Source organism: Cryptomeria japonica, chromosome 8, assembly GCF_030272615.1.
Source record: "Cryptomeria japonica chromosome 8, Sugi_1.0, whole genome shotgun sequence".
Taxonomy (NCBI): Eukaryota; Viridiplantae; Streptophyta; class Pinopsida; order Cupressales; family Cupressaceae; genus Cryptomeria; species Cryptomeria japonica.
Window position 1 is genome coordinate 522,761,156 of NC_081412.1, and position 72,089 is coordinate 522,833,244.

Genomic DNA, 72,089 nt, shown 5'->3' on the forward strand with positions numbered 1-72,089 from the left:
CAATGGTCCAACATATACAACCAACACAACCAATGGTGGAATATCAACAAGTTCAACCAACATATCAATGTCAACAACCACAACCAAACATTCAAAAACAAAGGTTGCAGCCCACACCAAGCCAAGTTTCAAACATGTCGGAACAATTGAACCAAGTCCAATATCAAAACATGACATCAAACCAACAACAAGTTCAAATTCCAGATTCAACTATGTCAAAACCTTGAAAGAAAGGTGGCCTTATTGCAAGGATCTTAAGGAAATTACCAAGTGAGTTCTTTGAGGAAGATCAAGATAATACACTTATGTCTAGCAATTCCTCATCCCCCCATAAACAAATTGACTCTCCAGTGGCATCTATCCCTACACCTTTAGAATTTTCCCAAGAACCTTCCATATTGTCCTCATCAAACAATACACCCAAGGATGAAATTATCCAAGGGCTATCCATAATTGATTGCCAAGATAATCCAATTCATGATGCACATCCTTGTCATGTTTCAGAAATACTAGACCCAATGCAACCATGCACTTTATTGCCATTACTTGTTTTAGAGGACCCCATTCGAAGTCCCTCTTCCTCATGTTCAAGCATTGATTCCTTGCTAGAATCCATCACAAATGTTCAAAGTGCATTTCCTTCATGCCAAAACATTGATTCCTTGTCAGAATCCCACATGCATATCCGGAGTCCAACCCCATGTCAAGAGGATGATTTAGAGCATGAAGAAACATGTCTTGAAATAGATGAAGATCAAGATCTTGAAACCTTAACATCCCATCCAATTCTTGACCAAGACCCCATGTTCCCAGACACTCACGATGATTCCCCTAATCCTATCAATTCTATCCAAGAAAAAAATGTCCTTTCAAATCCCATGAAATTCCAAATATCCCTTCCATCCTTTCCGATGATCCCATTAAAATTCAAGAGCAAAGCACCTTTAAAGAGGATTCCAATGATCTTCCTCCTTGTCAAGATCAAATTATTCCTTTAAATCCTCCACAAGATCCTTTTGTTCCTCCATCTCCTTGTCTTAATGCTCCATATACACTCCAAGGTCTCATTTCTTTTGATGATCCCATTATTTCTCCCATTTCATCTCTTGAAGAGCCTGTCATTGAACCATGTCCGCTACACAATCCTAGTCCCCCTCATGATCCTAATCCCCCTCATGATTCTAACGTGTCAGTGCAAGATGTTCATGAACCCTCGACATGCATAATGGGTTCTTCCACTTTGGTGCAATCTCATCCACTTCAAGATCTCATTATTTCTCTCATATCATATCCACCTCATAATGGACTCGTGTCTTCTTCCCAAAGAAAAGAGTATCCTACAAGTCAAGATATTCATAAACGCAAAGGAGTAGATCTTCATAAGAAAGAATCTCTCCATATCAAAGAAGATCTTAAGGGTCATGTCTACACAACTCACTCTCAAGACGTTGGTATCCCTCCATCAAAATCAAAACATACACCTTCCCCATCATACTTTCCATCCATCTTAGGTCCTTATATCCCTTCGTCCTCTATGCAAGGTCAGCAAAGGCACACATCCTTGAGTAAATTTTATCCATCCAAAAGAAGTCCATTTCATTCATATCCATCCATGCATTCCTTTCCCCCTCCAAGCAATTTGGATGCCAAGCATAAAAGTCATAAGTCTAAAAATCCACATTTATTCAAGGATCAACATGTCCAATATAATCAACATGTCAAAACAAAGAACAAATTGATCTATAAAGAAAAAGAAATATTCAAAAGGCCACAAAGGCCCACTAAGAAAAATAAAGGAAAGTCAAAATATATATGGGTTCCTAAATCCCTTATGCAAGCAATTCACTCCAAGGAACTAAAAAAAAATGAAACATCAAAAACCATGTGGATTCCCAAGAAGCTCCTTGAAGCAAAAAAAGAAAAACCCAAATTGGCATCTGAAATTTCTATTCCTCCATCTAAACTTTCCGATTCTATCCCTTCATCACCTTCTTCATCCGTTTTGGGCCCTTATGTCCCAAAATCCATAGCCTTTCCTCCATCAAAATCTCAATATCCAAAATACATTTTTCCTCCATCAGTCCATCACCCCTCAAGGTGTGTGCCAATGTTGATCTTGCCTTCATTTCCATCCGCTCAAGCCCAATTCTTCCAATACCCTATCCATTATCCAATGCATATTTTCCATCCTTCGATCCCTTTGATCCCATCCTTTGCATAAATCCTCGCCTTAGTTTCATCTTATTTTCCATGTCCTTATCCTACCAATGTCTTTGAGCATACTTTTAAAGGTCATGGTCCATTTTTTTAAGGCTACTATCCAAAACAAAAAAAAAAGAAGACACTTGAGTCCTTCTTCCATCTCCTATCATGTGTCCATTTTCTATTTAAAAAGTCAAAATAAAAAATCATAAAAATTGAAAAAAATCCCGAAAACATTCAAAAACATCAAAAAAAATCATGTGTTCATTTTCAGCTAAAATGTCAAAATTCAAAAAAAAATCAAATAATGTCCTGAAAAAAATCCGTAAAAAATCGCATAATGTCTTGAAAAAAATCCAAAAAAATCAAATAATGTCCTAAAAAAATGCCTAAAAAGTCAAATAAAGTCCTGAAAAAAAAAAAACGAACAAAAAAATTGTAAAAACTTGAAAAAACAAAAACAATTTTTTTTTTTCAAAACATTCAAATCCAAAAATATCCCCTCTACGCATAGACAGATCATTGAGCATACATACAATGACAATCGATCAAACATTTGTGTAGACAACAAACAGATAACATGTTACAACACTGTGCTTTATTGAAATCACGCATTAACAGATGAACTTTTCAATCAAACCAGACATTCAAATTGATCACAATGGTCATATCAATCAATCAACATCAATATCATTTGTCCTTGTTACTATTATCATGGGCCTTATACAGGGTGTGGTATACTCGAAACCAAACTATGTCCTGTCTTAGATGGGGTACGGCATTCCCTGAAACCAGATAGCATGATCATTCTTGTTTTCCACTTTTGACAATGACGATTAGACTGTTTGTTTGACTTGATTCAATTTGTGAGTCTTATCTTTTTACTGATTTATCTTTGGCTTCGATCATTTTCCTATGTTGCTCGATGATGTCACTGAGTGATTTAGAGTGACCGAGATGGTTCATGGTCCCTTTCTTTTTGTTGTGTATGTTGTTTGTGGAATGTTTGTCACAAACTAGGGCAACTATATCATTGGGTGTCTGTGATAAGTACGTTTGCTTTGTGAATGCCACACATACCTCAACCCTTGATGTATGCACCCTAGGATGCTTCACTCATTCCTTGTGTGCGATGTGTCTATCTTTTGCAAAAGGGGTTGCGTTTCAGCTCTGGCCTTCAATGCCATGATGCTCTGCATCCTCTTTGCTACATTAAATAAAGATTCTCACCTACTTCTGTGTGTTTGTGAAAGCAAGTTTTTCTTCATCTCTAACTGTCCTCTGTCTAATTTCTTCTTACTAACATTTCTTTCGTTAGTTTGGGTAGTCAGTTCGGTCTAGTTCTCTAATCTCCAAAAACATAAGCTGCATCCTGCATTCATTGGTTAGTACATTTGCATTGTATCAAGCATTTAATCCATTTCATCTTATAAATGCATCAAAAACACATAAAAATATATTCATACATGTTCCACAATGGTACATAAATAGTGCATAAGCCATCCATACATGGAACGTAAACATAAGCCATAACACATTGCATCCCATGATATAGCTGCATATCATATCATATATCAAAACAATATCGGAGTACAAAATTGGAATGTCTATCCTACATATGGCCCGCAGGCTGAATACATAATGTCACACTATATATGTCGCTATCTTAAGGAGCACATACCTCTATCATTGGCTGCTCCCTCTATCCTCCTCATCCCTGCCATGTCTCAAGGATGATGTCCCTCCTGCCTCGGGTCCTGGCTATGGTGGTCTCCTAGGTCCACTCACCCCCATGTTGCTCACTGACCTCTGAGAACGTGGCTTGCTCTCTATCCTCCACCGTGATCGATATGAAGCTTCTCTCTGCTCTGGTGGAACTGCACTCTCATATAGTGTCCTCAACTAGCGTATCTCATCTCCAGTCTCTACCAACATCTGTGCCATCTCATGTGCACTGGAATCCCTAATCGACCCAATATATTCAGTCACTCTCTGCTCTACTTGCAATGCCTGGGCTATTGTTGTATCTCGAGCCGCTATCAGTCTGGCTATCTCTACTCTGAACTGATCCTTCTTTGTCCTCAAGATAGCATTTTATCTCTCTAATGTCACAATGTGATCCTACTGACTCACTATGGTGGTCCTACATATCCCCATCTCCTCTATGCTAGCTGTCTCTGGCTCTATGGGTATATCCTGCAATGACTCCTAATTGGCTGGATCTGGCTCATCCTCCTTGTCCTCATCTCCATCCTCATCATCCCCTCCATCCTTGTCATCCTCCTCATCATCATCATCTCCATCCTCATCATCCCCTCCATCCTCGTCATCCTCCTCATCTTCATCACCTCTGTCCTCGTCATCCTCCTCATCCTCATCATCTCCCTCCTCCTCTCCAGTGAGTGGGAAGTCCTCCTGTCTCCTAGGTACTAGAATATTAGGATCTATTAATGGTACAGGCTGTCATCATGCAAACCATCTCTCATACTCCTCTGTCATCCCAACATCCACAACATCTGATCTCCAATCCCACTGTCTCTGTTGTAGCTGTGTGAAGTTAGCATATGCTATGTGTGGCTGAATCATCCTCCCCCACTGACTCATCTCTGTGTGAGATCGGGCAAAGTGTGTAGTCCCTATTGGTACATCCTGTCTCTCTCCAAATTGTCGTCTGACTCTCTCTGGTAGATACATCTCAATCACTCTCTGGTGGTTCACTAGTCACCCAATCGGGTATCTCTCCTGTCTACAATACGGTAGCTCATCACTATCATCTGACCATCCAGGGAAATCAAGATATGGCCTCCATGTGAACTCTCTCAGTCTGTCTAGCTCATGTAGCCAATACAGTATGTATCCAAATGGACCCTGTCTCAGCGTACCCCCATAACAGTACACATATGGTCAATTTGGTACTACCTATCTCTCTGCAATCGGTCGACATATGGCTATATGTTCAAATGCCCATACCTGTAATAGTGTGACTCCATAGCTCAAAGTCTGAACCCTCTGATATGCTATCTGATGCAACTAAAAATATAGCATGGCAAGCACACATGGTCCCCATGCGTACATAGTCCCCTCTATCGCCATCTGCTCTAGCACTCTTCCCCATCTAATAGGGAATCCATGTCCTCCTCTATCACCTGCTAATAGGCATGCTATCACCACATATCGTTGATCATACTCTGATGCCATGGTCTCCCAGCCAATCTCCCTCTCTACAATATCAAGGTCATCTGCATCGCACTCAAATAATTTGCACAAAGTGTCTCTCCCTGTCGCTGGGTCATATACTATCATCTCCCCATGAATCGAAATGCGAAGGATATGCCACACATCCTCTAGTGTCACAGTAGCCTCTCCAGTCGGCAAATGGAAGAGGAAGTCTCTGAATGCCATCACTCTGCCAATGCAGTAAGCAGTCCTATGTTTGACCTAATCTCGGGCATGAATGTAATATAGTATAATCCAAGTCCTGCTAATGTATCTCTGTCCGTGCTCCGGAGTCTATGTCACAACATGAAGCAGTCAGGTCTGTTCTCCCGTGTAATCAATGGATACTATCGACTCTACATCACAATTGGGGCACACTATGTCAGTTTTAGGGTTTTCTCCTACGGGCTGCATTTCCTTGTTTCATACCCTAATTAGGGTTTTTCTTATCTATTTTGACCTATCCTAACCTTATCCCTCTTTTTGGGATCATCCGCACGCTGTTTTTGGTCAAATTAGTGTTTTTAGTGCACAATTGTTCTTGTGTACCCTATCCTGCACCTGTGCAGCATCAAGTTGTGCCTATGTACCCTACATAGGCACAAAACACCCTTACACAGGTGCAGATGTCCATTTTTTCCATTCCCTGTGGGCCCCGCAATGTCTCGCAAGCAAGCAAAATTCATGAAATTGACAATATGGGTTTTTGGGCTACATACCGTTGCTCCCGCATCATCCAGTCGTCTATAGGTGCATACACATTCCCCAAGGTGATCTGCCATTGGAATGTTCGCCATCTCTATGCAAGGGTCTTTTTCCTGAGCAACAATTCCTCCTCTTTGGCTAGTGTAAATGAGCTCTTTTCTTTCTCGTTGTCTCATTTATAGATCTTTGTCAGTGCCTAGATGGATGTGCATGCTCTCCATCTTATGCTAGTCACAGTCTTTTGCATCTTTTATTGCTTGTAATTTGTGCATCCAACCTTCAATTCTTGATCTATTCGAACCTATCATTTTCTATTATTCTTATCGACTCATTGGCCTCTTTTCTGGATTTTTCTAGCCAATTCCTCGAGGGGGCATGCATATGTTATTGTTATTGTCTGGGGCATTTTCATTATTGTTCTTTCAAACAATGCTTAGAATCGCATTGTCTCAAAGAGGGGCAAAATGTAGATATCTAAAAATGGTCGATGCTTGTGGAGTCATACTTTACCATTTGCGCATTGCCTTATTTTAGGGTTTTTGTGTCGCATTAACATTTCTTCTATGTTGCACACTTGGTATTTATCATTTGCGAGCATCGAGTCCTTCTTCTGCATTCCTCTTTTTTATCACTTTCAAATTAGGTCTTGTCGATAGCAATCTTCAGTCATGATTTTGGTCGATCTTGTCAATCTCTTATCAACTTGTCAATCTCGTCAGTTTGCGATCGATTCGCCATCGATCCTTGTCCTTTTCAATCATGTCGATTTGGATCGATTAGTCATTGTTCCTTATCAATTGGCATTTATCAATTTGATCTCCTTATCAATCTTGGTCAATTTATAATTGATTTTTGTCAACCAATTTTAATCATTTATCAACACTGGTCCTTTGTCAGTTAGAATCATGATCAAATCGACCCTACATCAATTATCTTTTGTCAAGACCTAATTGTCGTCCTTGCATTTCTAATTCATCTTCTAGGGTTTTATGATTTATTCATTTAATCTTGTTTGTCATTTTCCCTCTAGGTTAAATAATTTATTTATTTATCCTAAGTCTTCTTGTCACAATTAAATATTTATTTAATTGGCTAATTAATTCCCCCTCTTTTTGTGAATTAATTAATGAATGAAAAATTATTAATTAATTCACCTAATTTTCTATTTCATCATTTCTAATTTTCCTAATTCCTAATTTCCACCTCATTTTCTAATTTGCTAAATTCAATTTCCACCTAGTCAATTCCTCTCTAGTCTCTCCCTATTTTTGTGCTTCGGTGGAAGCATGAATTTCTCATGCGTCATACTGTTGGCATCGCAAGATGTCATAGGCTTTTAGTCTTCTAACCTTTGCATTGGCAATATGTCATAATTCATGACATAGAAGGTGTCATAACCTTCTTCCTTCAACTCAATTTTGCCTTTTTTTGAAATCAATTGCCTCTAATATCAATTTCATGTTAATCTTGTCCTCTCTCCAATTTGTCTATAAATTGGATGAGTTTCTTCAACCAATCACATTTTTAATAAATCAATCAATCACATTTTCAATAGATCGATCAATCACATTTTTGAGTAACCTTATGCTACAAATTTCATCAACAACTTGCTTTCCACTTGCAAATGCACTTTGTAGGTGAGAACAACATCAAATTGGAAGGTGAAAGAAGAACAATGGAGCCACATGAAGGAGATATCTACATTTGGTTTGCTTTGATTTCATTTTGAATGTCTTGTCTTCATGTTTTCATTGATTAGATTAGGATTGTTTTCATTGCAGTTTTAGGTTTTGTGATTGTCCTAATTGTTATTTGCTTTTATGAATCCTCAATTTCCTAATCTACAGTGTGTTATGCAGTCCTAGAGGGCTACTAGCCCGTGGAGACCTAATTGGCCTTATTTTGCTCCTACCGATCAATGATGGTCATTTCCACCACAAAACTTGTTTGGAATGATGCTTTAGGAGTGTATGCTCAAGGATTTTTGAGGTTTAGCCCACTGCTAGTGCAGATTTAGGACTGTCCACCTTTTGTGGCATATTTGGAGGGTTTGGTAGGGTTTGGGGCAAGTAATGTCGGAAAGTATCTCTCACTCCACTCTTCAAGACTCCACAATGGTTTAGGACCTCTGCCACATCTTAAAGAACCTTCCCCTGCTTTTTCCTTGCAAGGAAAATGTCAAACACTTGGCAAACAAGAAGGAAAACAATGAATTGCCTCTGTCACTGTCTTTTTACTGCCTTTTACTAGTCAGCAACATTTTCTCTTTGGAACCTATAAGAATGAAGAGTTTGGAAGTGGGAAACTACCTCAATGAGGTCTTAAAACATATAATTCTCCTCCTATTACATTGCCTTCAAAATTCAAGGCTTGGATTACGCTCTCCAAGCATTCCATAGGCATTTTACCACATAGAATTCATGAAAACAGTGAACTCACTGTTTGATTATAAGATGAGAAGGATTTAAGAAGGAACAAGCTAAACTAGCCATCCAAGAAGGTACTCAATTCCCTTGGCCAAATGTCTAGGCCCCTATCACATCCATTTGCTCACCCAAATTACCTTTGAGTGCAAACCTTGAGTTTTGCTTAAGCTACTAGCCAAATGACAAACACTTGCCTAGCATTCACTCAAGTACATCTTCAAAAAACTTCTTTGGCACAAAAAGAGATTTATATACACAATATACATATGAATCAACTTGGCAAAGTCCATTGGAGGGATCCTCGACCTAGATCAACCAAGTTGACACATTTTACATCTCCAAACCCCTGGCAGGGCAGCAGATACAAAGTTTACAAATATATTTATATTAACACCTTGAAAATGAAAAAACAATGAAACAATTACCTAAGAAGCCTTATTACATCAACATCTCAACTTCCAAGAAGGTATGGTATGGATTTGTATAGCTACAGTATGGAGTGCCCTTCAAAAGGAAAGAAAAACAGTCATAAAAGCCAAAAACACTTGATTTCTATTAAGTTTCACTTGTAAGTACAATCGCCTACCATTTCCAAGGAAAAGGGAGGCCTTATATAGTTTCTCCAGTTGGTTTTCACGCCCTTGTATGGACAAGAGGCTTCAATAATTACATTTTTCAAGAAAATGACAATTTTGACAACTTTCTTAAGCCAAATGACAACTTTTCTTGCTCACAAAGGCATTTTTGAAAACCTAGCCTTATCAACTTGCCTAAACAACTTAGACATGCTTATAAACACTAAAAAAACATGTTTCAATTCTCTTGAAGACATTAGGAGACCTTTTTGGCAATTTTCCACATTTTTGCCAAAAATTATCAACTCAAGGCCTAAAAGGCAAAACTTGATCTCTAGAGCCCAAAATGAGACCAAAACCACTAAACATGATCCTAACAACCTAAAACAAGACTTTACAAACATAAAAACATTAAATACCCAAAAATGGGAGTTTTACTCAACTAGGTGCTCCTGCACCAAAAAGTTTTTGGTGTATAATTACAGATTGAGAGTTGCCCAAGCAAGGCATTTTGACCCCAAGGGATGTATAAATAATATTAGAGTAAAAAAATTGAAGGATAAGGGGTATTTTCATTCTTTTGTAGAAAGGGGGAACCTAATTAGAAATCCCCATCCCACTAAGGTGGATCAGAGGAAGAGGAAGTGGGACCTCATGAATAAATTTGAAAGGGAAAGGAAGCAAGAGGACCCCAATTTTGTAGGTTCCTTCCAACATTTTTAGAATGATTTTGCCAGAATGTCTTGTATGATAAGAAAGGCAGATGATATAATTAAGGATGAGTTACAAAGAAGAGAGGCCTGGGATAAAGGAGTTGAATACAAAGGAAAACCAATTGATCCATCCCCTAAAGCTCACCAAGCGAAGGGGTAGACTGATATAACTAAGGAAACAGCTGCAAAGTCCTCTAAGGGGGGCATACTAAAGGATAAGAGGGTGACATCCAAGCAGGTTGGGAAAATTAAAAGGGGAAAGGCCAAGATATCTGACTTTATAGATATCCAAGAGGATTTTGATACTTTTCTGCCACCACCTTCTCCTCCGAGGGAGACATTCCAAGATGATACAAATGCTTAAATTTCAATGATCTAGACTGGGCTATCATCCCAAGAACAATACCTATAGAGGAAGTGGATGATGAAAGGATTGTTGCTTCAAATAATTTCATGGTGGATAATAGTTTTGTTAATTCCCTTAAGTTTAGATCATTTCGGCTAAGAGAGAAATTGAAGAATATGTCTGATGAAGAAATCAACAATTTTTATAAAAACAATTTTAATTGCACTCCTCAAGAGGGCAGAGAGATGGTGATGAACAATGGAATGCTCCTTGTCCCATGATGGAATTTTGAAAGGATATTCATGTTGGATCAGATCATGCAACAAAAGGATCCCAATTTTGCAAGGGAGTTTGGAGAACATGGCTCTGAGGTCAACGTAAGCATAAAGGCTTTTGCAGTATGATCAGAGGCCCCTAGCATTAAAAAGCCCTTAGTTTTGCAAGGGGTACAACAAAAAATAGGGGATGCTATTGTAATAACCCTTGAAGATACTACTGCTTCAAAGGCTGTGGCAATTTCCAAGCATGTAGTCTAGTTTTCTCAGCTTGCAGTGGAGGATTTAGAGCAAAAACATGTAAACCTAAAGGATGTGCATGTTGCTCTGAATGCAAAATACAATGAATTATTTATTGAGAATATTGAAATAAAGGAGAAAATAAAGAAGATATCAACTAATTCTTCTAAAGGGATTAGGCTCAAGGAGCTTGAGAAAATTAATAAAGAAGTGCAATAGGTCAAAGATGAAGCTAAGAGCAATTATTTTGAAATTGAGAAAGATTCAGTTTTGAGGATTTCAAATGAAATCATTGATAAATTAGATGAAGTTCATACTTCATATTCTTTGGCATTTAAGCTATTGAGTTAGCTTGATGAATTCATTTTATTCTTCCAACCAATTAGAGCTACATGGCTGCCAAGGGGTCATAGCCTGAAGGAGGTCATGTTGGCAGTGAAAAATATGGCCCAACCACCTCAAATTGTTGGGGTAACATGGAAAAATTATAATTTATTGATTAAAGAGTTTCCCAACATAGAGGAGGAAAGAAAGGCATTAATAGGAATGATTGAATCTTTCCAGGGGCTCAAAAATGGCATGTCCCTACAATTTTGACAGATGATGGATAGATTAAGAGCCTAGAAGAATGGAAGAAGGGCTTCCAAGAGGCAATAAATTAAGTTCTGACATCTTTGGAAGGTGATCCAAACCAAGGTGATATATCTTTCAATATTATTGATAAAATTTTGGAAGTTGAACAAATGTATCATAGATTTTCCTTAGGAGTTGCAGTTGTGCCTACCCACAAAACAAAGGAAGCTATGAACAAGTTGCATAGCTTGAGAGGTTTTTCTTGGCCAAATGATGAGATTGAATCATTGCATAAAAGATACTGCTCCTTGGAAGAAGAGCAGCCTAGAGAAGAGGACTAGTCACAGTCATTCCATTTTTACAACTTATAAAAGTTTTATGCAGGAACTCTATTTTGGGGAGAATGATTAGAGTGCTCAGCCAGCAAGGATCAGTCTCCAAGGTACCTACCACGGCATGCCAGATTTTACTTTTGATCCTGATAGGAGCAGATATGAAGTACAAGTATGAGAACATCTTTTGGAAGTCCACATCCCAAGCTCCCAAGAGGATGCATTTTCACCCACCATCATTCAATGCAGGTTGCCCACAAAAGTCAAGGACTTAGGCTTTAGGTCAAATTTTGTAATGCAATTAGATTTTGACATGTGTCTTCTTCAGCCTGAGGCTTGTTTTGCTCCCTTGTGTTATAAAAAGGAATTCAGGGCCAAGAAGAAAGGATTCTAACTTTTTGATATGTATGCATCAGAGAAAACTTTAATATAACAGAAGATAGTCATTTGGCAGTTTTTGGTGATTCATTGTATCATTTTTGTGAATGTATCAGTTTATCTTGAAAAATAATAAAGGGAACATTCATTTTATTGTCCATATCTTTTATGATGTGTTGTATGAATTATTGTGTTAATGACATATGCAATTTGTCTTCTCTAATGGGGAATGTGTATTCTTTGATGGGTTTCATTTCAAGATAAATGAATTAAATTTTGTCTTAAATACTGCAATAAATTATGAGAGAGTGTGAGGAGGTTATGAATGAATTCTCAATCTAATCACTTTAGGCAAGTCTTAAGTATTTGGTATTGAACTTTAATGGTGATAGTGTTGCTTTGTTTATCACTAGGACTGCAATCTGACTCCGTTTTCCCTTAGAAAAGGTACTGATCATACTTTCTTGAAGTTTGCGGGTCATCTTTATGTTCCTATTTCTTCTTTTGTGTTTATCTTTTAATCTTTATGTATTAGGAGTAGAGGTAGATTAGAGCTAGTTTTCAAATGCAAGCAAAAGTGATGAGAGACTTAGGTTCAAGCTAGAATTTGTAGTATGTTATGTTTTTTCTTGGTATATTTTCATTGAAAGCATATGTTTTATAGTGCACTATAAGTTAGCATGAAGCCCATATATGGACAATAGTGTAATAGGTAAACCTACCCAGGTCTTGCAAAGCCTAAAGAGTAGAAGATTCCAGCTTCCATGTTGAATCTTGTTCACTGGCCAAGTCCAATCCCGAGTCTGTTCATGAGTTAGTGGATATTTCTCTAGGATTTAGGATTTGTTGATTTGGGAACCAACATTTCCTTTTCATACTTGGTTTGTGATATAAATATTTCTTTATCTAACTAAGAAATCTACAAACCAAGGAAATATGATTGTTCTCCAAGCATTGACATCTCAAACTCAAACTGCATTTGGTCAACAAACTCTTTGCATAAGATGTCCTTGTTACCTCCCAAGATGATATAATCCACATATACCACAACTATAATTATGTGGTCTCCATCCACCTTAATGTATAGGTTGATGTCATCATTTCCCTTTCTAAAACTTTGTTGATGGAGGTACCTGTCCAACCTAGAATACCATGCTCTAGGTTCCTGCTTTAGACCATATAGTGCTTTCTTCAATCTACATAAAAAGTTCTCATCTTAATGTAGCTGAAATCCTTCAGGTTACTCATATAGACTTCTTCTTCAAGATTTTCATTCAAGAATGCAAATTTGACATCCATTGGATATACTTTGTATCCCTTATATTCTGAGAAAGCCAAAAACATTATAATTTCTTCAAGTCTTGCAACTAGTGCAAATATCTCTTCAAAATCTATACCCTCTACTTGAGCATGGACCAAATTTCTTGACTATTGGACAGAGGCCCGAGCACACTAGTCTCGCCTTGTTTCTTACTACCTTGCCTTCTTCATTCATCTTATTCCTATAGACCCATTTAGTCCCAATGACATTTTTGTCTACAGGTCTAGGAACTAATTCCCAAGTCTTACTCTTTTCTATCTGTTGCAACTCTTCTTTCATAGAATTTATCCACTTCTCACTCTTGTTGGCCTTGACATATGTCTTGGGTTCCATCTCAGTCATAAGGCACTAATTTACTTTCTTGGTGCTCCTTGCTCTCCTTCTAGTTTGCACACCCTAATTTTTTTTTCCTATGATCTGCTCTTCAGGGTGATTCTTTTGCACATATATATTTGGAGTCTTGTTGGATACTTCTTCTTGTTCACTTTCATATTTCTCTTCATCTTCAATATGTGATTCTTCAATTTGATTTATTATGTTATATTCTCCTTTATGTAGATTTTCATCCACTCTTACATGTACACTCTCAATCACCTTCATTAGCCTCTTGTTGAAACATTTATAGGCCTTGATGAGAGTTAAGTACCCCAAGAAGATACCTTCACTTCTTGAATCAAAACTTTCTAATCCATCTTCATCTCTTTTGATAAAGCATTTGCTACCAAACACCTTGAAATATGCTTCTTTCCATTATACATCATGCAGATTAGCTTCATTCAACATTGTTCTTTCAATCTCCTTGACTATTCTATTCTTCCTTTCCACAATACCATTTTGTTGTGGTGTCCTAGGGGCTGAATATTGTCTTATGATTCCATGTCTCTCACAATAATATTCAAACTCATTTGATGTGAACTCGCCTCCATAGTCTGATCTTATAAATTTCAGCTTGTATCCACTTTCCTTCTCAACCATCTTCCTAAAGATTTTGAATCCTCCATAGGCTTGAGACTTGTCTTGCAAGAAGGTGACCCATGTCATCCTTGAAAAATCATCTATAAGCAACATAAAGTATCTTTCTCTATTTAGGGTTCTTGTTATTGTAGGCCCACACAAATCAATATGCACAAGCTCTAGTGGCCTTGTAGTTGAGTATTCTTTAGCCTTGAAGCTTACTTTAGTTATCTTTCATCTTTGACACTCATCACAAAAGGTCTTTGCTGATTTGATAATCTGAGGTATGTGCCTAACATACCCTCTGTTCCTTACTTTAAAAAGATTATCAAAATTGATGTGAGCTAGTATTCTATGCCATAGCCATCTCTCATCGACTTGTCCCATCATACATTGAGACTCAAAGCATTCTTTCAATTTGTACACATTTCCATCTATCCTTTTGCCTTCAGCAACAAGATGGTCATTTATTTCTTTTCTGATTTGACATCCCTTTGAATCAAATGTAAACTTATATCCTTTGTCATGCATTTGACTCACACTGAGCAGATTGTGTTTCAGACCTTCCACATAGTATACATCATGTGCTTTCAGCTTGCCATCTATGTTTAGTGAACCTTTGCCCTTGATTTTGATTGATGAGTTGTCTCCAAACCTCATAGAACCACCATTCCAATATTCAAGCTTTGTAAACTTCTTCTTATCACCAGTCATGTGGTTGGAGCAACCACTATCCACTACCCACAAGTTTTTTCTTTTAGTATGCAGAACAGTTGGAACAATCAGACTTGACTCAGCCTTATCTTTATCCTTTTCTTCCCAAATTTTTTTTATTTATTTATTATTTTGTATTGTCCCATTTTGTTTTGGTTTTTCATTAGGTTCATATGTTGACACTGTCTTCTTTTTCTTATCAATCCTAAGCTTATAGTATTTTGCAATGTGGCCCAGGTTTTGACACAGATAGCATTTTACATTCACATTGAATGATGAATTTGAAAAACTATTGTAGTGCTGAGATATGTTTCTCCTACAATCATTCCTATGACCATACCCATTAAAATGATAAAAAATAACATTTGCATCTATAATAGTAGCAAAAGTATTTCTACTTTCATAACTAGGAGGGGGCCTGCACATAAGTCTACATTCTACAATTCTATGACCATAAGTATTGCATTCATTACAATAGCCATGGAACTGAGGTACATACCAATAATTGTTGAAGTTATTTCTCATTGGTCTCCTCAGAGCAGCATAACTCAATCTTCTTGAGCTCTTCCTCATATCCTTGACTCTTGTGAAACCTCCATCATCCATCTTAGCTTTTCTGTTTGGATCAACATAGTAGTTCCTTGACTGATTCTTTGTAGCAACATCATATGTCTTCTTCTCGTTGGGCTTGGTAACTGTAAAGGTTTGTTTGAATTCACTTTCACTTGAAAAAGTGAAGAGTATTTCCTTGCTTGATGAATCTTTACTGTTAAAACATTGACCAGCCTCAAATCCAACACCCTCTGTGTTTTTGGAGTGCTTTTTCTTGCTCAACATTTTATCCAAAGCATCAGTGTTGCCCTCATACTTTATTCTCACCTTGAGTTCATCTTTGCACTTTTCAAGTTCCTTTCTGAGATTCACAAATTCTTCCTCCATCTTTTGATACTCCTCTTTGTTTTCTAAATCTAATCTTGTCACTTCATGCATTCTTTTGGTTTCTTCCAACTGAGCAGTCATGGTAGCAATATTGCTATTTGATTCTTCAGTAATCTTGTTTAGTAAGTCATGCTCTTTTATGATAGACTTTTTGTATTTCTTGAACTCTTTTCTTACTTTGTCGAGTTCTTCAAGAGAACAAACCAATTCTCCTTCAAGTTCAACCACAACATATGCATCTTCTTCCTCACTATCATCTAAATTTTCAGATTGACCACCACTATGTTTCTCATTAAGGATCTCTTGAGCCATGAAGACATTAGTTTGTTTTTCATCTTCACTATATTCCTCAATTGATTCACTTTTATCATTAGATGCATGACTATCAATTGAGTAAATGACTTTCTTCTTTTCAAAGTTTCTTCTTCTTGGTTTATAAAACCTTTTACCCTTATCCTTGACATCTTCTACATAGTTATCTTCCTTCTTCTTATAGGGACACTTAGCAGCGAAATGTCCTATATTACCATAGTCAAAGCATTTGAAAGGTATATTTCCTCTATACTTTCCTGATCCTTTCTTGAGATTTCTAACAAAGTTATCTTCAATAGCATTAGAGTCATTTTCATCTTCATTTGTAGCTTGTTCTTTTCCTATCTATGTGGTATTGAAGGCAACTTCTCACTAATACATTTGGCCTAAAATTCTGATCAAATTTGATTTTTTTTTTGAAAAAATGCCTAATTTTGTCAGAATTACAACATCAATGCAACATTTGGTTTCTATGGAGAAGGAATTGGCAATGACATTTTGGTTTTTTAGAAAAAGTGCCCATGTTCGTCGAAATTCCGACGACCGCGTGCATTACTTCAAAAAAAAAAAACACCAAGTCATTTCATAAATCCCGTGTCTTCATTCATTGACCTCTACCATTACTTCATCCCACCTCTTCCTCCCGACTCTACCATTACAAAATCCCACCTCTGCAGGGAACCAGTCATGGAATGAAGTGGTGCTACAGGAGCAACTATACCAGGATACCAGGCAACGGGAAACTTTCCTGTAGCTTCTTGGTAGGAATTTTGTTATATTTTTTATTTGTTTTTGTGTTTTGTTAGGAATTTTTTTATACTTTTGTTTTTGTGTTTTGTTAGGGTTCCCTAAGAGCCTCCCTCCCTTCAATTGAACTATCCATAACCTAACATGCTCAACCGAGGGTGAACTACCTCAATCCTTTGGACCGACTTCAATCCCTCTTCCCCGGGATGGAGCGTAACAATTGTGGATCAATCCGACTAGGAAAAAATCAGATGGAATAGATCTTCTTCCACCATAGAATAGTAGGGGAATACAATAGTAGGGGCCCCAACATAAACCCTCTCTCCATTTATCATTGTTCTCGCAGACATGATTGTAGAAGCGACCAACATCCATTTAGCTAATAAACCATCAATCAATTGATCATTTTTCTCGCAGACATGATTGGTGAAGTGTGTTGGTATTCTGGTATGGTTTTGTCATTGATGTCAACACCTACTAAATACACCTACTTTGGAGATCCAACAACATTCACCGGCAATCAGTAAACAGTTCAAAACAGTCACCGATATATGGTTAACCGGCAAGATATAATGTTCACCGGTACCTGTATTGACATAGAAGACACCTAGTAATGTCAAAGACGTCATGTGGACATCTTTATTTGAAGTAATAATCATTGACATATTCTTATTTTCATATTTGCTTTTACCGGCAAATAGGTCCAGGTTATCTAGGGTTACACCGGCAGGTTTATCTTTTCCAGATCACCATGGCACGCTATGGAGATGATTTATTATTGTTGTAAATGCATTAAGCCAACATGTTCAATCAGTTATTGCATTGGATATTATATTATTTGTAAATTTTTTATTGTAATATCTTGTAGAGCCGACCTACTAAAATTGGTCTTAGGGTATGGTATAAATGTAAGATCTTATTTGTAAGATCGTGTGTGGAATGTGAAATAGAATTAAGTGAAGGTATATGCAAGATCAAGCAGAGGCATACACGAAGACATCATTTGAAGGTGAAGTTAGGTTTTTGTAAAAGCATATCAGCATTACATCGGTACTGAATCCAGCATATGAAGATGCTATTTTGTGCAGTACATTCTCATTGGATTTAACCATCCAACCGTAGTCAGTGTGACTCCCATTTGTGTTTGAGCAGTGAGCTCTAGGCTGTTGGCCTTTCTGCATGTTCAAACCCCTTTTGTACACTTACTATATGTAGTAGTAACATCTGATTATGGGTAAGGTTTCCCACCGTGGTTTTTCTCCTTATAGGGTTTCCACGTACAAATATTTGTGTCATGTGTTGTGGATGACTTTATGTTTAAGTTTCATGCATTAATTCTTACTGACATAGCAATTTTCTATTAACACTGTTTACCGGCATACTTAACTGTCTTATCGGTACTAAGCATTGAGTTGGTTAATAAGGTTTTGGTTTGAATTTATTAGATAACTGATTTACCCCCCCCCTCTCAGTTGTCCCCGAGACCTACAATTGGTATCAGAGCCTAGTCCTTTTTTTAGAAGTTTAACAACTTGAGGAGATCCAATGTCTACTAATTATTTCAGAAAGGATAGTCCTAAACTTGATGGAACCAACTATGGAATATGGAAAATCGGAATGGAGACACATCTGAATTGCATTGGTAAAGACATCTGGGAAGTTACTAAGAATGGTTATACTACTGCTGTAGCTAGTCAGCCTGCTCCTATTACTTTAGCTAAAGATGAAGAAAATGATTGCAAAGCAAGAGAAGCACTCTTAAGCGCATTATCAGATCAACAAATCATGGGGTTATCAGATAGATCTACTGCAAAAGCTATTTGGGATCATTTGGAAACACTAAATGAAGGGGCTTCCACAGTCAAAATTGCAAAACTTGAAAGCTTCCGAGTCAGGTATGAACATCTAAAAATGGAAGAAGATGAAAGAATTTTTGCTTTTATGGAAAGAGTAAATGAAATTGTTTTAGGTATCAAATTTTGTGGAGGAACCTTGAGTGAAGATGAGATTGTTTCAAAAATCTTAATAGGTTTGCCACCGGCATATAAAATGAAGGTTACTGCTATTAATGAGTTGAGAACAATGCCTAATACATTAGTAACTAGGGATACATTGATTGGAAAACTTTTAGATTTTGAAATTGAGGAATTTGGTCATGTTGCTACTATAAAAACTGATTTGGCCTTCAAAGCATCAACATCATCTGACTGGAGAGCCTTTTATGCAAGAGAACTTGAAGAAACCAAGAAGGAGAATGAAGAACTTGAAGCACTATTTGCAAGGAAAATGCCAAAAGGTCCAATTGGAAGTAAGTATGAAGGTAAAGCACCCTTTAAATGTTTCAACTGCAATAAGATTGGTCATATGGCTTCAAGATTCCCTGATAGACATGCTAGACTAAGAGAAGAAGCTAGAAGGACATACAAACCTAATCCTGAGTATCAAAGATATAGATTTAAGAAAAACAAAGATAAATCTTGTTACATTGCTGATGAAGGTGTGACTAATGATTATGATGAAGATTCAGCAGACAACAGATGGGTCTTTGTTGCTATAACAAAAGATCAACTGGTACCTATTGCTCAACCGGTAGAACAAGCCCTAGCAGCTAAAGTGGAATCAAAGGATGAATGGATTATTGACTCGGGATGCTCACATCACATGACTGGAGACAAAGGTAAATTCTTGAACTTTCAAGAATACAATGGAGGTTTAGTAAGATTCCGAGATGACAAAGCCTATTCAATCAAAGGTAAGGGTTCAATATCTCTTGATGGTAAACATAACACTGACAATGTTTACTATGTTGAAGGATTAAAACATAATCTTTTAAGTGTTGGTCAATTAGTTGAGAAAGGTTTTCAGTTACAATTTAAAAATGGAAAATGCAAAATCATGAATAGAACTGGTTTGGAAATTGCAACCGGTAATCAGACTAGAGGTAATATCTTTCATTTGAATAATAGTGAAAAGGCATGCTTAATTGCTCATATAGATGAAAGTTGGCTATGGCATAAAAGACTATGTCATGTAAATTTTGATTGCATGGTAAAAATCAGTACTTCTAAGGCAGTTAGAGATCTACCTAAAATTGTGAAACCTCATAATACAATTTGCAAGGAATGTCAATTTGAAAAACAAGTTAGAGCTAGTTTCAAAAGTATTCCAGAAAAATCCAATAATGCTCTTAAATTAATTCACACTAATTGATGTGGTCTGGCTAGAACTAAAAGCTTACAAGGTGATAGATATTTTATGCTAATTATTGATGATTATTCTAGAATGTGTTGGGTTACTTTTCTCAGAGAAAAATCAGAAGCACTTGGGAAGTTCAAACTATTCAAAGCAATGATTGAAAATGAAACCGGTAAGAAAATTAAATGTTTAAGATTAGATCAAGGAGGAGAATTCACATCTAGAGATTTTAATAAATTCTATGAAGTAAATGGAATCAAAAGACAGTTATCAGCACCTCGGACACCACAACAGAATGGAGTTGTTGAAAGAAAAAATAGAACTATCTTGGATGTAGCAAGAAGTATGTTATCAGAAGCAAATCTACCACATGTTACTGGAGAGAGGCAGTAAGCACTACTGTCTATACATTCAACAAAGTTCACATCAAAGGTGAAACCGGTAAGACTCCTCATGAACTATGGTTTGGTAATACTCCTATTCTTAAGTATTTCAAAATTTTTGGAAGTAAATGTTAAATTAGAAGAGATGAGTATATTGGCAAGTTTGATCCTAGAAGTGATGAAGGAATATTTCTTGGTTATTCATCTAAGAGTAAAGCTTATAGATGTTTTAATAAAAGATTACAAAAAATTGTTGAGAGTACAAATGTAAAAATTGATGAACAATTCAGAGGAACTTCAAGGTATATAGACTCTGAACCGGTAACAGGAATTATGACAAATGAACCAACAGCAAATTCAGTGGTACAGAATGATGATCCAGTTACTCCAGTATCATCAGAGGATACCACAGTAATTGAAGAACAACAATAGACTAAGACACACCAGTATGTAAGACTGAATCATTCTGAAGATCAGATAATTGGAAGAAAATTTAAAGGAGTCATAACAAGAGGAAGATTGGCAAATGAAGAGGTATGTCTTATTTCTCAAATTGAACCATTATCTATCAATGAGGCATGTGAAGATAAATTCTAGATTAAAGCTATGGAAGAAGAATTAGGACAAATTGAGAAAAATAATACTTGGACATTAGTTCCCCGGCTTGAAAATAAAAATGTAATTGGAACCAAATGGGTATTTAGAAACAAACTCAATGAAGATGGTAAGGTTGTCAGGAATAAAGCAAGACTAGTGTGTAAGGGATATTCTCATAAAGAAGGAGTTGATTACAATGAAACCTTTGCACCGGTAGCCAGAATTGAGGCAGTTAGATTATTCTTGGCCTTTGCAGCTCACAAGGATTACAAAGTTTATCAAATGGATATTAAATGTGCATTTTTGAATGGAGATCTTAAAGAAGAAGTTTATATTAAACAACCTGATGGATTTTCTTTGATAGATAACAATGATATGGTTTGCAGATTAAGAAAAGCTCTGTATGGACTAAAACAAGCTCCAAGAGCCTGGTATGCAAGATTGGATAAGTATCTTTTAAAAAATGGTTTTACTAAAGGAAATGTAGATAGCAATTTATATTACAAAGTAACTAATGATGACATCTTGATTATGGAAGTATTTGTTGATGATATAATCTTTGGAGGAGAAGATGGTTTATGCAAAGAATTTTCTCTTAAAATGCAGCATGAATTTGAAATGTCTATGATTGGAGAAATAAAATTCTTTTTAGGACTATAGATTTTACAGACTAATAAAGGCATATTTTTTAGTCAATCTAAGTACTTGAAAGAACTACTTAAGAAATTTGGGATGGAAAACTCTAAACCGGTAAGCACACCTATGACTACAAATGACAAATTATCTCAAAGGGATGAATCTACACCTGTCAATCCAACTAGATACAAATCTATGATAGGAGGTTTACTGTATTTGACACAAACCAGACCTGATATTATGAATGCAGTATGTATAGTTTCTAGATTTCAGAGTAATCCTAGGGAAAATCATGAATCAGCAATAAAAAGGATTTTTCGGTACTTACAAGGCACAACAAATCTTGGATTATGGTATCCTAAAGATGAAAATTTTGATCTATATGCATACACAGATGCAAACTGGGTAGGAGATGTGGATGATAGAAAAAGCACCACTGGAGGAGCATTCTTTCTTGGAAAGAGATTAGTTTCTTGGCTAAGTAAGAAACAGAGTTGTACATCTTTATCAACAGCAGAATCAGAATATGTTGCAGTAGCAACAAACTATACATAGGTACTTTGGCTTAAGCAAATGTTGAAAGACATAAAGGTAAAATGTAAGGAACCTATTACTATATATTGTGATAACACTGCAGCAATTGATATATCTAAGAATCCAGTATTACATTCTAAAACAAAACATGTTTCTATCAAACTAAATTTTCTAAGGGAAAAAGTTGAAGAAAAGGAAATAAAACTGGTTTATGTGAATACTAAAGAACAACTTGCAGATATTTTTACAAAACCTTTGCCTAAGGAAACTTTTGAGTATTTGAGAGATCAACTCGGAGTCTTACCTCCACCAGTAGAGACTTAGATAGTTGATGATTGTCATCAACCGGCATAATTAAATGGACAAATCTTTTATTCTGGTATTTGATGAGGAAGCTACTTCTCAGGGGGAGTAGTTGGTATGTTGAATTGGTTGGTATTTTGTATGAACTTGACTTTGGCATTTGATGTCAAAGGGGAGAGATATATGGATAAACATTAAGGAAAGATATATTGAAAAATGCATTATCTTTTTTAGGAAAGATTAGTATGAGAGTTTGGTATAATTACTCCCAGGGGGAGAATTGGTTTCTATACTTGGCATTTCTATTTTGGCACTTTGATGGTTTTTCCATCTTGTGTTGCCATCAATGCCAAAGGGGGAGATTGTTGGTATTTTGGTATGGTTTTGTCATTGATGTCAACACCTACTAAATACACCTACATTGGAGATCCAGCAACATTCACTGGTAATCAGTAAACAGTTCAAAACAGTCACCAGTATATAGTTAACCGGTAGGATATAATGTTCACCGGTACCTACATTGACATAGAAGACACCTGGTAATGTCGAAGACATCATGTGGACATCTTTCTTTGAAGTAATAATCATTGAAATATTCTTATTTTCATATTTACTTTTACCAACAAATAGGTCCAGGTTATCTAGGGTTACACCGGCAAGTTTATCTTTTCCAGATCAGCATGGCACGCTATGGAGATGATTTATTATTGTTGTAAATGCATTAAGCTGACATGTTCAATCGGTTATTGCATCGGATATTATATTATTTGTAAATGTTTTATTGTAATATCTTATAGAGCCAACCTACTAAAATTGGTCTTAGGGTATGGTATAAATGTAAGATCTTATTTGTAAGATCATGTGTGGAATGTGAAATAGAATTAAGTGAAGGTATATGCAAGATCAAGCAGAGGCATACACGAAGACATCATTTGAAGGTGAAGTTAGGTTTTTGTAAAAGCATATCAGCATTACACCGGTACTAAATCCAACATATGAAGATGCTATTTTGTGCAGTACATTCTCATTGGATTTAACCATCCAACTGTAGTCAGTGTGACTCCCATTTGTGTTTGAGCAGTGAGCTCTAGGCTATTGGCCTTTCTGCATGTGCAGACCCCTTTTGTACACTTACTATCTATAGTAGTAACATCTAATTATGGGTAAGGTTTCCCACCGTGGTTTTTCCCCTTATAGGGTTTCCACGTACAAATATTTGTGTCATGTGTTGTGGATGACTTTATGTTTAAGTTTCATGCATTAATTCTTACCGATATAGCAATTTTTTGTTAACACTATTTACCAACATACTTAACTGTCTTATCGGTACTAAGCATTGAGTTGGTTAATAAGGTTTTGGTTTGAATCTATTAGACAACTGATTCACCCCCCCCCCCCTCTCAGTTGTCCCCAGGACCTACAAAGTGACCAAAATCAATGACCCTAACCTACACTGCACATTGAATGAAGGTTATCCCAGAATCTAAAGCAGTGAAGGTGAGCCTCCATCTAGAATGGGGAACCTCTGCAAGGAGAGGTGTTAGTTGTTCCTCACTGCTTCTCTTCATCCGATAGAGGCAACAAAGAAAGCAACCTTGGTGATAGATCCATCTCGTGATCCTGTGGGCAACTACTACTATAGTTGTCCTTCACTGCTCTATGCTCTGATATCTGCTACTACTCAAATTGAGGTGAATATGTATAAATTGAGGTGATATCCCTGCTGCAGAACCCTGAGAGCACTGTGTAGTGATCAAGTGCTATTTTTGTCAGTGTTTTGGAAGGGAGCATAGGTGTACCATTAGGAAGGTGGTATATAATGGTGAAAGATGATAAGATAGGGAGGTAAGATAGGGAGGTAAGTGATGAAGGATGTAATGGTGAAAGAGTAAGTTAGGATATGTTAGGGGTTTGGAAGGTGGGAAAGTGAATGGGGGGAGATAAATTAAGGATGTGAAGGATGCAATGGGGTTAGGTAGGTGATGTAAAATTAAGTGTGTATGAGGTTAAGGTTTAGGATAGGATGTAGGAAAGTGGAGGAAGTTAAGATAGGGGATATGAAAGGTAGATGGAAGGTAATAATGATAGGAAGTGAGGTAAAGGTTATGAGGTGTGGGTTAGAAAATAGGGTGTGGGAAATGGAAGGAAGGGTCATATCACTTTGAGAGTTTTCACCAAGATGAGTAGCCTGAGTATGGACCTCAAATCTTACAAGCCATGAGGATCCACTTGTAGTAGAGGAGCATATACTTGCATCTTGGGAGCTTATTAGGAGTTTGCCTTGAATTTGGGAAATACACATAGAGGAGATAGAATATTGATGAATACACATTACCTAGCCTCATCATGCATAAATAAAAGAGGTATAGACTATAGCAAGCACATATCATGAGCCAGAGGATCATATTTGAGAGTTTTTCATCTCCAATTCTCTACATTTTTAAGATCCATAAATGGGGTTGAGGTTAAGACTTGGTTAGTTAGCTTGGACTTATGCTTTGGGTTGCATCTATATGTGAGAAACTTAAAGGCATAATTTTCAATGCAATTTTTGAGAGGACTTGATTCCACCTTGTGGTACTGGGAGGATAAAATGCACCAACTCACATTGGAAACCCTCTCTAGATACCATTTTGGAGTTCTTCAAAGTGTGTTCTATTTCAAAATGTTTTTGACAAAGATGCATAGATGAGTTTCACAATTTACATAATAAGGTTTCATATTGCCTCAACATGAGAGTTAGTTTTTGGAGTTCTTATAGTTTGTATATTACATTCAAGACAAATTACTTGTCAATTATTTCATTACGGGTGGAAAGCCCAAACTTTCAGTTTTCCTACACATGGCCAATCCAAATGACTTTAGGGTTGCTATGGCAAAGTCTCTTATGGAAAAGGAGGTACATGGGAGGACACAAGAGGCATGATAGAATTTTGTAACCAGCTATGGAAAAGTCTCTCATTTTAGGTATGAGAGACTATAGGGCTATCAAGCTAGGCCTTCTATGACTCAACAACCTTTTAGGGGAGAATCTAGTGTTTTTAGTAATTAGGATCTTCTAGTTATGGTGGGGCCTAGCCAACATAGGGTTATATGAGAGGCACATGTTATGTATATGTTAGTATGAGACAGAGAGTGCCCACAAGGTTTTAGAGTAGGTGGATACCATCCTAGGATGTCAAAGTAGATAGCTGATATGTGGGTCTTTACCCTCCCAACCACTCAACATATACCACCATGGGTCTTTACCCTCCCAAACACACAAAGGTCAAAGGAAGATTCACTGCTGCAACACTCACTTTTTGTGATAGTCTCAAGGACTTAGCTAGGACAGTCACTCCTTTAATGGCCATTCTTCTTCACACAACACTCTCTAACATTAATTATGATGATAGTGTACCTCCTTAAACCTTCCACCAACACCAAACTCAATACCAAACTCTTTCCCAATCTCGCTAATGAACTAATTAACTCAACTCACTGTGAAATTGTGACGGTCAATGCAAGGTTTAGGACAACAGTAATTAGGATCTTCTAATTATTGTGGGGCCTAGCCAACATAGGGTTATATGAGATAGGGGTAAGTTCAATAGCGATTTCTCCTTCAATTCTTGATCCTAGTTTATGAATTGATCTTAGTTTATCCTTCATGAATTGATCCTAGTTTATCCCTTTAACCCTGATTAATTTATTTACGAGTGTTTAGTTCCATTTTAATCCTTTCTCTTACAAATAAATATTATTAAAAAATTGTATTATTGTTCCAAATTTTGTGGATATTTAGGAGACACAAATAAAATATAAATGTAATCATTCCATATTTTTGTAGGAGATATTGGAATGAGGCTAATAGGAAGAGTAGTAAACATGAGTCACAATAAGCACTTTAGAGTAAATCTAAACATTATAAGGAGGATTAGCTTGGAAAAATAGAAGCGTAGCTTATTTTCCAATATGCAAGATTATTACTTGGGAAAGAATCTTGAAAGAGGATTGAAAAGATTCCTTGAGCTAACATTGTCTCACTTGTCCAAAATTATGAGGAAGGATTCATTAATGAAATGGTCATTAACAAGATGGAGAGAATAATAATTAGGAAGAGATAGATTTCACATGCTACTAGGTGACTAGATTGGAGAGAAACTAGAGTCAAATCATTTAGCTTGGCCATGACACAGAGTCTTAGAATAGATGACAACCTTGGTGAATGGAGTGAAAATCCCAAACAATTAATGAATGGTGAGACAAGTAGAGGCATCTATAAATTTTGTTTTGAATAAAATAAAGAAAAAATGGGACTAAAACCAAGGGAAATGCACATGGAAAGGATAAAGGGTTATTTCTATGGTTATTTCTAATGTTTGATAACATAGATATGAATGATTGACCTTAAACTACATGTTTTTAAAGATGAAGGTGCATTTGGGGTTTAGATGATCTTCCATGACCAAGTCAAGGGAAAGTGATATAAACCTATTTTAAAAATTATATTATCATTATAGTCAAGCCATTCCAAAAATATAAAAAAATATATCCAATCTCTTAACTATTTTTCTCAAACCTAGCATTTTGTTTGCCCATGTGAGTGCTCCATTCCTAGAACTAATAAATAAAGAGTGTATTCATCTAGCATGTATAATTAATTTATTTATGATAGACTTTTAAATGTAATAAATTATCTCCTATAGTTGTCTCCTAAAGGTGGGGCAATTAGGTCCATATATGATGAAAATCAAAATAAAAAGTTTGAAGATAATATTAGTTACCTAAAGGATATTCCACTTGATTATTGTTGGCATTATGTGAACCAGCATAAAGATATAATGATATTGTATGTTGTCATTGATGTCAATATGGGACATAGTGTGAACCGGCACATGTGATAAGTGAAGAAAGAGGAACCAGAATATGTGTGAACCGGTATATGCCAAAGTGAAGTGGCATATTTGTTGAAGGTGAATCGGCATGTAGTTATGGGAACCGGCACATGGAAGCACTGTATGACTACCGGTTGGTAGGTAGCTTCCACTTCGGGGTTTCCAGTTGGAGTACCTCAAGTATGTGTGACTCAATTGATGATCTTTGTGTGATGAGTTAGCAGTATGATGGAGGATAGATTGTGTTGCCACGTAAGCTCTGTGTGCGTGAAGGATCTTGCATGAATATGACTATTCCTATCTACCTCAGGAATGTGCAAAGTCTGTCAAACGGTGATAACGCATGATGGGTTATCAGCCGCCATGAAAATGGTGGATAATGGACAATGGAGAATGTCTTGAGATCGATTCAAGACTGGTGCATTTAATGCAGTATGATTCAATGGTCAGGATTGAACCGTTTGAATTGCTCAACCTAACAGGTTTAGGGTTTAGGGTTTTTGCTACTGACCTGTATGCTTCCTATAAGGTCAATGTTGGGTTTATGTCTGAGGTTGTTGAAAAAAGTTGTGAGTGTGTATCCAAGGAAAGTGATACGTGATTCTTGCTAGACCAAAGGAGAGAAGAGATATCTGCAAAGTGAATGTGCAGAAGGAAAAGAGGAGCCTAAATGGATCTAAATTAGCATTGAGTGTTGTTAACAGATCATTGTAATACCTATTGATCTCTAACCACTTCAATAGTTGTAAAATCCCCTAACAGGGTAGCCTTAATTGGCTTGATTCAAAATCCCTTAAATCGGGTGGTCTTAATCGGGTAACTCAAGGCTAATGAGTTCTGAGAAGCTAGAGAAGCTTAGGAGATCCTTTTAGCTATTGAGTTCTTAAAATCCTCTAAAAAGGTGACCCTACCGAGTTTAACCCTTAACCGGGTATCCCTTAACCAGGTAATCCTTAACAGGATCAGTTCCTACCAGAACCTATTGTAATGTCCTTAACCGGACAAGGCTCCTAACAGAGCGGACTTCTAAAGAGTTCAAAAAGCAACTTGTGGGTATTCATCCCCACCGTGGTTTTTCCCAGTTGGGTTTCCACGTGAAAAATATGTTTGTCATGTGTAATGCTTTTGTCTTGTGATGCTCTGTTTTATCTATTAAGCACATGAAGGTTCTATGTTTTATGCCTGTCTATAAGACATATTGAACTCACTGTTGTGAAGATTTGATGGTTAATTTTACTAGTTTATGCATGAGAATATAATGATAATGTGGTATTGAGCTAAGAGAAAAGCTTATTGAGTGACCGGTTCATGACTGATTGAGCTATACTGGATGTTACCGGTTGCACTCTATTTTATTAGTATCTCTATTTATCAGACATTTCAAGTATTTGCTATCAAACCGGTTTTGAACTATATTTGTGTTTGTACTAATTCACCCCCCCCCCCTCTCAGTACTAGTTTGGTACTAGTGGATCATCATTGAGTTATCAATTAGTATCAGAGCTCTCTAGGTCCTCTGTGTTGTAAGCTTAACCGCTTGAGGAAAAGATCCTAGCCAAATGATGAAGAGGGAAGGTCCAAAGTTCAACAGGGAAAACTTTGGTATATGAAAAGATGGGATGAAAATATTCATCAAAAGCATGGGTGTTCAACACTAGAGTTATGTTGAAAATGTATATGTTGTTCCTACTGGTACTCTCACCGATGACCAAAAGAGAGAGATATAAGAAAATGGGCAAGTCATGGAAGCCCTCATCAGTAATCTAGTTGACATTGAGTTTATTGATGTTCAGGAGAAGGAAAATCCCAAAGAAGTATGGGATGCTCTTGAAAATTTCTATGGGGGTGATGAGCATGTAAAATAGGCTAAGGAAGAGAGCTTGAGAGGAAAGTTTGAAGACATGTGGATGGTTGAAGGAGAGACCATTTAGCAGTATGGAATAAGAATCAAAATAGTTGTTGGAGAAATAAAGAGTGCATGTGGTAGAATAAAAGACTCCACTATGGTAAGTAAAGTCCTAAGATCCCTGTTGTCGGTCTATGCAATAAGGGTTGCTGCTATTCAGGAGCTGAGATCAATAGACAAGTCTAAGGCATCATTGGACTCCATCATAGCCAAGTTGACAGCCTATGAGCTGAATAGTTTTGATGGTAGTGTTCAAAAGTCAGAATCAGCTTTTAAAGCTTCTGCTATACCATCCAGAAAAGGAAAAGAGGCTAGCACTAGTGGGGAACCTAGTCAGAACAGAGAAATGAAGGATGAAGAGTTTCTGATGGAATTTGAAGCTCTTCTAGCTAGGAGATTTCCAAAAGGGATTGGTAAATACAAAGGTAAGATTCCTTTGAAATGTTTCTCCTATAACCGGATAGGACATATTGCTATGAACTATCCTAATAGTGACAATAAGGATAAACCGGAAAGGTTCAAGAAATTCAAAGGAGGAAATCGGAGAAATTGTTTTGTGGCAGTTGATGAAGGTGTCACAGATGAGGAATCAGAAGATGAAGAGAATGAAGACATTGTGTTTGTTTCTATAAAGAAAGATGTGGCAGACAAGAAGGCTCTTGTCTCCTGGTTTGATGATTCCAATGAGTGGATCATTGACAGTGGTTGTTCTCACCATATGACTAGTGACCGGAGCAAGTTTCTATCCTTAGAGGAGTATGATGGTGGTGTGGTTCACTTTGGCAATGATGCACCATGCATGGTCAAAGGCAGAGGGTCCATCTCTTTGAATGGAAAGAGTAGTGCTAACAATGTGTACTGGGTTGATGGTCTCAGACACAACCTTCTAAGTGTTGCCCAGCTAAATGACAGTGGTCTCACTCTACAATTCAAGAATGGAGTTTGCAAAATCAAAGGTAAAGATGGTAAATTGGTAGCCACCAACATGCAGACTAAAGGTAACCTATTTCATCTGAATGCAAATATAAGTACATGTCTTATGGCTAAGATTGATGATAGCTGGATATGGCATAGGAGGTTCTGCCATGTGAACTTTGATAGCATTATGAAGGCCAGTAAGATCAAGGCAGTTAGAGGGTTGCCGGTGCTGAGCAAACCAGATAATACCTTGTGTAGAGAATGTCAATTGGGGAAAATGTCTTCCTCAACCTTTAAGGGTAAATCTTTTACTACTGACAACTTGCTTGATCTTGTGCATACTGATTTATCTAGTCCTATGAAAACTAGAAGTGTGCAGGGTGATAGGTACTTCATGATTCTCATTGATGACTGCTCAAGAATGATGTGGGTCACATTCTTGAAAGACAAGTCTGAAGCTTTTGGGAAATTCAAAGCTTTTAGAGCATTAGTGGAGAAGGAAAGCGGTAAAAGGATCAAATGTCTTAGAATTGATCAAGGAGGGGAATTCACTTCTAGTGAATTCAACAAGTATTGTGAAGAATTTGGCATCAAGAGACAACTGTCTGCCCCCTGAACTCCACAGTAGAATGGCCTAGCAGAGAGGAATAACTAGACTATGGTTGAAGCAGCTAGAACTATGTAAGTCCAAGGAAAGGTTGCTCACACCTTTTGGAGAGAAGCGGTGAGCACTAAAATTTACACTATGAACCGGGTACTCATCAAAAATGGTAAGGAAAAAACTGCTTATGAGTACTGGACTGGTAAGACACCTATGGTAAACTACTTTAAGGTATTTGGTAGCAAATGTTACATCAAGAGGAGTGAACATCAGGGCAAATTTGAAGCTAAATGTGATCAAGGAATATTTCTAGGATATTCCACCAAGAGTAAAGCTTTCAAGTGCTACAACAATAGGACTTAGAGAATTATGGAAAGCATCAATGTAAGAGTTGATGAATCCTCTGAGAAGACTGAGAAAACTGGCAGTGAGCAAGTTGTAAATGAACCGGTTGCAACCTTCTGGGAACCAGTTGTGAGTCAACCTAGTACTAGTAACAGTGTTCCTGAACCAGTGAATGCTGATACTAATGAAGTTGAGGATGAAGAAGAAAAGCAAGAAGAACTAGTTAAGACCATTTCTCGGCATGTCAAGTTGAATCATGATCCCAAGCAGATCATAGGTGATAAGGATGCAGGAATCCTTACTAGAAGAAAGATCAGAGAAAACTCATGTATGATCTCTGAATTTGAGCCTAAGTCATTCAAAGAGGCTCATAAAGATGAAGACTGGATCAAGGCAATGGAAGAAGAACTTGACCAGATAGAGAAAAATGGTACATGGTCCTTGGTACCCAGACGAGAGCATAAAAATGTCATTGGCACCAAATGGATGTTCAGAAATAAGTTGAATGAGGATGGCACAGTGATTAGGAATAAAGTTAGACTGGTATGCAAAGGATATGCTCAAGAAGAAGGTGAAGACTATGGGGAAACCTTTGCTCCTGTAGCCAGATTGGAAGGAGTTCGTATGCTTCTTACATATGCAGCTTTTAAGAGATTCAAGGTATCTCAAATGGATGTAAAATCTGCACTCCTAAATGGTGTACTTGACGAGGAGGTGTATATTGAGCAACCAGATGGGTTTACCCTATCTGAGGATAGTGACATGGTATGTAAGCTACATAAAGAATTATATGGTCTAAAGCAAGCACCTAGGGCATGGTATGAGTGCCTACATTCCCATCTTGTGAAGATTGGATTTGAGAGAACAAGTGAAGATAGCAATATCTACTTGAAGTCTGAAGAAGATCAGAACCTAATCTGTGAAGTTTTTGTTGATGACATTATCTTTGGAGGAGATAACAAGATGAGTCATGAGTTTGCTGATGAGATGAAGAAAGAGTTTGAGATGTCACTCATAGGGGTGATTAAATTCTTCATTGGACTGCAGATCCAGTAGATGAAAGATGGAATCTTCATCACTCAGTCCAAATATGTCAAAGAGGTGTTGAAGACTTTTGGCATGGAAGATAGCAAACTGGTTGGTACACCGATGGTGACTAGTTACAAATTGACAAAGGAGGATGATTCCGCACTAGTTGATGAGAAGGAATAACAGGCAATGATTGGTAAGTTGCATTATGTAGTCCATAGCAGACTAGATATTGCACATGCAGTTGGCATCACTACAAGGTTCTAGAAGAGTCCAAGAGAATCTCACTTGAGTGCAGTCAAGTGGATTTTTAGGTATCTGAAGGGGACAATTGACTATGTATTGTGGTACCCATACAGCAATAATTTCAATCTAAAAGTATTCACAGATGCTGATTGGGCCGGTAATGTGGATGATCGGAAGAGCACAACCGGTGGTGCATTCTTTCTTGGTGGTAGACTAGTCTCATGGATGAGTAAAAAGTAGAGTTTCATCTCTCAGTCTACAGCGGAAGCGGAGTATGTTGCAGCTTTCATGAACTGCACTCAGACAATCCGGATGAAGCATGTACTGGAAGGCTTCAAGATCCCTGTATTTGAACTGATAAGTATATTCTGTGATAACACAAGTGCTATCAATATATCAAAGAATCCAGTTTTACATTCTAGAACCAAGCATTTTAAGCTTAAGTATCATTTCTTGAGAGAAAAGGTTCAGAATAAAGAGATTGCACTGGAGCATGTGTCCAGTAAGGAGCAGTTAGCAGACATATTCACCAAGCCTCTCCCAAAGACAACATTTGTACATTTGAGAGGTGAATTAGGGGTATTTCTCCTTCAGGAGGTGAACTAAAAGTGGTTATTCCACATCAATCATGTACTGGAAAGACAAATTTTTGGTTGATTGGTGTGTTGAAGGATGCTACTCCTCAGGGGGAGTAACATGATGAAATAGTGATAACTGTACCTCCACTTTGGCATTGTTGTCAAAGGGGGAGAAGGAGTGAAGCAGAGAAGATATCTTTTGTACATTGCCATCAATACCAAAGGGGGAGATTGTTGGCATTATGTGAACCGGCATAAAGACATAATGATATTGTATTTTGTCATTGATGTCAATAAGGGACATAGTGTGAACCGACACATGTGATAAGTGAAGAAAGAGGAACCAACATATGTGTGAACCAGTATATACCAAAGTGAAGCAGCATATTTGTTCAAGGTGAACTGGCATGTAGTTATGGGAACCAGCACATGGAAGCATTGTATGACTACCGATTAGTAGGTAGCTTCCACTTTGGGGTTTCCAGTTGGAGTACCTCAAGTCTATGTGACTCAATCAGTGATCTTTGTGTGATGAGTTAGCAGTATGATGGAGGACAGATCATGTTGCCACGTAAGCTCTGTGTGCATGAAGGATCTCGCATGAAGATGACTATTCCTATCTACCTCAGGAATGTGTGAAGTCTGTCAAATGGTGATAACACGTGATGGGTTATTAGCCGCCATGAAAATGGTGGATAATGGAAGATGGAGAATGTCTTGAGATCAATTCAAGACTGGTGCATTTAATGCAGTATGATTCAATGGTCAGGATTGAACCGTTTGAATTGCTCAACCTAATAGGTTTAGGGTTTAGGGTTTTTGCTACCGACCTATATGCTTCCTATAAGGTCATTGTTGGGTTTCTGTCTAAGGTTGTTGGCAAAACTTGTGAGTGTGTATCCAAGGAAAGTGATACATGATTCTTGCCAGACCAAAGGAGAGAAAAGATACCTACAAAGTGAATGTGCAGAAGGAAAAGAGGACCCTAAACGGATCTGCATTAGCATTGAGTGTTGTTAATAGATCATTGTAATACCTATTGATCTCTAACCACTTCAACAGTTGTAAAATCCCCTAACAGGGTAGCCTTAACTGGCTTGATTCAAAATCCCTTAAATCGGGTGGTCTTAACCGGCTTGTTTCAAATCCCTTAACCGGGTAACTCAAGGCTAATGAGTTCTGAGAAGCTAGAGAAGCTTAGGAGATCCTTTCAGCTATTGAGTTCTTAAAATCCTCTAACAAGGTGACCCTACTGGGTTTAACCGTTAACCGGGTATCCCTTAACCGGGTGATCCTTAATAGGATCGGTTCCTACCAAAACCTATTGTAATGTCCTTAACCGAACAAGGCTCCTAACAGAGTGGACTTCTAAAGAGTTCAAAAAGCATCTTGTGGGTATTCATCCCCACCATGGTTTTTCCCAATTGTGTTTCCACATGAAAAATATGTGTGTCATGTGTAATGCTTTTGTCTTGTGATGCTCTATTTTATCTGTTAAGCAAATGAAGGTTCTATGTTTTATGCCTGTCTATAAGACATATTGAACTCACTGTTGTGAAGATTTGATGGTTAATTTTACTAGTTTATGCATGAGAATATAATGATAATGTGGTATTGAGCTAAGAGAAAAGCTTATTGAGTGACCGGTTCATGACTGATTGAGCTATACTGGATGTTACCGGTTGCACTCTGTTTTACCGATATCTCTATTTATCAGACATTTGGAGTATTTGTTGTTAAACCAGTTTTGAACTGTATTTGTGTTTGTACTGATTCACCCCCCCCCCTCTCAGTACTAGTTTGGTACTAGTGGATCATCATTGAGTTATCAATTATTTGGTATATCATAACTATTTTGACAAATTTTGAAACCATTAGAGGTACCTTTTGCTTCTCTAGATGAGGCATTGCATTCATGTTGAAGTTGTGATAGCTTATTTGCCTCTTTATAGACAACAAATTATCCATACGAATTATCATATAAACTTCTAACCTCCATCCCAAACCACCTATTTCACTCTTCTTCCTTTGTGTACCTCTTTTATTCTTCCATTACCTCTTTGCTTACCTAAATTCAATCCAAAACATAGTGTATATAGCATCAAAAAAATTCCATATTTGATTAATATTATTCACAACATATAGAGAAGACAAATACCACACTTACTGTGTCATCAACCAAAAATAATTTACTTACATATTCAAAGAGTTCAATAATGGAGAAACATTCATGCGGTGCTCTACATATGTCCTTGAAGGTTCAAGAAATACTTATCCTCTATTGGTCCAAACTTTAAATCACTTTCCATGCATGAAAATAATTGCAACCATACACAATTTCCCACCCAATAGATTCTCTCAAACTAGTTTACTATCTTAACATAGGGTCAAGGAAAAGCAGGCCAAAATAGGAATCCAAGTGTCTTAAAAGCCTTCAAGATGAATTTCTTTCTTTAGTTGTATCTTTCTCTAGATTAATTAGTTGGGGATTCTATTAGGACCTTTTCCTAATATCATAGCATTCCATTAGATAGTGTTTCTTTGATGCATCTCACCAAACAGTTCATGTGCTTTCATGTCTATACTTCCATATTTTCCAAACATGTCAAATAGATAATTTCCAACTGTAAGCATCTGATATTAATTGCCCTTACCTTCTGCTTTGATGGAAGCCCATACTATGTTCCAAAGCTCCCATTTTGGCATAGGTAGAGAGTACATAGGCCAATAAAACTGATCGAAATGGAAATCTATTTGTTGCATTGACTGCATTGTGAGGATGCTTATGTATTTCATCGATAGCATAAAGTAGGAAAGGACATCAGAATATCTCCTCGAGGGGGTATTCTATGATAGTTGCGAGGTAGATGAGAGTTTCTTATGCCATTTACTTTGTTCTATGCAGTCAAACGTGGGAACACTGTTTGAATTCAAATGCTAATGGTGATTGTCTTTTTAACAGATTCAGATAGGAAGGGACGTCAAGGGAAGGAATGGGCCCACAGCACACCTAAGCAGTCAAAGCTTACTGTGTTTTGTTGAAGGCTGCCCCCTTAAGACATCATAATTGATTGGCTCTTCACTCCTAAGACCTTCAAAAGTCTTTAATAGCTTCAAATGACAAGGTAGGCTTCCTTTTATACCTAATATATGTCTTGAAAGCATTTTATCTTGATGGCTTTAAATTAAAGTACTTTCTCTTCTATCTGGTATTGGTGGAGCAGAGGTTGCATTGCATCATCCTAGGATACATATTTCCACAGATACAACACAATTTAAATGTATCCCAGGTCGATGCAAAGCAACCTCTGCTCTAGAGATCACCAAAAAATAGAGAAAGAACTTTAATTTAATGCCATCAGGATAAAAGTCTTTAATCAAGACAGATAAATGGTATGCAACTGGATCTATTTGGAATGCATTACCCAAAAATTGCAATTGATTAGTCACCTTTGAAATGAAAGTGGTATGATGAAATATTTAGGCAAAAAATAGATGAAATGCACTCCATACTACTACTCCACAATATTTTGGTCGATGATATTTTTAAAATAGTAAAGGAAGGTGTATGGAACAACCAAATTCTTATCATTATAAATAATGAATATTTTAAGATCCTTTTATGATGTGTAAGTTAAGAATATTTTATGAAAGGTCCCTAAATGAATACACTTTTTTTTATCGATAACATTATATAATATATTGCTTAAAATAGAAAAGTTTTACAACCAAAGAGCAGATAGACATTCTGTGACACTATGAGGTCACACCCCTACTACATCAAGGAACCTGACAAGATACCATCCCACCATTGCCAACAACCACAAAAAAGCCACTTACATGCACAAAACCCACAAAAGAGGCCTCAAACAACCCATAGAACCTATCTACTAAACCACCCCAATGCCTCTTCTCTTAAAAAATTGGGGATACCCCTACTAGGTCCTGCCTCCTGCATCACACTCCCTCCACCACACACCATTCCTGGCCTGCTACCACACAAAGACCCATGCTCCACCACCTTCATCTATTTCTTTGGAATTTGATGTCGAACCAAAGGCCTCCCATCCTCATCTTAAGCGGCCTCAAACCGAATGGGAGTCACCTTCCCATGGATCTTCACTCACTCGGTTGGCCCCAATTTACACACAAAATCCACAATCTCACCCCATCCTTTCCTTGCATCCTCCTCCTGCAATGCAACTGGCCAGGAAGTTGACCAAATGACAAAAGGTTACAGTGTCCCAACATCCACTCCAATCCTCCTTTGTGGGCCTTCCACCAACTTTAGCCCCTCACCAATGATATCTCAGGCCACCACTTCCTACAAACCACCCACCCATTTGGGTCTCAACACCAGAGAGATAACCAGTTGCACTTCTTCCACTGAATTTCCCACCTACAAGGCCAAGGAAGCAAAAAGCGATGAAATGTCAAGGTTTGTTCTCGGTCGCTAATCTAGAGTGAAGAATTCCTCTCCAAACAACAACCTCACTGCCCTCCAAAAATCATCTCCATCCATTCTGAAGATGTTCATCAACCTATTCCTCGAGATTAGCCCACGAAACGCAGGCAATTGCCCATCCAACATCAAAGAAAAATTTGCTTCCATCCTTTCTCGCTACTACACAAAAGAAACCCTGTACACACCGCCTACCACCAAGCATCCACCACCAAGTGCCAGGAATCAAAACTCAATGGCCTTTAAAAGCCACCACCATCACATGTCATGATTTCTCCACATGCCTCACAGAAAACTAAGCATCATCTCCTGTCACTCACACCGATCGCCTCTATCATCATCCATCACCGCAAGGCCACTTGTAGTAACGTCATAGATCACACACTACGAGGATCTTTAATTCCCATGGGACCATGGCTACAAATGGTCACTTCAAATTGAGCTTGGGTTCACTTTTCTATGATAAGCCAACTAGCCAAATTCAAAATCAAGAGGACTAAAATTTCTAAAGTCCTCAAACAAACTAAACTTATTTTCCAAGGAGCCATTCGTTCCCACATTTGAAAGTTTGTCAGCTTCCAAGTTTGCTTCCTGGAGGACATGAATCACCTTAAAATCTTCAAAACTGCCCAATAGAAGTTGCATTTTTGGTACCTTCTTGTCTAAGTGCCATGCCTCCATTCGGCCTCAAGCTATCCCATTCACCACAACCTGAGAGTCTCCTTCCAAATGGAGTTTCTTCACTCCCAGTTTCCCAGCCATTAGGATAGCATCTAACATTTCTTGACACTCAACAACATTGTTCGATCCATCCACTAATCTTTTAGCACCAATGGCTAGAGTGTTGCCTCTCTCATCGTGAGCAATCACCCCAACACCAGAAACCCCTGGGTTGCCTCTCGATGCACCATCGAAATTAATCTTAATCCACCCCTTTTCTGGCAGAGTCCACTCAGGTATTGATTGACCTTGACTCTGAAGATTAGCCCTTAGTAGCCCATTAACAGGCCATGGAAGGTTTGTATTCTTAATCTCCTGCCCATTTCTTAATTTAAAAGATGATATCTTTATTAAATATCTCCTCTATTAAATATCTTTATTAACTTGATTTCTCCTTCAATTCTTGATGAATTCTTGATTGCCTATTCACTTGGAATTGAATTGATTTTATAATTAAGAGATCACTTGAATTGTAGGTAGACCCCTTCAAATGACAGGGTAGGCTTCCTTTTATACCTAATATATGTCTTGAAAGCAATTTATCCTAATGGCTTCAAATTAAAGTACTTTCTCTTCTATCTAGTATTGGTGGAGCTGAGGTTGCCTTGCATCATCCTAGGATACATATTTCCACAGATACAACACAAGTTAAATGTATCCCAGGTCGATGCAAAGCAACCTCTTCTCCAGATATCACTAGAAAATAGAGAAAGAACTTTAATTTAATGCCATCAGGATAAAAGGCTTTAATCAAGACAGATAAATGGTATGCAACTGGATCTATTTGGAATGCATTACCCAAACACCGCAATCGATCAGTCATCTTTGAAAAGAAAGTGGTATGATGAAATATTTAGGCATAAATAGATGAAATGCACTCCATACTACTGTTGCACAATATTTTGGTCGATGATATTTTTAAAATAGTAAAGGAAGGTGTATGGAACAACCAAATTCTTATCATTATAAACAATGAATATTTTAAGATCCTTTTATGATGTGTAAGTTGAGAATATTTTATGAAGGGTTCCTAAATGAATACACTTTAAACTAATTTTAATATACCTTGAAGTGTGAAATATGGAAGGTTTGTATTCTTAATCTACTGCCCATTTCTTAATTTAAAAATTGATATCTTTATTAACTTGATTTCTCCTTCAATTCTTGATGAATTCTTGATTGCCTGTTCACTTGGAATTGAATTGATTTTATAATTAAGAGATCACTTGAATTGTAGGTAGACCCCTTCAAATGATATGGTAGGCTTCCTTTTATACCTAATATATGTCTTGAAAGCATTTTATCCTGATGGCTTTAAATTAAAGTACTTTCTCTTCTATTTGGTATTGGTGGAGCAGAGGTTGCCTTGCATCATCCTAGGATACATATTTCCATAGATACAACACAAGTTAAAATGTATCTTAGGTCAATGCAAAGAAACCTCTGCTCCATAGATCACCAGAAAATAGAGAAAGAACTTTAATTTAATGCCATCAGGATAAAAGGCTTTAATCAAGATAGATAAATGGTATGCAACTAGATCTATTCGGAATGCATTACCCAAACACCGCAATCGATCAGTCACCTTTGAAAAGAAAGTGGTATGATGAAATATTTAGGCATAAAATAGATGAAATGCACTCCATACTACTGCTACACAATATTTTGGTCGATGATATTTTTAAAATAGTAAAGGAAGGTGTATGGAACAACCAAATTCTTATCATTATAAACAATGAATATTTTAAGATCCTTTTATGATGTGTAAGTTGAGAATATTTTATGAAAGGTCCCTAAATGAATACACTTTAAACTTATTTTAATATACCTTGAAGTGTGAAATATGGAAGGTTTGTATTCTTAATCTCCTGCCCATTTCTTAATTTAAAAGATGATATCTTTATTAAATATCTCCTCTATTAAATATCTTTATTAACTTGATTTCTCCTTCAATTCTTGATGAATGCTTGATTGCCTGTTCACTTGGAATTGAATTGATTTTATAATTAAGAGATCACTTGAATTGTAGGTAGACCCCTTCAAATGATACGGTAGGCTTCCTTTTATACCTAATATATGTCTTGAAAGCATTTTATCCTGATGGCTTTAAATTAAAGTACTTTCTCTTCTATTTGGTATTGGTGGAGTAGAGGTTGCCTTCCATCATCCTAGGATACATATTTCCACAGATACAACACAAGTTAAAATGTATCTTAGGTCGATGCAAAGAAACCTTTGCTCCATAGATCACCAGAAAATAGAGAAAGAACTTTAATTTAATGCCATCTAGATAAAAGGCTTTCAAGATAGATAAAATTTGAGTTTGGTTGTCATCATTTACTTTGCCAAATTCTTCACACGTAACTCCTGAATCAATTTCCTACTCACAAGAATTTTATTAAGTCTCAAATATAGGGAAACAAAAGGCTTCAAATAGAAAACTTGTACATGCAACTAAATCCATTGACTAATCAGAAGAACAAAATTAAGAAACAATTTGATCATCTGAGAGATGTTGTAGACTTGCAACTCACCAGCTACTTAGTTTTTGCGGGTAAGAATTTTTTTTATTTTGGTTATGGTTGTGGTGTTTATAGGGAGACATTTACAAATTTATATCTATTTTCACTATTTAATGGTTTATGGGTTTGTAATGGTAATTTAATGTTCTTTCATATTTTTGTATATATTCTTTATAATAGCCTATTATATTGATTTGTTCTATTATGGATAATGGTGTGGGTCAGATGGCTTTGTCGTCGGTGCATGAAAGCATTGAATGAGTTCTACTTTTAAAAATTACATGAAACATTTTTAATTTATTTGATTAAGTGTTATTTGCAAAAAATGATTATCAATGATGTTTCCTTTCTCCAAGAATTGTCTAGGATCTTTCCGTCAGATAATATGTAACATCGAATGACTAAATATTTTCTTAACAAATGCTTATTTTATTTATTTAATTATTATATGAGCATGAATTAAAATTTATACGGAAGCAGAACATACAAGCTGAAGAGTCGTGCAAGAAACTTTCCTAAAAGAAAGCAAGTAGACATTATCTTGAATGACATGGAAACAAGCTCATCAGCGGCCTAGAAGAGAGTAGTTGGAGAATGGTAGAGGAAAGTGTTTAAGGGTGATAAATAGATAGAGAGTATGAAATACAAACAAACAATGTCTGGAGTGTCTGATGTGATGTCTCTAATTTATGTCCAGAGGGACTAACTGGTTTTGGAGTTCCCGCGAAACCTATTGGGCCACGCTTGGAGGAAATCAATGTGTTCATGCAAGAAGCACCTTTTTTCTATTATGAGAATGATGCTTTTGCACCGAGGGATATTCGGAAGTCTATATCCAAAAATTTCTATAGTGTGGAACTAGAGTTGGCGGACTCGAAGTAATTTTCAGCTTTCAGAAGACCAAGAGGTTATGTACACAATCTCCCAATAGAAGGGCAATTTCAAGCATTACCACTCCCCCCCATGACATTACCCATTTGAAATGCAACTATATCTATTTGGAATGCATTACCCAAACACCACAATTGATCACTCACACACAAAGTTCTAGGAGTGTGATCTTTTTCAAATCCTAATATGATTTCTATCTCGTCAACCTCTAGGGGAGCCACCTGACTTGGCCCCACCCAAACCAAGATCCATTCTTCCCACTTTTTAAGATTGTATTTCTCTTCGCTATCTTGTAGTTTCCCTCATGAATTTTCAATTATAGTGCAGAGTTCTTCACGAAGGACACCACCACATCGTCTAGAATCTATGCTTCAATTTTTTCTTTGATCCCATGGAGGCCAATAGTCCTTTGTTTGATGAAGTGCTTCCTAAATAGTCATGGGGGGGAGAGGTAATGCTTGAAATCGCCCTTCTATTAGGAGATTGTGTACATAACCTCTTGGTCTTTTGAAAGATGACATTTACTTCGAGTCCGCCAACTCTAATTCCACGCTATAGAAATTTTTGGATATTGACTTCCAAATATCCTTCAGAGCAAAAGCATCATTCTCATAATAGAAAAAAGGTGCTCCTTGCATGAACACATTGATTTCCTCCAAAGCATGGCCCAATAGGTTTTGCGGGAACTCCAAAACCAGTTAGTCCCTCCGGACATAAATTAGAGACGTCACATCAGACACTCCAGGCATTTTTTTGTTTGTATTGCATACTCTCTATCTATTTATCACCCTTAAACACTTTCCTCTACTTTTCTCCAATTGCTCTATTCTAGGCAGCTGATGAGCTTGTTTCCATGTCATTCAAGATAATGCCTGCTTGCTTTCTTTTAGGAAATTTGCTTGCACATGACTCTCCAGCTTGTATGTTTTGCTTCTGTACATATATAGATTTTAATTCATGCTCAGATAATAATTAAATAAATAAAATAAGCATTTCTAAAGAAAATATTTAGTCATTCGATGTTACATATTATCTGACGGAAAGATCCTAGACAATTCTTAGAGAAAGGAAACATCATTGATAATCATTTTTTGCAAATAACACTAAATCAAATAAATAATAAATATTTAATACAATTTTTAAAAATATAACTCGTTCAATGTTTTCATTCACCGACGACAAATCCGTTTGACCCACATCATCTCTCGTCGTCAGAATTTTGAGGACAACAATGAAACATCCGACAAGGATGTTGTATATCCAACGTCACTTCCATGACGGATGGTCATCGAGGAGAAATCATAACATTCATCAAAAATCCGATGAAAATCTGCTGATATTTGTGGTGAGGGGAGCAAATATAGCCGTCATCATATGAGTTCATTACATCGTCGGACGATCGATGCAAATGGCATCGTCGGGAATCCCGACAACAACTTTTCGATGGTAAAGTTTGTCAGAAGTCTGACATTTGGTCATCACAAATCCAATAATTAGTCATCGGAAATTAGGCCCAAATGTACTAGTGTCTCTCTTTGAAGGTTCAGCACTTATTGTTCTCATCTCATAGGCAGATAGAGAGCCAAACAATTTATCCATAGACAAAGTATTTAGGTCTTTAGCTTACTCAATAGATGAGACTTTTGTATCATATTTTGAGGTTAATGATCTCATAACCTTTTTGACAGTAACTTCATCTTTGACTTCTTCTCTGAGTCCTCTTATAGCACTCACAGTCTCATCCACTCTTTGCAGATAATCAACTATGTTTTCTTCTTTCATTTTTTAGATTTTCAAATTTAGCTCTTAGATTTTGCAGTTTGGCTTCTTTCACTTTACTATCTCCTTCATATACACTCTGTAACTTTCCCCAAGTTTCTTTTGTTGATGTGCAATGCATGACTTTGACAAACTCTATATTTGACAAACCACTTAAGATTGCATTCTCAACCTTGGCATTCTTCTCATATTCCCTTTTAGTGTCAGGATCAGTGGGAGGAACTTGAGGAATATCATATCCATTTTATACTAACATCTAGACATCAAATCCTAGGAAAGACATGTAGGTCTCTATTCTTATACTCCATAAGGCATAGTTGGTACCATTTGTAATATGGTGAAAAGTGATGAGGGGAGATCAAGTGGAAATATTTACCCCCCTCAAAAGTGTAATGGAAGTTTCATAAAGGATTCCCTTCAACTTCTCACACGCATTACATTTAAAAAAGGGGTTTGAATTCACTAGATCTAATCCCAATGGAAAGAGATTGAATGCTAAATGAATTATAAGGAATTGGCAATAGATTTAGAAAGTAAAGTAACTCTTGGCATTATGGATGAATTATTTATATATTACATTGATGTTTTGTCATTGATGTCAACACTAGCTGCTATGGATGGTTACCAACATACAAGTTTTGGTTACCAGTAGAAGATCTAGTGTTATGGACAGAACAAATTATATGTTGACACTTCTGGCATGTTTGGATCAGTGAAGTATATTGGATTTCATGAGTTATATGCTTTGGTGTAGGGCACCTAGCACTCCAAGTTGAAATTTTTTGTTTTCTTTCAAGTTTGTGTGTTATCTTTGTGATGTAATAATGGACCAACCATTTAGGACTTAGTAGAGCCATGGTTGAGTTGTCCAAGTTTTGGTTTGAGTCAAGTGTGTTCAGGATGCTGACAGCTTGAGAAGTGAGATGCTTGGGTAGTTTACAAAACTAAGGTAAAGTACTCCAGATGAATGCATTCATGTATTAGGGGTCAATTATGTTGTGTTTAGGTCTTCTAGGGTGTTTGAGGACCTTCAAGTTTCTAAAAATGCATTAGAATACAAAATCACATCCTGGAGCCAAAAGTTGTAAAGTTGTTGAGCAACATTTTGTAATTTCTTGCAAAAGTTACATTTTTTTTTATAGGCATTAAAAGTTAGTTGAACTAACTGAAACAAGAACATAAAAGCCAAAATTCACTTCATTATAAAGGTTGAAGGATTGGAAATGCAAGAGAAATTTTTTGGATTGAGAAGCAAACTTGTTTCTACCGGCTTTTTGACAGTTTTTTACTTTTTATTTGCTTGTACGGTCCAGTACAGACTGGATGGTGTGAACTCATTGAAATTCTTGAGTGTTCATTGTATTTTTCTTCATCAAAGTTGATTTTCAGGTTTGATTGTCCTAGGTTGCAGAGATTTCTTCCATTCTTTGCAGCTAGGTGCAAAACCCTTGCAAGTAGGGTTTAAAGCAAGAAAATGGGTCTACCTAGGCATTATTTGATGGCACCTATTGAAATAACTAAGAATGATAGGTTAGGGTATTTATATAGCTTTAGGATAGGATTTGTGGTTTTGCAGGTCCTTGTGGAGGAGAAATAAGGAAGCCCTAGGCTCACCATTGGGAGTAGCTGAGTTAGGACAACAAGAAAAGTGAGATTTATGAGCACATGGGGATTGGTGTAGGACCAAGTGTCATATGACTAGAAATCCCTCTGAGTTCCCTTGAATATTCCCACATTGTTTGGAGAAATAGATTTAATTGGTGAAGAGTTTTAGTCTCATCTTGCCAAGCCACCCAGTGAGGCCTGAACCCTTCAAAATAGTGCAGCATTGGAAACCCCACTTGTACGGATAACCCAGATGCATTTTTCCAGTATTGTCTATAACTTCCTAAATGGTACTTGAATCCATGATTTATTTCTAGCCTTGTTTGGGACTTTTACAAACTAAGACCCTAAAACTGCCAATGGAGGGCTAATGCAATTAGTCCTATTTTGTGCTAGTAGGGACCTAGAAAGGTTAGGAAGCTAAAGCGATGGGTTTTTGTGAGCCTAAATCCTCAAAGTACTTCAAAGAGACCTGGTAGATGCATTAGGGACCCATTGGGAGTGGTTGGAGCCCTAGAGAGGAGTGTGTGTGATTGAGGTGGCAACCTCAAGAGGTGGAGTTGATTGTCCAAAGAACCATTGGCTATACCTAGGATGAAAGCCAAAGAGGTTCAGACCTTGGAGGTCTCATTAGAATAACCCCTACTAAGTGCCATTGGTTGGACTTGAGTAGTTGAAGGGTTGAGTAGGACAAGTCACTCAAGAAGATGTATTGAACCAAGCTCCAAGACTCTTTGCATCAGAGTGGTATCAGAGCCATTCTTTGAAAGATTTGGTGTATGTCAGATTGTGAAGAACCAGAAGCAAGTTCAATGCCTCCAAAGGCAATGACTCCAGAAGCCATCTGGTAGTTGGTGGTAGAGATGATAGAAGGATTGAAGAATGTAGAAGGAACTAGAGAGGTTAAGAAGGAGAAGGGGAAGGTTAAGATAAAATGGGGTGATGGGACTGATGAAGAAGTGGAAGATGGAGAGGAACCAACAACAGTATCCATGCCTCAAGACCAAAAGCTATTCTTGGATGCAGTTAAATTCATTTCTAAAGATAACTTGGATGGATTACCCACTTATGGAGGAAACCTCAATGGAGAAGAGTTGCTAGATTGGATAGAGGCTCTCAATAATCACTTTGATTACAAAAAAGTAGCAGAAAAGAAAAGAGTCAATGTGGCCAAATCAAGATTGAGAGGATCAGCATTGGTTTGGTGGAATATAATGCAAGAAGAAAGGATACAAGAAGGAAAGAAAAAGATAACTTCATGGGAGCATATGAAGATCAAACTTAAGGCACAATTCCTTCTAGGAGATTATGAAGTTCAAATCCATAAGAGACTGCAAAATCTGAAACAAAGGGAGTTAGATGTCAATGCATACACTGAGGAATTCTACAAACTCAGTTTCAGGGCTAGGAAGCATGAGAATGAAGTGGAGAAGTTGGTCGGGTACATCAATGGCCTTAGACAGAATATTCAATATGAGATAAGTATCCTCACACTAGACACTGTCCATAAGTGTTTTTAGTTGGCCCTAAGGGCAGAAGAGAAGATCAAAAGGAGGAGTGAACAAAATTAGAAACATATGGGAGGGAAGAATTTCAGAGGTAGAGAAAGCTTTGGTAGAGGGCAGCAATCACCAAGAAATGAAGAGTAGCAAGGCCAAGAAGGTAGTGAGGACTCTCAGAGAGGAGCATTTTTAGAGGATCCTATAGAGGAAGGAGCAATTTTAGGGGCAGGTTTGGAAACTTAGGAAGGGCAAACACATTCTTCACCAGTAGGTGTTATCATTGCAATCAAGCTGGGCATACCACAAGTAAGTACTCAGGAAAATCCTCAAGCTCAACAACCTCATACATGAGGGAAAGAAGAACTCAATTGTTACAAGAGGAGGACACTCAGAGTGTAACTTCTTCAATCAGCAGGACAGGCCCAACAACAGATGGAGAAAACTTGATGATGAGGAGAACAATGCTCAAGATACCCCAAGCTCAAGAGCCACCACAGAGGAAAATTTTGTTTAGGGCCACTTGTAGGTCACATGGGAAGATTTGTAAGGTGATTGTAGATTCAGGTTCTAGTGATAATATTGTCTTAGTTGAAATGGTGGACAAACTCAAACTGAAAAGATTACCTCACCTCACTCCTTACAAGGTATCATGGCTCAACTAGGGTCAACATGTCTTGGCTAATGAACAAGCATGGGTGGATTTTGAAATTGGTGAGTATAAGGATAGATTACTATGTGACATATTTCCTATGGATGCTTGTCATTTGCTGTTGGGACGTCCATGGCAATATAATGGAGAGATACTCATGATGGAGAAAAGAACAACTATCTTATCACCAAGAATGGGAAGAAGTACCAAATGGATCCAATACCCAATCCAAAGGAAGAAAAAAAATAGGCTCCATTGTGATGTTGATGAGAGGTAAAGAGTTTCTCAAAGTGTTGAAGCAAGAAGGTCATCAAGGCCATGCTATAGTGTTGAAGCCTAGAGATGAAGTTAAGGTAGATCCAATGAGTGAAGTGCCTCAGGAGGTGCAAGGTCTACTCAAACAATATGCACAAGTGATAGGGGATGACATGCCTAATTATTTTCCTCCAATGAGAGATGTGAATCATCAAATAGACTTAATACCAAGGGCCAATCTGCCAAACAAAGCTGCCTATAAAATGACACCTAGTCAAAATGAAGAGATCACCAAACAAGTACAAGATCTCTTGGACAAATGATTTATCAAGAAGAGTTTGAGTCCATGTGTTGTTCATACTATGTTAGTGCCTAAAAAGGGAGGAAAATTGAGAATGTGCACGAACTCTAGAGCAATCAATAAAATTACTATGAGGTACCGGTTTCCCATGCCAAGTATTGAGGACCTATTGGACAATATAGGAGGTGCAAGCTATTTTACAAAGGTGGACTTGAATTCTGGTTATCACCAAATCAGAATTAGACCTGGAGATGAATGGAATATGGCCTTTAGGACCAATGCAGGCCTTTATGAGTGGTTGGTGATGCCATTTGGCCTCACCAATGCACCTAGTACTTTCCAAAGGCTCATGAATGAAGTCTTAGTTGAGTTTATTGGTAGATTTGTTATTGTGTATCTTGATGACATTTTGATCTACAGCAGGTCCAAGGAGGATGACCTCAAGCATATGGAGATGGTCTTGAAGAAGTTGAAGGAGGCTCAATTCAAGATTAACCTTGAAAAATGTGAGTTTTTGAAAACAGAGCTTGTATACCTTGGTTTTGTTATTTCTCATGGATGTTTAAAAATGGATCCAAGTAAGGTAGAAGCAATACTTAATTGGCCCATCCCTAGGGGAATAAGTGAATTTAGAAGCTTTCATGGAATGCCATCTTTTTATAGGAAGTTTGTGAGAAACTTTAGCCATGTTTGTGCTCCTATTCTAAATACCATTAAAGGAGGGATTAAGTGTCACTTTAAGTGGATAGATGAAGAAAATAAGGGGTTTGAAATGTTGAAAACCAAGATAGCAGAGCTGCCAACCCTTAGATTGCCTAATTTCAATCAATTATTTACAGTAGAATGTGATGCAAGACAAAGGGAAATAGGGGTATTTTTAAGCCAAGAAGGACATCCTATAGCTTTCTTATCATAAAATTTAAATGAAGCTAAGAAAAGGTAATCCACATATGACTTGGAGTTGTATGCAATGGTTCAAGCATTGAAAAAATGGCATCACTACCTACTGCCCAAAGAATTTGTAGTCTTCACTAACAACCATGCACTTAGTTTCCTCGATGGGCAAGAGAAGTTGAACCAAAGACACCTAAAGTGGGTTGAGTACTTACAATCCTATATATTCACTATCAAACACAAGAAAGGGACAACCAACAAAGTAGTTGATGCACTAAGTAGGAGAGTCATGACTATGCAGGAGATACAATTGCAAAGTGTGGGTTTGAGTGAGTTAAAAGACCTCTACAAGGATGATAAGGATTTTGCAAAGATATATAATGTTTGTTCTAATTTTTCTAACACCTCACATTTCTCTTATTTAGAATACATGATACAGGAGGGTTTTTTATTCAAAGGACATCTTCTTTGCATACCTCAATGTTCTATGAGGCAAAATATTATCCAAGAGAAGCCTCAAGGAGGCCTAGGAGGTCATTTTGGCATTGATAAGACTTTGGAGTAGGTTGGTAGGTTTTATTATTGGCCCAAGTTGCAATCAAAAGTGAGAAGGTTTGTAGAGCAATGTACCATCTGCCAAAGAGAAAAAGGAACCTCAAGTAATGCAGGTCTATATCAACCCTTGGTCATACCTCAGAGGTCTTGGGAATGTTTGAGCATGGATTTTGTGTTATACTTGCCTAGGACCCCAAGAGGATTTGATAGTGTGTATGTGGTAGTAGATAGGTTCAACAAAATGGCACATTTCATACCTTTCTAGAGCACCAATGATGCCACCTATATTGTAGGCCTCTTCTTCAAGGAGGTAGTCTGAATTCATGGTCTTCCAATCAGCATTGTTAGTGATAGAGATGTGACATTTTTGAGCCACTTTTGGAGGACACTTTGGAGGAAGTTGGGCACCAAGTTATCTTTTTCATCTACCTATCATCCACAATCAGATGGTCAGACAGAGGTAGTCAATCGGTCATTGGGTAACTTGCTAATATGTCTTACAAAACAACATGGGCAAACTTGGGATCTAGTACTTGGACAGACAAAATATGCATATAATGACTCAGTGTGTTCGCATTACAATAAGTTTGTTGGTATGATGATATTGAGAAGGTTGTTGGAGATTGATGATATAATTGATAAAGGATGCTTACTGTCTTAATGATACTATTTTGTCATTGATGTCAAGCAATTGATTTTTTGATTCAGTGTCATGTTGCCATATCTTAAAGAGTATGTTTTGATGTTTCAAGTTTATCATTTTATGAGTTTGAATGATTTTCAGTCATAGTTGCATATCAAGTAAGTTCTACCGAGGTTGAATCTGATAAGAACTATTGAATTGTGAGTTTATCTGATTCACACCCCCCCCCCCTCTCATTAAACTAACAATTGGTATTAGAGCTAGAACTCTGAAAGAAAAGTTTAAAGGAACTTGAGGAAAGATCCGAAGATGTATAAAAGGAATGCACCAAAGTTGAACAAGTCAATTTTCTCCACATGGTAGAAAATGATGAAGCTGCACTTATCAGGAATTGGAGAATATGCAACATATTATCTAGAGAATGATTACTCTGCACCTAGCACCTACCCTATGACAATGGAAGAAATAAAGGCAAAGCAAGAACATATTCAAGAAATGATTGAAATAACATCAGCATTGACCGACTCAGAGTTTAATGATCTAGAAGGTTGTAATGATGCCAAAGCTATGTGGAATAAGCTTACTTCTGTGTATGGTGGTGATGAACATGTTCAAAGAGAAAAAGTAGATAGTCTAAAAGGTCAAATTGAAACCATGATAATGAATGAAGGTGAGAACATAATCCAATACAGTACAAGGTGAAAGGAAATTTTCAATCAAATCAAAGGAGCAAGAGGAACTATTGAAGAAAAGGATATAACAAGTAAGTTGTTGAGAACACTTCTACCTTCTTATGCCATTCAAGTCTCTGCAATTAATGAATTAAGGTTTTTACCAAACATGCCAGTCTCTTTGGATGCTACTATCGGTAAGCTACATGCTTTTGAGTTAAGTAATTTTGATAACAGTGGGTCTTCGGTAAACAAAGTTGAATCTGCATTCAGTTATTTCCATCTTGGTGAATCTAATGATTACAATGATAGAATGTATAAGCGTGCTGAAGGAAATCACAATGGAGCAAGTGAGAGATTTCAAAAAAACATGGAAGAGGTACACAAACTATATGAGGAAATCAGAAAGCAAGAAGAGTTTGAATCATTATTTGCCAAAAGGTTACCGAGAGGCAAAGGTAAGTATAAAGGAAAGTTACCTTTAAAATGTTTTAACTGTGATAAAATTGGACATATGGCTTCTAACTGTCCTGACAAAGAATATGATGAAAAGAGAGAATATTGAGATGACAGACAGAAAGACAACCAATACAGAGGGCACCGAGACTTCAGAAGGAGAGATAGAAAGACATGCCTAGTAGCTGATGAGGAATCCAACAATGATAAATCTGATGGGACTGAGACAAAGGAAGTTGTATATGTGGCTATCAAAGATGGATCAGATGAAAAAAGGTATGAAGAAAAAGCCTTAATATCAGACATAAATAATAATGATTCTTGGATCATAGATAGTGGATGCTCACATCACATGACAGGTGATAAACACAAGTTTGTTAAATTAGAAGATTGTGATGGAGGTTATGTAAGATTTGGTAATGATGCACCATGTCCTATGAAAGGTAAAGGTTCTATCACACTTCTTAAAAATACTAAATGTGATGATGTATATTGGGTTGAAGGTTTGAAATACAAATTGTTGAGTGTAGCACAGCTAAACAATGCAGGATACCGAATAGAATTTCAGAAAGGAATTGTCAAAGTTAATGACAAACATGGAAAGTTGGCTACTACTACGACTCAAACAAGAGGTAATACATTTCATCTTGACTCAACTCAGAACAATTGTCTGTATGCAAAAATAGAAGATACCTGGTTATGGCATAAAAGGTTTTGTCATGTAAATTTTGATAACCTGATCAAAATAAGTAAGAAGCACCGAGTAAGAGGTCTACCTAGCTTGGACAAACTTGTGAATGCAATATGCCGAGGATGCCAGATGGGTAAGATGACAAAATCAAGCTTTACAAGTAAGTCTTACACTTCTAAAGGAATTTTAGATCTTGTGCACACTGATCTTTGTTGTCCTATGAAAGTTCAAAGCTATTATGGTGATAAATACTTCATATTATTTGTGGATGATTACTCAAGGATGATGTCAGTTATGTTTTTAAAAGAGAAATCAGAAGCCTTTCATATGTTCAAATGGTATAAGGCAAGAGTTGAAAATGAAATAGGAAGACAATTGAAATGTCTAAGATTTGATAGAGGAAGAGAGTTCATTTCTAATGAATTTAACTTATTTTGCAATGATCATGGTATAAAGAGACAAGTGTTTGCACCGAGAACACCGCAACAAAATGGGGTAGCTGAAAGAAGAAACAGATCGATTTTAGATTGTGCCAAAACCTTGATCATAGAAAAGAGAGTACCTCAAATATTTTGGAGAGAAGCAATAAGCATTGCAGTTTACACCCTGAACCGAGTACAACTGAAGAAAGGAACTATGAAGACACTGTATGAAATCTGGTATGACAAGAAAACAAATGTAAGTTATTTTAAAATATTTGGAAGTTGATATTATGTTCACAAAGACGACAGAAATAGAAAATTTGATCAAAAAAGTGAGGAAGGAACATTTCTTGATTATTCTTCTAGAAGTAAAGCATTTAAATGTCTGATCAAATCAATTAACAAAATAGTGGAAAGTGTAAATGTGAAAATTGATGAATTTGCAGAAAGGAATGATGAAGGAAATTTCAAAGAACCAGAAGATTATGAAGAGTTTTTATATGTACAACAAAGAAGTCCTACTGAGAAAGCTGATACTCAGTTACCGAGTGATGAAGAAGATCATACAGAGCCTACCGAGTCTATATTACCAAAATATGTCAGAAGAAATCATGCATCAAGTCAGATTATAGGAGTTAAGGATGCTCTAGTAATGACAAGAAACAAACTTAGACAAAACACATGTTCGATATCCGAGTTTGAACCAAGGATAGTAAAAGAAGCATTAAACAATGAAGACTGGGTGAATGTTATGACAGAAGAGATTGAACAAATCAAGAAAAATGAAACATGGACACTGGTCCCAAGACCAAAAGAGAAAAATGTAATCAATACAAAGTGGATTTTTGGAAATAGGCCAAATGAAAAAGGTAAGGTCATTCGGAATAAAGCAAGGCTAGTTTGCAAAGGTTATGCTCAAGAAGAGGGAATAGACTATGGTGAGACTTTTGCACCTATGGCAAGACTTGAGGGAGTGAGAAAATTGTTGGCATATGCTGCCTACAAAAATTTCAAGATATATCAAATGGATGTTAAATCTGCATTTTTTAATGGTATACTAGAAGAAGAAGTCTATATTGAACAGCCTGAAGGATTTATTGAAGAGGAGAATAAAGATCAGGTATGTAAGTTGAACAAAGCTTTATATGGCCTAAAACAAGCACCTAGAGCATGGTATGAAAGGTTGTACTCTTACTTAATAAAGATTGGATTTATAAGGACTAGTAAAAACAGCAACATGTATATGAAGAATGATGAGGATAATGGAATATTGATTTCAGCCATATTTGTTGATGATATTATTTTTTGGGGAAATGATTCTTTATGCAAGAACTTTGGAAATGAAATGTGCAAAGAATTGAGATGTCATTAATCGGTGAAATAAAGTATTTTATAGGTTTACAAATATGGCAAATAAAAAATGGGATTTTCATTACTCAATCCAAGTATATAAAGGAAATCTTGAAGAAATTTGGAATGGACAATTCTAAACCTATAAGTACTCCTATGGCTACTAATTGTAAACTATCAAAGAATGATGAATCTGCATTTGTTGATGAGACACTTTACCGATCTATGATTGGAAAGTTGCAATATGTAGTTCACAATAGGCCTGATATATCACATGTAGTAGGTATAGCTGCAAGATTTTCTGCAGATCCCAAAGAAACCCATATGATAGCAATCAAGAGAATTTTTTAGATACTTGAGAGGCACTGAAGATTATGGTTTACTATATAAAAAGAGGAATGCTTTTGACTTAAAAGTCTATACTGATGTTGATTGGGCAGGAAATATTGATGATAGGAAAAGCACAAGCGATGGAGCTTTCTTTTTGGAAGAAAGACTAGTGTGTTGGCTTAGCAAGAAACAAGGATTCATTTCACAGTCAACAACTCAAGCTGAATATGTCACTGCAGCATTGAATTGTACCAAAATAGCATGGATCAAACAACTATTGGAAGGTATGAATGAGATAGTTACCGAGCCAATAACTATATTTTGTGACAATATAAGTGCTATTAACATTTCAAAGAATATAGTAATGCACTCTAAGACAAAGCATATTTCTATAAAGTATCATTATCTAAGAGAAGAAGTTCAAGAAAAGAAAGTTGTGCTGGAATACGTTAGCACAAAGGAACAAATAGTAGACATCTTCACAAAGCTACTACCAAGGGACACTTTTGAGTATCTCAGAAGCAAGTTAGGGGTCCTACCCCTATCTAGTACTCATTGATAGAGTTTTATGAAAGCATCAATTCTATGACTCTACAGAATACTATTTGTGAGTTGATGCTGATTTACACACTTTAGAAAGTTGTCTAAAGTTGTTCATGAAACAGTGAATGAAGACAAGATGCCCTGACCAAGACTGAGATGATACATTTGTATATGTTTTAATAGCAAGGAAATTACTTCACCAGGGAAGTAATCATGGATCAATTTTACTTTTGGCATTGTTGTCAAAGGGGGAGAAGAATAATGATAGGGGGAGAAGATTAGTACAGGAGAAGTTTATAGCTCAAGGATAACAGGAGAAGAATAACAATAGTTCGAATCAATTGGAATAAATCAAGTTGGTATTGCCATCAACGCCAAAGGGGGAGATTTTTGGCATTACAATAAGTTTGTTGGTATGATGATATTGAGAAGGTTGTTGGAGATTGATGATATAATTGATAAAGGATGCTTACTATCTTAATGATATTATTTTGTCATTGATGTTAAGCAATTAATTTTCTGATTTAGTATGATGTTGCCATATCTTAAAGAGTATGTTTTGATATTTCAAGTTTATTAGTTTATGAGTTTGAATGATTTTCAGTCATAGTTGCATATCAAGTAAGTTCTATCGAGGTTGAATCTGATAAGAACGATTGAATTGTGAGTTTACCTGATTCACCACCCCCCCTCTCATTAAACTAACACAGTGAACCATAGCACAAGTAAAATTCATTTTGAGATAGTCTATGGATTCCATCATAGGGGCATATTAGAGCTTAGAGATCTCATTTCAATCGCACCCAAGAGTGCACAAGGGGAGAACTTTGTAGAAGGTATTAAAGAGGTGCATGATAAAGTAAGGCACTCCTTACAACAACAATCTAAGCAATATAAGGTTCAAGCTGATAAAATTAGGAGTAAAGTACAATTTAAAGTGGGAGTTTTAGTGTTGGCATACCTTAGGAAGGAGAGACTTCCAAAAGGGCAGCCTATCAAGCTCATGATGAAGAAAATTGGGCCCCTTAACGTGGTGCACAAGTATGGGCAGAGTGTATATGAGGTTGAACTTCCTCCTACCTTGGGGATATCTCCTATTTTAAATGTATGTGATCTCTATCCATACAAGGGAGAGTCACCAATAGATCAGATAGACATGCCAACGCCGGTTTTTGAAGATTGGATAAAGGATTTGCCACCTAGTCAACCAGTTAAGTTGGAGAGTATCTTGGATACCAAGATAGTAAAGAAGACAAGGAAAGGATTCTACAAGCACTATCTTTTCAAGTGGGAAGAGTTACCTAATTCAAATGCCATGTGGATGTCAGAGGCATATATACTTCAGCATGGAGTGGAGATTGCAGAACTTATAGCTCAAGGGACTTGAGTTCTTTGACCCAGGGGAGTATGGTGCAGGGCACCTAGCACTCCAAGTTGAAATTTTTTATTTTCTTTCAATTTTGTGTGTTATCTTTGTGATGTAATAATGGACCAACAATTTAGGACTCAGTAGAGCCATGGTAGAGTTGTCCAAGTTTTGGTTTGAGTCAGGTGTGTTCAGGGTGCTGACAGCCTGAGAAGTGAGATGCTTGGGTAGTTCACAAGTAAAGTACTCCAGATGAATCTATTCATGTATTAGGGGTCAATGGTATTGTGTTTAGGTCTTCTAGGGTATTTGAGGACCTTCAAGAGTCTAAAAATGCATTAGAACGCAAAATCGCATCCTCGAGCCAAAAGTTGTAAAAGTTGTTGAACAACATTTTGCAATTTCTTGCAAAAGCATTTTTGGTTATAGGCATTAAAATTTGGTTGAACTGACTGAAACCAGATCATAAAATCCAAAATTAAGTTCATTGTATGGGTTGGAGGATTGGAAATGCAAGAGAAAGTTTTTGGATTGAGAAGCAAACTTGTTTCTACCGGTTTTTGACAGTTTTTTACTTCTTTTCATTTGCTTGTATGGTCCAGTACGGACTGGATGGTGTGAACTCATTGAAATTATTGAGTGTTAATTGTATTTGTATTCATTAAGGTTGATTTTCAAGTTTGATTGTCCTAGGTTGCAAAGATTTCTTCCATTCTTTGCAACTAGGTGCAAAACCCTTGCAAGTAGGGTTTAAGAGCAAGAAAATGGGTCTAACCTAGGCATTCTTTGATGGAACATGTTGAAATTAATAAGAATGATATGTTAGGTTCTATACATATCTTTAGAATAGGATTTGTGGTTTTGCAGGTCCTTGTGGAGGAGAAACAATGAAGCCCTAGGCTCACCGCTGGGATTAGGTGAGTTAGGACAACAAGAAAAGTGAGATTTATGAGCACATAGGGATTGGTGTAGGACCAAGTGTCATATAAATGGAAACATCTCTGAGTTCCCTTGAATATTCCCACATTTTTTGGAACAAGAGATTTGACTAGTGAAAATGTTTAGTCCCATCTTGCCATGTCACCCGGTGTGGCCTAAACCCTTCAAAATACTGCAGCATTGGAAACCCCACTTGTAAGGATAACCCATATGTAATTTTCCAGTATTATCTATAACTTCCAAAAGGGTACTTGAATCCATGATTTATTTATATCCTTATTTGGGACTTTTAAAAACTAAGACCCTAAAACTGCCAAGGGAGGGCTAATGCAATTAGGCCTATTTTGAGCTGGTAGGGACCTAGAAAGGTTAGGAAGATAAAGCGATGTCTTTTTGTGAGCCTAAAGCCTCAAAATACTTCAAATACACCTAGTAGATGCATTGGGGACCCATTGGGAGTGGTTATGTGTTGAGATCCTTGCAAGATTGGCTGGAGCCCTAGAGAGGAGTGTGTGTGATTGAGGTGGCAACCTCAAGAGGTGGAGTTGATTGTCCAAAGAACCATTGGCTATACCTAGGAGGAAAGCCAAAGAGGTACAGACCTTGGAGGTCTCATTATCATAGCCCCTACTGAGTGTCATTGGTTGTACTTGAGTAGTTGAAGGGTTGAGTAGGACAAGTCACTCAAGAAGGTGTATTGAACCAAACTTCAAGATGCTCTGCATCATGCTCCATGAGCATGTTTTGGTCAGTTGGTATTGGCTTGGTAATTATATGTTATCATACACTTTGGTAAACCCTTACCGACACTGGTTTAAGGCTTTACTAGCAGATCTTTCATTGAGGTATTGTGACAGGATGCACAATTGGTGTTGGTGTAGCTTCTTCAAGAATTTCATGATGTTGAAGATGTTCATTTATTGTGCTTCAATTGCTTAAAGACATTGCTTTGGCATGGTGGACCCAGAATAGGTCTGGTACCTATCTAGGTTATGGACCCATATCATGCTAGCATCTACTCTACATGTTACCTGGATGATTCGAGATGTTTTATGGATTTGTTATTATTGTTTTGGTCTTAAGCTGACATGGTATATCATTGTAAATGGAATTATGTAATGATCTTATTGTAATATCTTTAGGTGGACAACCTAATTGATTTAGGCCTTAGGGTTTGTATAAATAAGAGATAGAAACTCTTTGTAAAGTATCATGGTTATTGAAAAGGTCATGGTCAAGGAATGTAATGTGAAAATATTGTAATATCATTTAGACAAAGGAGTTGATCTATCATTGGTGATCAAATTGGATTCATAAGAGTATTTAGTCCTCTGACATTGAGCTTAACCGAGACTATAATCAGGCATGGTAGATGTTATTTCTAGCAGTTCACTCTATTGGATTATTGTCCATTTATCTTGAGAAGGTTGTAGCCACTCTGTAGTCAATGAGACTCTTTTGTAATGAGCAGTATGCTCTAGGCAGTATGCCAACCTGCAAGTGCAAACCCCTCTTGTAACACATACTATGTAGAAGTATCATCTGACTGTGGGTAGGTTTCCCACCATGGTTTTTCCCTTTCTAGGTTTTCCATGTACAAATCATGGTGTTATGTGGTATGGTTTCTTTGCATTGATTATCTGGTCAATTGTTAAGTTGTATTGTTTACCGATATCTATTCCTACTGGCATATGTCTATGCTTTACCGATACTTGATTTGTTTAAGGTTGTATTGTGGATTAAAAGTTATAATTTGTTAACTACAGATTCACCCCCCCCCCCCCTCTTAGTTTTTCACTGGTAATCCTAACTGTGTTGACTTGAATTTAATCCTTAGAATGCTACCTGCAACAAGTTAGTTTCACAAAATACAAATGGAAATGCTACAGAAAATCCAAACTCAACCAATGAAACTACATGAAATACATATTAAAAAAAAACATTATTTTTACCTTCATGGTTTATGTCTCATTGTGTCCTAACTCCACTATTGCTAGTTGCAAATGGTGTACTCTCAGACAATGCATTGATGGCTTCCAAGATGGCATATGAAGAATGGACTGATAACTTGTAGTTAATTGATGCTATGATATGCAATACTACATGATTATGCTAAAAATGATTATGGGATATGGAAAATTTGAATGGAGACTCATCTTAGATGTATTAGCAAGGATATTTGGTAGATCACTGAGAAATGATACACACCTTATAATCCGGCATCTAGCAATCCTGCTCCTGCAGACCTCGACAAGAATATTGAAAATGATTGCAGAGATAGAGAATCCCTCTTGTGCGCACTTATTGATTAGCACATTATGGGATTGACTGACAAATCATTGGCTAAGGTTATGTGGGAAAAAATTCAACCTCTAAATGAAGGTGACCCTACTATCAAAATTGCTCAGCTTGATGGTTACCGAGTAAGGTATGAAAACTTGAAGATGGAAGACAATGAAAGAATTGTTGTGTTTATGGAAAGAGTAAATGAGATTGTTATGGGAATTCAATGTTGTGGAGGATTTCTAAGCGAAGATGAAATAGTTTCCAAAGTCTTGAGAGCTCTTCCACTAGCTTACAAGATGAAGGTAACTGCAATTAATGAGTTAAGAACAATGGCAAACACTTCAGTCAATAGAGACATTCTGATTGGGAAATTATCTGCTTTTGATCTTGAAGAATTTGGATCTTCTGGAGTTATAAAGTCTGAACCTTCTTTTCATGCATCATCATCAATATCTACCAGCAAGAGTGTTTGGAGAGCCCTATATGCAAAAGAAATTGAAGACATGAGGAAAGAAGATGAAGAACTTGAGCAACTTGAAGCCTTATTTACTAGAAGAATACCTAAAGGTCCAACTAGAAGTAAGGATGAAGGAAAAGCACCTTTTAAATGTTTTACATGTAATAAGATTGGTCATTTTGCATCTAGATGTCCTGAAAGGAATGCAAGGTTTGAGGAAAGGGTTAAGAAATCTTTCAAGCCTAATCCAAATAGATATATATTCAAAAAAAGTAAACAATGCTACATAGCAGATGAGAAAGGAGTAACTGATGACTCCGGAGATGAACCGGCAAAAGACTTTGCTAGTGGATATGGAAATGGAAAAGAATGGGTGTCCTATGCTTTGAAGGAAGATGAACCAAAACTGGCTATCAAAAATGAAGAGAAGTCCCTGGCAGCAAAAGTTGAAGATAAGGATGAATCGGTAATTGATAGCGGATGCTCACATCATATGACTAGAGATAAAGGGAAATTGTTGTCCTTGCAAGAATACAATGGCGGTCAAGTCAAATTTGGAGATGACAAGGCATGTATGATCAAAGGTAGAGGTATTGTTTCTTTGGATAGAAAGCATAATACTGATAATGTCTATTATGTAGAAGTTTTAAGCCATAATCTTTTGAGTGTTTGTCAATTAGTTCATAAGGGTTTCCAACTTCAATTTAAAGATAGAAAATGCAAAATCATTAACAAGGCTAGTTTGGAAATTGCAACCAGTATTCAAACAAGAAGTAATATTTTTCACTTGAACACTGGTAATAAGACATGTTTGATTGCTCATATTGATGAGAGTTGGCTATGGCATAAGAGTTTGTGTCATGTTAATTTTGATTGCATTGTTAAGATCAGTTCAACTAAGGCAGCTAGAGATATACCTAAGATTATGAAGCCTCATAATCCAGTATGTAAGGAATGTCAATTGGGTAAGCAAGTTAGAAGATCTTTTAAGAGCATACATGATAAATCTAATTATGTACTTGATTTGATTCACACTGACTTATGTGGTCCAGCAAGGACTAGAAGCTTTCAAGGTGAGAGGTATTTCATGCTGATTATTGATGACTATTCTAGATTGATGTGGGTGACTTTTTTGAGGGAGAAGTCTGAAGCTTTTTAGAAATTCAAGATCTTTAAAGCGAAGGTTGAAATAAAAACTGGATGGAAAATTAAATGTCTAAGATCAGATCAAGGTGGTGAATTCACTTCTCATGAATTTAACAATTATTGTGAGACAAATGGAATCAGGACACAGTTATCTACACCTAGGACTCCTTAGCAAAATGGAGTAGTTGAAAGAAATAATAGAACCATTTTGGATGTAGATAGATCTATGATGATGGAAGCCAAATTGCCTCATATCTACTGGAGAGTAGTGAGTATGGCAGTCTACACATTCAATAGAGCTCACATCAAAGGTGAAACCGGTAATACCCCTTATGAACTATGGTTTGGACATACACCTACTATTAAGTATTTCAAAAATTTTGGAAGTAAATTCTATATCAAAAGAGATGATTCAATTGGAAAGTTTGATCCTAGATGTGATGAAGGGATATTTCTTGTATATTCAATTCAAAGAAAAGCATATAGATGTTATAACAAAAGATTGCAGCAAATTGTGGAAAGTGTTGATGTGAAAGTGGATGAACAATACAGAAATCATTCTATATCATATGACAGGGAACCGATAGTGGAAATGATCATAATTGAACCGACAATGCCTCAATCGGTACAGGAAGCTGAGACAGTTACACTGGCACAATCAAAAAATTCAACTGTGAGTGATGATCAGAGTAGTCAACCTGAAGTTCAAAAGACACCAAGGTATGTAAGATTAAATCATTATGAAGATAAAATTATTGGAGATAGAAACAAGGGAGTTATGACAAGAATAAAATTGGCAAATGAAGAGGTATGTCTTATTTCTCAAGTTGAATTGGAAACTGTTATTGAAGCTTGTAAGAATGAACATTGGTTAAAGGCTATTTAAGATGAAATAGATCAAATAGAGAAGAACGAAAGTTGGTCTTTAGTTTCTCGGCCTAAAAATAAGAAAGTTATTGGAACTAAATGGGTTTTTAGAAATAAACTGAATGAGGATGGTCAAGTTATAAGGAACAAGGATAGACTGGTTTGTAAAGCATATTCTCAAATGGAAGGACTTGATTATCGTGAGACATTTGTACCTGTAGCTAGAATTGAAGTTGTTTGACTATTTCTTGTCTGTGCAGCTTATAAGAACTATAAGGATTATCAAATGAATGTCAAATGTGCATTTTTGAATGGTGAGCTTGAGGAAGAAGTTTACATTGAGAAACCTGATGGATTTTCACTGACAGATGAAAAAGACATGGTTTGTAGATTGAAGAAAGCTTTATATGGTTTGAAACAAGCTCCTAGACCTTGGTATGCAAGGTTGGATAAATATCTTTTGAAGCTTGGTTTTACTCAAGGTAGTGTTGATAGTAATATATACTATAAGATCACTGATAATGATATTCTTATTATTGAAGTTTTTGTTGATGATATCAATTTTGGAGGAGAAGATAAACTATGCATGGAATTTGCTAACAACATGAAGAATGAATTTGAAATGTCCATGATTAGTGAGATGAAATTTTTCTTAGGTTTGTAGATTACTCAAACTGACAAAAGCATTTTTATCTGTCAAACTAAGTATCTTAGGGAATTGGTGAAAAAGTTTGGTATGGAGAATTCCAAACCGGTAAGTACTCCTATGGCTACAAGTGAGAAATTATCTATCAAGGATACTTCTACACTAGTAAATCCAACAAGGTATAAATCTATGATTGGTGGTTTGTTATATCTAACACAGACTCGACCTAATATTATGAATGCAATAAGTATTGTTTCAAGATATCAAATTAATCCTAAAGAAAATCATGAATGTGCAGTAAAGAGAATATTTCGGTATTTGCAAGGAACAACAGAATATGGTTTATGGTATTCTAGAAATGATGATTTCACGTTATATGAATATACTAACTTAGATTGGGCAGGTGATATTGATGATGCGAAGAGAACTTCTATTGGAGATTTCTTTCTGGGAAAGAAACTGGTTTCATGGATCAACAAAAAATAGTCATGCATTTCTTTATCTACTGCAGAAGTTAAGTATGTTGCAGCAGCAACTAATTGCACTCAAGTTTTGTGGATGAAGAAAACGTTGAAGGATATTAGAGTAAATTTTAGTAAACTGGTAGTTATCTACAATGATAACTCTACTGTTATTGACATGTCTAAGAATCTAGTATTTCACTCTAAGACTAAGCATATTTCAATAAAGTATAACTTTCTGAAGGACAAGGTAGAAGCAAAGGAAGTCAAATTGGTTTATGTGAACACTAAAGAACATATTGCAGACATATTCACTAAACTGTTGTCTAAGGAAACATTTGAATATTTAAGAGATAGGTTAGGGGTTTCTACCCCTCTGGCAGAGACTTGATTTATGAAGTTTGTCATCAGTCCGACATGTATTATCCAAAACATTATTCACTCTAGCACTGATGAGTGGTGCTACTACTCAGGAGGAGTGGTCAGCTTTGAGATTCAAAGGTTTATATCATTGCTTTGATATTTTTGTCAAGTTTCTAACATTGATGTCAAAGGGGGAGTGATAGTAATGTGAAAAAAAAATCATTCTGAACCTTAGAGAGATATTTTTCACTAGGAGAGAGCTATTGATTGTTGGTTGTCTTCCACAGGGGGAGACTTGTTTGGAAACTCTTGGTACTTAGATGTTTTTCACATCTAGTGTTACCATCAATGCCAAAGGGGGAGATTTTTGGCATTATAGATGAATTGATTATATGTTACATTGATGTTTTGTCATTGATGTCAACACTAGCTGATATGGATGCCTACTAGTAGACAAGTTTTGGTTATTGGTAGAAGATCTAGTGTTACCGGCAAAAGAGATTATCTGTTGACACTTCCAGCATGTTTGGATCAGTGAAGTATATTGGATTTGATGAGTTATATGCTCCATGAGCATGCTTTGGTCAGTTGGTATTGGATTGGTAATTGGATGTTATCATACACTCTGGTAAACCCTTAAAAGCACTGGTTTAAGGCATTACCGGCAGATCTTTCATTGAGGAATTGTGATAGGATGCACAATTGGTGTTGGTGTATCTTCTTTGAGAATTTCAGGATGTTGAAGATGTTCGTTGATCATGCTTCAATTGCCTGAAGACATTGCTTTGGCATGGTGGACTCAGAATAGGTCTAGTACCTATCTAGGTTATGGACTGGTATCATGCTAGCATGTACTCTAAACATTATCTGGATTATTTGAGATGTTTTATGGATTTTTTATTATTGTTTTGGTCTTAAGATGACATGGCATATCATTGTAAATGGAATTATGTAATGATCTTATTGTAATATCTTTAGGTGGTCGACCTAATTGATTTAGGCCTTAGGGTTTGTATAAATAAGAGGTAGAAACTCTTTGTAAAGTATCATGGTTATTGAAAATATCATGGTCAAGGAATGCAATGTGCGAATATTGTAACATCATTCAAATAGAGGAGTTGATCAATCATTGGTGATTGAATTGGATTCATAAGAGGATTTAGTCCTATGACATTAAGCTTAACCGGGACTGTAATCAGGCATGGTAGATGTTATTTCCAATAGTTTGCTCTATTGGATTGTTGTCCATTTATCTTGATAAGGTTGTAGCCTCTCTATAGTCAGTGAGACTCTTTTGTAATGAGTATTATGCTCTAGGTAGTGTGCCTTCCTACAAGTGCAGGTCCCTCTTGTAACACATACTTTCTGTAGAAGTATCATCTGACTATGGGTAGGTTTCCCACTGTGGTTTTTCCCTTTCTTGGTTTTCCACATACAAATCATGGTGTTATGTGGTATGGTTGCTTTGCATTGATTATCTGTTTAATTGTTAAGTTGTATTGTTTACCAGTATCTATTCCTACCAGCATCTATCTATGCTTTACCGGTACTTGATTTTTTTAAGGTTGTATTGTGGATTAAAAGTTAAAATCTGTTAACAACTGATTCACCCCCCCCCCTCTCAGTTGTTCACTAGTTATCCTAATAGTAACCCTCTTTTAAAATAGACAAGTTGAGTTAAACAAATTGAGACTAAGTGTAAAGATGACAAAGAAATGATTTTATCTTGAGATAGACATGTGAAATAAAGTTGTGCACCTAGAATTAGCAGTAAGATGTAGAGATGGTGCTCCCCTGCAAATTTGAGGAAACTTTTTCGGGACCAAGTTGAAAGTGTACTTGGTCCTCCGAAAAATCTGCGCGCTGAAAAGGGTTTTTTTGTCTCTAAAAATGAATCCTAAACCTGCAATTATAGTTGTGCACCTGCAACCTACACACATAAAAGAGAGGAAATTTTTTTGTGATTGGGGGTTTACCTTTAGGTCAAATCCCATTTTGGAATTAACCAAGTGATTAAAAAATACTTGCAAGTAAATGGAAGGAAATATTTGAAGTAAAATTCACCTCAAGGGAGGATGCAATTGAAATGTTGATATAATTGATTGAAAGGATATGCAAAATAAAATGTCTTGAATGTTGGTAGAGATCTCCTCTTCAATGGTTGAATCCTTGACTTGAATGCAAAACCTAGCCTTAAAAGGAGACTTGGAATGCTCAATGCTTTAATGGATGCTTGAATGCTTGAATGCTTGAATGCCCTTTATGATCAACTTGTTGTCGCTTATCGTCACTTTTCTCATGAACTTAATTTTTTCTTATTGGACCTATGCAAATAGCAGGGGAGATGCTCCTTATATGCTTACCAATTAGAGGTTTTTAACTTATTTTTTCATCTTAGGCTGACATAGGAAAAAAATTTCTCGCTCACAATTGACAAGCCTAATGCAGGATTTGATCAAGGGAGGCCCAAAATAGGGAAAGGACAGGGGTGCCACGTCCCTATCCTGCCCTAATTCAGGACAAAAAGTGACATAAAGCAATGTGGGGTACAAGTTTCAAGTGTTTTGAACATGTCTCAGGTCTTCAATAAGCCTTGGGGATTAATTTACCAATGCAAAGACCCAAATGCGATCAAAAATTGCAAGGTCGCAATTTTATGATGCTACATTTAGGCCCCACTTTAGCGGGAGTATAAGCTTACGCTAATATTGTCGGTAAAGTACAAGGAAACAAGATTAAAAGACTTTCACCACATCAAGGAGGAAAGATACATCAAACCCCTAGTGGATTAAGGATCTTATGACTTCAATTAACAAAGTAAAAGGGGAGATCAAGAGGGAGAGAACCATGACTGCAAGTAGCAAGGTTCCCCTCACTATAAGTCATGAAAAGCAAGGATACCAAAAATTACAAAGCAAAGCCAAGTCCCCTAAGTAACTCAACGTATCCAGAAGGAAAATATGAGTGGATTGTATGCCCCCACGTTAAAGAAATCATGCATACCTTATCGGGAGAGATTACTTTAAGGTAGGATACACCAAAGAGAGAGAGAGAGAGAGAGAGAGAGAGAGAGAGCACGTTATCACAAGGATTTATCCCCCAATCAAGGAATAAACCCAAGGATAATGAACACAAAACACAAAGCACAAGGTGGTTTCACTTTCCTCAAGGTTAGTATGTTGTATGATAACTCATGTATATCATGCATATATATATATATATATATATATATATATATATGCATAGAATAGTCCTCATTCCCCAAATAAAGGAAACCACCTTGGAAGAAAGGGAACACATGTGTCTTTTGAGTCAACATGGAAGAGACCAAAAGAGATATCAATGCTTTGCATCATCCTCAACTAGACATCACTAGGGACAACAAATAGAAGAACATGGATACAAATAGAAGGATAGTCACAAAAGAGCAAGAAAATAGAGAGAGGTAGAGGATCTACAGTGTTAATGTAGCTAGTCTAGCATGACATCCACCTCCTGATCTTTCTGATCACTATTTTGGGAAGGTGGGAAACATGCTAAGGGAGAGACATCAAGCACAACAAATGGAGCTATTACAAGATCCAAACAAGGACTATGCTCATGTGCTAAGTCACTTTGTTCATTTTGAGGAGCTAGGATTAAATCTTTTGAAAATTTTGTAGATAATTTTTTATCAATATTAACATATTCATAGTCACTATCAGAAGCATTAGGAGTTGTATTTCCATCATGAATAACATTTTCACCTATTTCTTCATCAAGATTTATAGAAAGAGGAGTTATAACATGAATACAAGTAAAACCATCACATGGTTTTTGCAATTTATGATTTGGAGATTTAGGTTCAATATCTTGCTTAGGAGAAAAGGGAATCATGTCAACTGTTGGTGTTTTGGGAGATTGAATAGTTTGAGGAACAACTTCATGAGCTTGAGCATGACATTTTCATCGGTGTTCTCTCACAAAAATATTTTGTTGAGTCTTAGTGGAAGGCTAAGAAGATGGAGGAATATTTTTTGAAAGAGGAATATTCTCATCTTTGGTAGTTGGAGTTTTAGGTTGATTTCTTTTAGGTTGGACAAGAGGAGAGGTAGGTCTCTTCTCTCTATAAGAGAAAGGAGGCGGAACTGCACCATATAAAGGAGGAATGTTTGGTGTAGGAAGGAGACCAAGTCCATCATGAGGAGGAGGTACATGTTTAACCTTAGGAGGAATATTATTGTTCTTCTTAGGAGAAGGCATAATTTCATCCATAGGAATAGGTTGGAAATTTTCCTTAGGAGGAAGATTAGTTCTATCTATTAGGGGAAGAACTTCATCTTCAAGAGTGATGGGAATATCAAGTGTTGGAGTTCTTAAGGACAAGATCATATCTTTCTTCCATTTTTTATAAGATTAAAAGAGAGCATTTCTTCTCGATGGAAGAGATTGAAATTGTTGAGGCCAAAAATAATCAATAGGAACACCTGGGCTTCTCTCGACTAGTTGAAATAAGATATGGTTAACAGTTATAATTTCTCCATTGTGGGGAAATTTCAAACACTTATGGATTGGAGAAGAAATAGACATCATGGAAGATATCTGAGGGTAACCTAACTTCACACAGGATTATTCAAGTGAAAAAATGATAACAAAATTGATATCTATAGATTTAGTGTGAACCTCAATAGGGAGTGTGATAGAACCAATAGTAGGACAAGAAAATCCATCAAATAATTTAATGACCACATTAGTATCATCATAGATTGGTTGATGCAAATTTAAAGTATAAAGATATTCTTTAGTGATGACATTAACCATGCAAGAGGGATCAATAAGCACACCACAACAAGGTTTGTCTTGGATCTTTGCAACTATTTATAAAGGGCCATCGAGTGCTCTAATGGTCTCACTAGGGTCAAATGTGATACATGGATCCTTAGGTGTTTCTTGTTTATCTACCATATTCACCAAATTTGGAGTCATGGTAGTGAAATTAGAGAGAGAGAAAGAGGTATGTTTAGTCTCAATCACGTTAGAGGTATGAGAGGGTAAAGGATCAGTGAAAATCTTAAAATTTTGATTAGGAGGAGCCATTGATTTGTTTCCCTTATCATTCACAGATGCCATAGATATAGTATTATTATCAATCAAGTCTTGAATCTTACTTTTTAATGCAAAATATTTCTCAGTATCATGACTAGGTTGATGATAAAATTGACAAAAATAATTATTATCAAAGTAAGGTGAGGCTGAAGTTTGATAACATTTCTTTGTAATAACTGAGACATGATGTTATGCAAAGATTCATTCAAAGGAGTAAATTGTCTTTCTCTTTTGAAAAAATTAGAAATAGGAGGCACACTTGTCGTAGCATCCACATTGTTGTTGTTGATGTTGTCATTGAATTTGATGAAGCCTTTATTCAGTTTGAACATCACAAACGGTTGTTGAGCACTCTCACCCTTATCACTTAGAGCCATAGGAGTACCAATTGACTCACAGTCAGTTGATAAATGTGAAGTGTTGTGCACAACTATGGAAAGGAAGTAAACTCGGAAAGGATAATTTTTTTCGTAATGTCTTTTTGCAAATTAGAAATTAAAATTCTTTGAATATCATTATCAGGCACTGGAAAATAAATTTGGGAACATAAATGCTTATATCTACCGATAAAATCAATCACTTTTTCTTTAGCACCTTGTTTACTATGCATTAAATTAGTCAAAGTGATTTTAGGACCTATGTTGTTTCGATATTGTTGAATAAAAGAATTTTCTAATTGTTGAAAAGAAGTAATGGAATAGGAAGGCAAAGAGAAATACCATTGTAAAGCCTTATCTCTTAATGTTCTAGTAAACAATTTGGCAAGCAATCTTTGATCATAAGAAAGTTAGTACACAAAGTTTGGAATGTTTTGACATGTGTTAAAGGATCACCTTTTCCATTATAGAGTTCCAATTGAGGGACTTCAACATGTTTAGGAGGGACAACTCTAACAATATCAAAAGAAAGCGGGCTCACAACATCAAATGTGGGTACACTAAACTTGGATTGACTCATAGAAGTGATTTGTTGTTGCAATGAAGACACAATTTGAGCAAGGTTATTAATGGTTGCTTCGGTTGAGGAATTTATGTTAGACATGTTTGATTGAGAAGGTGGTGTGATGTTATTGAAAGAAGGAATTGAATGAGAATAAGGTGGTGGAACACTATGGTAATTAGGCATGGGTGATGATTGAGTAGGAAATGGTATACCGAAAGGAGGGATAGAATGATTGGATGAATTTCCCCCTTGTGTCACATTGATTGGTTGAGAGACAATAGGAATACTCATTGAAGGCATAGATAAAGATGGAGGATTGATTGAGGAAGAGTGATTGCCCCCATGACTAATGGTTGTAGGTATGACATTTTGGGTTGATGTAGTCATGATGTTTGAAGTGAAAGTAGGAATACTAATAATTGAAGTGGTCAAAGGAATAGAATGATTGATTTCTGTAGGAGGTTGTAAATAACCTAAGTTCTCAACACAACTCTTTATAGGCATAACATTAGAATCAACAATGTGAGCAATACCACGCAATACATCAATTCTATTCTTATCATTTTGAATTATGCAATTTAGACCATCAATTAATGGAAGAGCTTCACTATTAGGATATTCTTGGGACATCCATTGTTGTAAGTTGTCGAATTGATTATCTAATTTTTAAAGTTGTTCTATGGTAACTCTAGTCAAAGCTTCTTTTTTGTCATTGGAATCATCAATTGGGTAGATAGGGATGTTATTGGGATGGGAAGAATTAGCATTATCCTCATTGAAGAAGTCACCCAAATTAGGTTCCATCTCTTTGGGAATTAAACCTTGGGAAGCCTTAATTCTAATGCTTTGTGTAATGAGGATAGTATAAGTAGGACTAATAGTTGTAAAACTCATGCACTAGAGGGAAAATTTGAATTTTGAATTTTGGGAACCAAGTTTGCAAAATTGAATAATGCAATATTTGAAGAAAATGATGATTAGACAATTTGAAATTTGTGGAAAGAAGAAATGACACACTTTTCAAGAAAATTTATGATAAAAAGAGATTAAAATTTAAAATTAGGGCCAATGGGATACCACTTAATTAAAATTGACAAAGTTAAGGTTTTAAAATCAGGACAGATTATAATTAAACACTTAATTTTAAATGTTTCCTTGAAAGTTTTGATGTTGAAATTGGGAAATATTTTTTATTTTAGAGGGATCTAAATTCGACAAAATCAGCCAATTTATCGATTTAACCAATTAAATACAATCATAATAGTCTCCCAAATTTTGGGAAAAAGCCAAGGACCAAGTTGAAAGTGTAGTTGGTCCGCCCAACCTTTTTAGAAATTTTCAGGGATGAAAGCTACAATGATTTGAGAGATAACTGTATATGGTGAAAATGGATAACAATAATAATGATATTGAAAGGCTAAATGAATTCAACCACAAATCCCTAGCCTAACAACAACAAAGATCCACCATAACATATGAAGATTACCTAAGACAATGCAAATCAAATGAAATCACAAAGATTATACCATCACATGTCCAATAGGGTTTGGATCTCCATTCTTCCTATCTCCATTGATCTTGCTTGATATATTTGCTCTTGGATTTTATGTGCGCAAGAGCTCAACAAAAAATGGAATGTGGTTGCAAGTAGGATCGCTTATGTTCAAAAGCGTAGTGTAGTCAAGTAGTCAACGAGGGGGGTTTGATAATGAAGGAAGCATCTCCTTATATAGAAGACACTATATGAAATGGAGGGATAAGATTGAGAGGTGTAAAAGGAGGTCGGCTATGATTAGAGGGTAGGTAAAAGAAATAATAAAATAATGAAAGGGGTAGGTAGTGTATGAATTAAGAGATGAATGACATGTGTCATGGGTAGAAAAGGTTAATGAATTAATTAAATAAATAAAGATTTATTTAATTAATAGAAGGAGTGAGATCAATTAAATAAATAAGATATTTATTTAATTTAGGAAAAGGATAATTTAAATAAATAAATGTATTTATTTAAAAGAGAAATAAGGTTAGAAGAGGATAAATGAATTAATTAAATAAATAAAGATTTATTTAATTAATAGAAGAATTAGGCTAAAATAATTAAATAAATAAAATATTTATTTAATTAGACATGACAATTTTAGGTGTCTACATTTTGCCCCTCTTTGAGACAATGCAGCTTGTCGCATTGTTTCAAAGAAGATAATATGAACTGATACAAAGTTGCCCCAAGATGGGAATGATATGCCCCCTCAAGAGATTGGATGAAAAAATGTCTGAAAAAGATCACAAACAATCTCTCGATAAGAAAGAAAGGCTAGACTGGACTGACCAGATAAAGTGACAAAGTCACAGGATAACGAAGACTGGCACAGGAGACTAGGGCTAGGGTAGTCTATAAGATAGACCACGAGGGGAAAACATCCTCATTGTCATCCACACATCCAAGAGATTAAAGTGCAGAGTGAGATAGAGTAGTAGCAGTCAGCAGCAATGGCAATGGCTCACAGATTCGATCGCGTTCGCCAATTTCAGAGGACAGCAGATGTAGGAGAGCTAGTAAGTACCACAAAACCTCCTTGTACTTTGATGCATTTATTGTTGTCATTAATGCATCTTAGGTAGAGTAATAAATGCACTTAGAATAGGGTCCAAAAAATGTGAATTTGTGTCTTCTAGGTCAAATCGGTAGTTCTGTGATGAACATATGTTGTCGATTGGATAAGTTGCTGAGAGGATACACTCAAGCAGGTCCTCTAGGGAAAACTAGGATAGCAAATAGGGCTAGGATTGACAATTCTGTGATAGAACATATATTGCCAATTACAAAACTACTCAAGAGGATTCACTCAAGCATAGGCCCTAGGATAAGATAGATCAAGGCACTTTGTGATGAACAGTGAGTACCAAGATATAGTATTTTGTGATGAACAGGGAGTACTAAAATATGAGCAGCACTTTGTGATGAACAGTGAGTGCAAATGTGAGCAGCACTTTGTGATGAACAGGGAGTGCCAAACACGTAGTACTTTGTGATGAACAGGGAGTACCACTAGGATAGAAGCAACACTTTGTGATGAACAGTGAGTGTCACTAGGACTGAGATGATTGATTTGTGTGATTGTAGGAGTATTTGCCTATGCTATAGTCACGGGAGAGATTCCCATCGACTCAGAG